Source organism: Glycine soja, chromosome 4 (genome assembly GCF_004193775.1).
Source record: "Glycine soja cultivar W05 chromosome 4, ASM419377v2, whole genome shotgun sequence".
NCBI lineage: Eukaryota > Viridiplantae > Streptophyta > Magnoliopsida > Fabales > Fabaceae > Glycine > Glycine soja.
Window position 1 is genome coordinate 47835665 of NC_041005.1, and position 54000 is coordinate 47889664.

Genomic DNA, 54000 nt, shown 5'->3' on the forward strand with positions numbered 1-54000 from the left:
ACATATATATGTATTCACAGCCTCACACGTAAGATCTTACTGGAGAATACTAAATATTGCCTAAATCAATCGTCCATTCAATAATTATATTATAAAAGTTGAATCATCAATTCCTAAAAAAAAATTGAAACATAAAAAAGGCAGTTATTTGTATTTTTTATATTAATTTGCAATAATTCTTGATGATCCATCAAGGCATTTTATTTTATGATCCATCAAGACTTGTCATACACTTCATAGTTTGTCATTATTATTCTTAAATTAAATATACTTTAATAATCCATACCACCATATGTTACTCAATTAATTTACAACAGACTCCGTCAAACATGCATCAAATTCAAACCAACTCAAACCCTTAACACGTACAATCCACCATAAACGGAACTCGCTTTCTCTTTCTCTCTTTCCCTCTCTGTGTGCGTGTTAATTTGTTTTTCCATTAAGCACATTTTAGGAGAACAACTTCTGAACAAATACTCCAATTTTGATGCCTTTTCACAGCTCATACATACATCAAAAACAAGAAATCTGAAAATTTAGCCCATCTCCAAACAGAACCTCACCCTTTATCATATCTCAATCTCCTTCCATAAAAAAAATAAAAATTAAACCCATTGGTCAACATTAAAAATGAAGGATGATAAAGAAGAAACATTGATGTGGGCATCACATATTTGATCACATTCCGAAACACAAATGCCTTTGGCGCCTGATCCGAGTTATGGGCGCAGCTTCATATGGATCACCGCGTGTTTCTTGTTCATCTGCGTCCTGGCTGGAGGAGGGTGCCTTGTGGAATACATGGTTTTTCCCGAGTCAGAAGTTCCACCTTGGATGCCCCTTCTAGGGTTCACGTTGATTTGTCTACCCTGGGCTTTTTGGCTTCTCACATTCTTGTACCGAGTTCTCTCGCGGTGTTGTGGATGTAGATTTGGGTTTGGAGGTGGCTGTGGCGGTGACGGTGGCCGTGATGGTGCAAGTGCACCTAGGGATGCAAATGTGGAAGCAAATAATAATGGTATAAATAGGACGTTATCTCTTGCTTCACATCAGAGTCAAATGCCATTGGCAAAGTCAATGGCCTAGTCAGCCCTTTATCAAATTGAAATTTGATTCTACTTTTGGTGGGTTTGTTCTTTCAATTCAAAATTAATTTGCTCTTGCAATCACCCACTTCTTTTCCTATTATACTAGAAGCAATATCCCCAGTCCTCACCAATCTTCATGCATGGATATACCCTCATTATGTTCAACAATGCAAGAATGAATAATATTGAAGATAGACGTGATATATTTTCATTGAGTTGAATTGAAACATCTCTCTTTCTCTTCCAGATTTTGTTTGTTTGTTTATATAAATGAAATTTGAAAAAAAAAATCATTGGCCTCAGATTTTGTAGTATTTTTTTTATTCATTTTTTGTTTTTTCACTCCCTTCTGAGATTTGCCAATAAACTAAGCAGATACGTATTTCCTTACGCACCCAAGTTTATGGACAACGTTTTACAAACCCCATTACATATGTGAGAAACAAACAAATGGATTTGTGCTTACATGACTTTTCGTGAGTTCATAATTATTTCATAAATAGAGACCTACATGTGCACGTTTTTGTGCCATTGATCCCTGAATCGGGAAATTAATGAAAAAACCGGCTTAACTAAAAATATATTTGTAGACAATTATTATTAATTATATATTAATTTCAATTTTTTTGGTACAAATTATATATTTCAGTTAATTACATATATGTATATCTACAAAAATTGCATATTGAGTAATTAATATTTATTTTTTTTGTAATTTTTACCTTTTGAATAAAATTACTATAAACATATTTTTCAGAAAATCAATTAATTTAGATTAATTTAAATTATGATTTGTTAGATCAAATTTTAATATATTAATATGAACTAAAAAAATTAAGTATATTAATAGAAAATTAATATAAATTTAATTTAACAGTATTTTGATAATAATAATAATAATAATAATAATAATAATAATAATAATAATAATAATAATAATAATAATAATAATAATAAAAGTATAACCATATATGAATAACAATTTAAATTCCAATTATATCTAGTATATGCATTTATAATTAAATGCATATACTATTTGAATTGTTTCGTTTAATTGCTTCATTACACTAATTAAATTCAATGTACACAGTAAATTGTACTGATTATGGAAATATGGAAATGAATGTTACTTTTATAATTAAGATTAAGATAATATTTTTTTATGATAAGATTAACATAAGATTTTTAATTTTTATTAACGGTAAATAAAGATAAATAAATCAGTAATGGAACCTATTTTTCAGCGGTTAATTCTACACAAATTGCTAACAAAAATATGTTTGAAATTTTAAATAACTCAGATGCACGCATGCGCGCTCTTAAGAAAATTATAACCTATCATGCCATTTTGACAGAATCACGCCATTCATTAAATATATCTTTTATGTAAATTGATTTAATCTTAGTTTGTTGAAATTATTTTATATATATTACAAATTTTAGTATTTTAATATTTCTTACATAATTAAATTATAGATTTTACATTTTAGTTTATATTTTTTTAATAATTTTTAACTTAAAGGAACTTTAATAATTACTCTATACTATCTAATCACTTAAATACAATTTGTTATATTACTAAATTAATTCTTTAATGCAGTAAAAATATTAATTATTTAATATTTTATATTTCTAATCTAAATTAATTAATTTATTTCTTTTATTTTCTGGTTACAACTTACAACAAAATCAGTAACAAAATCACCTATTTTTTTTTTTATTAAAACAGTTTTTAAAAAAAGTTATACACCTTTAGTTAATAAATAAAGCTCCCTGCATTAATATACTACATTTCTTTTTAAATTAATGTTGTGCGAAAAGAATATCACCAATGAATATGTGTGCTACTAACAAAACTGATTTTTTTTTGTTAATAAAAAATAAAACAAACAAAAGGAAATTACAATTTCAAGATGAACAACTTAAGAGGATCTCCGATCGGAGGTATTTTGTGGGATTCTTAGATTAAAGAATCATTTCTTTCATGTTGGAGCAAGTTGACTGACACTTCATGTTTCTTCTATGAAAGATGTGTTCCTTATAGAATCTATACTCCTCAATCATTAACATAATTAAGAGGAAAAAAAATGCAAAGATGAAGGATACAAAGAAGATAAATAGTTCCAACAACAACAAATTCAATCAGTATTTAGAACCAAATAAAATTTTGCAAAAAAAAAAGTTACATTTTACCTCAACAAATCAAATTACCCAAAGTAATCTCAACTATACAAACCAGATTAAAGAGATCTTGAAAAATATAAAAGTGACGCGTTTGATATAAAGTAATAGGTAGAAGAGAAGAAGAATAACCAACACAAATTTCTTACTTCAAGGATTAAGTAAAACAGCTATTTTTAAAACTTTCATGCCATGACTCTTAAAGAATATGTTTTTGTATTCTTGAGTATTTCAATAAATTTCATCAAGAATTCGTTAGGCATAACTTCAATGTCTAAGTTATTGTGGTGATTTTTAATTGATGGTATGCTCGCAAGATGCTTATTGCTTTTCTTGTTCACGAGTTGATAACCTGGGAGGAAAATATGGTGTGGAGTTTCTTGATTTTATATGTAATGGCCTCAACTCCTTTTGAGATTCACTAAAAGGATTTTAATTGTAATTACACGTAACGGAATTCGTTTCCTCTGAAGTTATTACACCGCACATATATATAGAGAGAGAGGGGTATATATTCCAGTGCTTTGGTTTATATTAGAACATTTTTATATTCATAAGCAAAAGTATTTAATTGGGTGACAGTGGTTAAATAAAACGCTACAAAAAAAAAAAAAATTCCAATCCTTTACGTATGTATATATGTAAATGTATAGGGATACCTTGAACTTGCTTTCCGAATTGTGTTTCAATGGGTCTGTGTCTTGCATTTAACTAATCATATATATATATATATATATATATTTAATTATAACCAGGTATGATGCATTGCTAAGTTGTGTTATTAATTGATATTAATGATATTACAAGGTTAAGGATGATATTTTGTAATTATGTGCGTTGATTATTATCTTTTGGGAAGGAATTATAATTTATATTCTATTTTGAGAAATTAATGAAATATCTTTATTTGAAATAACCATGAAATTTATTATAAATATTTTTATCTAGGATGAAAAAAAGATTTTGAATATTTCTATCTAAATCTTTTAAAGAATTTCATATCTAAACTAGTTTGGAAATTAAAGAATTGACTCTTATGATTTTAAAAATTACTAAGTTGTATTTATTTGTTATACTTATTTGAATGCGTCTAGGTATTGTCGTTTATTTATTCAAAATCTTATTAATTATGATTGTTTTAATATGTGTAAATCTATAAACATATCATATTACATGTACTTGAAAATAATAAATCTATAGCAAATATTTTAAGTAAAAAAATCATTTTATCGTCCAGACCATTTTTTATCCGTTTCTGCCCCTTTATGAAGGTAAAATGTATATTTAGAATTTTTTTATAAATTAGTTTATATATAAGTTAATTTTAGTTTATAAAAAAATTTAATTTATTTTTCTTATAAATATTTATAAAAAAGACCATAAATCAATGGACAACTCTTTATCCATTGATCCACAAACTTTTTTTCATTAAAAAAAATTCACGTGATGAATTTCTTTAATTATACGGACATATTTTATTAGCCTGACCAATTTCTAATTCAAGGAATTATATTGATTATTCGAATTTTTTTGGGGGTTCCGATTCCAAAAATCCTAATCACGTGAGAGTCACGTGCCTCGCAAGCGGGAAAATCTCACAATGGACAACTCCCCAACAAAAAGTGGCGGGAACTCATTACCCTCCCACTCCACACTCTCCGCTGTCTCTCCCTCCCAATTCCGATGAGCAACAACGCCTCCCGGAAGCGCGCGCCGCCGCATCCGTCGCAACCTCCGCCGGCGAAGCAAGCCCTAATGACTCAGGAAGAAGAGTTCATGGACGAAGACGTGTTCATAAACGAAACCCTCGTCTCCGAGGACGAAGAATCCCTCATTCTCCGCGACATTGAGCAGCGCCAGGCCCTCGCCAACCGCCTCTCCAAGTGGACACGTCCTCCTCTCTCCGCCGGCTACGTCGCCCAATCTCGTAGCGTCCGTGAGTGTTTTCCGTTAATTATTTCCCCTTTTCTTTGGTGCTAGGGTTTTGTTTTTAGCTCTTGTTATTGAAATTTGATTGATTTGTGTTCTGTGTTTCTGTTTTTGGCTTTTAGTTTTTCAGCAGCTAGAGATTGATTACGTGATTGGAGAGAGTCACAGGGAGTTGCTGCCGAACTCGTCTGGACCTGTCGCCATTATCAGAATATTTGGAGTTACTAAGGAAGGTTTGATCGTGTTTTTGTTTTCTTCTATACTACAAAATTTGGCTGCATAGACATCAGTAGTTGACGATGCATTTGAGGGTTTCTGTTGTTGGTTTACTATCAGTAAGTCAAGTGTTGTTTATATTAGAAGTGTTTGAAGTTTGGTTTGGTCAGTTTGAGGGGGAAACCTGTCCTCACCAAACCAGTCAGTTTGCTTTTAATTGGAGGAGTGGATTAAACCTTTTGTTTTTTTATATGATCTACTCATCAACAAATTTGCCCCGAAAATCTTATTAAAAACATAGTCAATAGATAGAAAGAACAAATTAATGTAAAAAGTTTCATACATTAGTAGAAAACTAATAATCTATAAATATGTAAATTGTAGGCTATATATGACTATATGGCTAACTACACAATTTCAGTCTGGTTTCATAACTGAAAACTGAACCAAACTATATTTACACAAAGGAAACCAAACTTATTCAGGTTTGTTTGGTCTTTCGGTTGCCAAATTAAGATTTATCAACCTACACATCTGGTTTGTTTGAGTCCAGATATGAAGTGACCAATGCTTCAGAAAAGGGAAAACTGATGCTCTGACAAACTTGTGCTGAATATATTTTGTATTAGCTGAAATCAAACCCAACATCATACTTGGATTTTACTTTCTTGAATACTCAGTTGCCTTCTTACATAATTCATGTTATGATTTTCCAATTACATTACATGTATGAATTTAAGTGCCCAGAAATAATCTCTTTTAATAAAACCAGTCAAGTTTATTTGAAAAAGTTGGTGTAAACATAAATATTATATATGATTATCATTGTACTTATGATTATGGTTCTCAAGTCAACCATGCAGTGCCTTATAAGAATTATATAATAAACATATTTGTTTGTTTGTCAGGACACAGTGTTTGTTGCAATGTTCATGGGTTTGAACCATATTTCTACATCTGTTGCCCTCCTGGAATGGGTCCAGATGATATCTCCCATTTTCATCAAACTCTCGAGGTATCTAGTTTAGAACCTAAAAATACTTTTCTTTTTCCAGTTTTAATCTAGAAAAGGGAACAAGCTTCATTTTTTTTTTGTAACTTACGAACTGCTTTAATTTAGTTGCTTTTGTGTCCTGTGATGGTTCAGGGAAGGATGAGAGAAGCCAATAGAAACAGTAATGTGGGAAAATTCGTTCGCCGTATTGAAATGGTGCAGAGAAGGAGTATTATGTACTATCAGCAATCCAATTCCCAACCCTTTCTCAAAATTGTAGTTGCACTCCCAACAATGGTTGCCAGCTGCCGTGGTAAACTTAGATACTCTCTGTATACATTCTATTTCCCAATATATGAATTATCTTATCAAAACTCAGAGAAGTCCAGAATTACTTGAGTGATGTTTAAGCTACGTTTTTGGTTCTCGTTGGCTGTACTTTTGATATTGTCATAGTATGGCCATGTTATACACTTTGGGTTGGTTAAGTGTCAAATTTTAGTTTCATGCATCTTGACACTAGTATGCTTGCATTTTTTGTTAGGACAGTTGTCTTTCTCAACAGTAATTCACTCATGCATCAACGTTTTTTGCTAATATTTCAAAACTTGGCAGGTATTCTTGATAGGGGTATTCAACTTGATGGTCTGGGAATGAAGAGCTTCTTGACTTATGAAAGCAATGTACTTTTTGCCCTTCGCTTCATGATTGATTGTAACATAGTTGGTGGAAATTGGATTGAAATTCCTGCCGGAAAATATAAGAAAACAGCGAAAAGCTTGTCTTACTGCCAGTTAGAGTTTGATTGCTTGTATCCTCTTTCATGTGATAATATCTGTATAAAACAGTTATGGGAATAACAAAATCTTTAGATTTTTTTGTTCTCCCCTTAACATTGTTATAGGTATTCTGAATTGATTAGTCATGCTCCAGAAGGGGAATATTCAAAGATGGCTCCGTTTCGCATTTTGAGTTTTGACATCGAGTGTGCTGGTCGTAAAGGTCATTTTCCTGAGCCTACCCATGATCCTGTTATCCAGGTCCACTGTCCTCTCTTTTCTCACCTGCAAATTCAAGCACAATGTTATTGTTTTTGAACTGAAAATTCTCTTTTCTTACAGATTGCTAATTTGGTTACTTTACAAGGAGAAGACCAGCCATTTATTCGTAATGTGATGACCCTTAAATCATGTTCTCCTATCGTTGGTGTTGATGTGATGCCATTTGAAACAGAAAGAGAAGTCCTGCTGGCTTGGAGGGTAATTCCATTGTGTGTCTAACCATGTTTATACTTATTAAGCATAAGAATTTCAATAAAACCCCCAAATTTGATTCGCCAGTCCGCCTAAATAAACTATATTTTTAGATATGCTAGTTAAGTATCTGACATCGTGTATGTTTTATCACATAGTATGATGTTTTGTAGTTCTTACAACTTTATCAATGGTTAATGCTATTATATCATTTGTTTCTTAAACTTGAATACGAGTCAATTTGATAATGTAACTGTTGAATGAATTATAATCCTTTCTCTATCACGCTCTTATAGTTTGATGGACGCGGTTTTTTAATTGCAGGATTTTATTCGTGAAGTGGACCCTGATATTATTATTGGATACAACATTTGCAAATTTGACTTGCCATATCTTATTGAGGTGTGATTTGACTTTGAAATTAAAAAGTACACTTAGAGTTGATAGCTGTAACGTTTTGTTATTAAAAAAAGGTTGTGTGCAAGTTGTTGCGGTTCCTGTTCTAATATAATTTAATTTGTTATTGCCTTGTTTTCAGAGAGCTTTGAACCTGAAGATAGCAGAATTTCCAATTCTGGGTCGTATCAGGAACAGTAGAGTTCGAGTAAAGGATACAACTTTCTCATCAAGTTAAAGAGATACAGTCTTCTGTTATGTACATGTTTTCTCTCATTATTTTTTGTATTAGTTGAATTCTGGTATTCTGGTCGGTCTGTAGGTTTTGTATAGCTTCATCAACTTTAATGAAAATAGAAACTTGGTTTCTAAAGTAAATCCTGCATTCTATATCCTTAACATTTTCTGAGTTTTGGAATTACTTTGTTTATGCTTTTATTTTCTGACTTTTCTATCATTCTACCTTATTGATACTTGACGGTTTTGTAGGCAGTACGGAACCAGGGAAAGTAAAGAAGTTGCAGTAGAAGGGAGAGTTCAGTTTGATTTACTCCAGGTTCTGTCAATATTGTTTTGTTTTAATTACTTTTTGCTTGGACACTGAGTTTATTGCTTTATAGGTTTATTTGTTATGTTCTCATTTACAGGTTATGCAAAGAGACTATAAATTAAGTTCTTATTCACTGAATTCTGTGTCATCACACTTCCTTTCTGAGCAGGTAAAGTCATTCTTTTGACATCATTTCAAGCAATTATTTTCCCCCTTTATTTTGTGTGCCTGGACACAATGGTAAGGTTACTTGCCCTGTGTCTTGGAGGAGATGAGTTCAAATCCTGGAAAGCTTCTCTGCTTGGGGTATAAGGTTGTGTACATCTACCCTCCTTAGATCCCATTAGGTGGGAACCTCATACACTGGGTCACCCTTTTATCTTTCTTTATTCCTTTATTTTCTGTTTCAAATACATGTGAGAAGTGGGAACTGTTAATGGAACTTAAATCATGGTTGAAAAGTACAATTAACACATCTTTATATATATATATATATATATATATATATATATAGAGAGAGAGAGAGAGAGAGAGAGAGAGATATTTATCTATTTATAATCATAGATGTAGTTGCAGATTTACATGCATAAACTCATGATTTAATGTAAGCATTGGTCATGTCAATTGAATTGCAATTTGACAGATATACATTTCAATTGGTCATTTTATTTGCTGTCTGTATGCTTGTATGTGTGTCTATGCACTTCTTCTCCATTTGTAACCTATTTATATGCCTACCATTTTCTAAACAGCTTCTTTTGCCGGAATCTCGTCTTTGTTCTTGAAAGTTATAATGCATGTCAATTTATTGGCTTAGTCACTGCATATTTGTATGCTGCAGAAAGAGGATGTTCATCATTCAATTATATCCGATCTTCAGAATGGAAATGCAGAAACTAGGAGGCGCCTTGCTGTGTATTGTTTGAAGGTTTGTCTTCTGGTTTTTTTGTCTTGGGATGCTCTTTGTTGCTACATTTCATGTAAATGATTATTGTCCAGTCTTTTCATTTTTTTATCAGGTTCTCATTGGCTGGTAAACTTTACAGAGATAAACTAGTAGTTAACAATAACTAGTTTGGAAGTCTCGATTGATGATGAAAATCATGATGTGACTGATAAGCACAACATTTTTGGTTTGCATTGTTTGTTAGTTTTATGAAATACCTCTGTTAGGAAAGGATTTACCATGTTATTTGGTGGCCCTTGGCTTCTGTCATGAAGTTGTGAAAAAGGCTCTGTTTCATCTATTTTTATGAAATGAAGCAAGAGAATTTTTAGCCAGTTCATTTTATTGACCATTTCTGCTACCTTTTTATGAGTCCTTAGTTTTTCAAGATCACCTAACAATCTGACAAAATTTGCTCAAATATGTTTTTCTCAATGCTAATATAATAAGTTCAATAATTTTTGAACCTAAAATACTTAATGCATTTAGATTTAAAAAGTTGTACTGCTTGTGGTTCTTTAACCTATTAAAGTGTTGCATATTAGATATGGTGAATCCATTATGGGTATATTTGTTTTTTTTGCACAGCAAAAATCAATGTATTATATATGAAATTCAGTACTGGTGTACTGAAAATACAATTATAAAAACAAGGCATAAAAAGCCTAAACCCCACTAGGAAGAATCGAGAGACAGGACAGAATACAATAAAAACCCAGCCCCTCTAAGAGAAGGCATCCTTCAAGTTAGTTGACCAGAAATTAAAATGCAATTGAAAGCCCTTCTCCACACACTTAAGCCAGGACCAAGTGTGGAATAAGGCCTCATCCATGACCTTCTCTGGATTGAAAGGCTGGTTATTGAAAACCATGCCATTTCTGTGATGGGTATATTACATCTGAAAAAAACTTACTTACTTCATACCCCATGCCCAGAGGCTCTTCGCTATGCGAAGGTATGAGGGAGGGATGTTGTACGCAACCTTACCCTTGCATATGCAAAGAGGCTGTTTCCGGATTCGAACCCATGACCAACAAGTCACCAAGGCACAGCTTTACCGTTGTACCAGGGCTCGCCCTCTATATATTACATCTGAAAAAAAACTAAGTGAAATAAATTGACCATTCAAAATTCATAGTTTGCTTGTCTAAATGCAGGATGCATATCTCCCTCAGCGGCTTTTGGATAAATTGATGTTCATTTACAATTATGTGGAGATGGCTCGAGTAACAGGTGTCCCAATTTCTTTTCTACTTTCCAGAGGCCAAAGCATTAAGGTAAGCATTGAAGTTCCTTTTCTCTTATCAATCATTAGAACATAGACATGCAGAAGATGATTGACTCATTGAATTTGTAGCAGTAATTGCTTGTTTTCTTTTTTCTTCCTTTCCAGGTACTTTCTCAACTTCTTAGGAAGGCAAGGCAGAAGAATCTGGTCATTCCTAATGCCAAACAGGCTGGGTCTGAACAAGGAACATTTGAAGGTGCCACTGTAAGTTCATTCTTTTCTTTTCATATTCACTATTTTAAATGGTTAATTGGCATTTATTCATAGATTCTTTCCACTTTCAATGTATGTACATGCATGTTTGCATGTGTATGGATCTTCAAATATGAAATGAAATATATTGTATTAGCTAACTAGTCATACAACTATTATATGCCTTGTATTTTATGAGAGTTTTATTTATATTTCGTCTCGACAAATTAGATTATATATTGAATTTACTCATGAATGAAGGGAATTAGAAATTGAAAGGCTCATATCATCTATAGTTCTTTACTCCAAGATTGTTTTGCATCAAGGTTGTTAAATTTGAGAGCTTACGTAAACTTGTGGAGGGTTGTAAACTCTAAGACATTACCTAACATTAAAATAATATTAAAATACCTAATCACATATCCAAACAAAATAGATTACCATAAAATCAAATCTATGAAACAAGAAATAGACAAATCACTAGAATCCAATTATCCAAGAGGATCAAATGAACAAGGGCTTGAACCTTGTGACAGAACAAATGGGAATGGCCGAATGGGATTGTTGATACCTTGTTTTCAGTGTCAGTTTTAGCCCAGAGGTCAGCGTAACTGATGTGGTCATCTAAGGTTGCACAACATGGATGTGTTCATTGTAGATCTCTTGGTGGAGGCTCACAGAGCAACCGAACTTGTTGGAAAAATACAGGTCAGTGGAAGTGAGAAGGAGATTTTTTGTGAGTTTTTGATGTTCGTGGAGCAAGGAGAAGCAAAGCTTGTGGAACACAAAACAAAAGGGTGGACAAACCCTAATGAAACAACTCCATTTTGGACATTTTTGTGATATTTAATACAGCGCACACTAACTCGCATAGGGAGTGAAATTGCTACTCTACCTTACCTGAATTTGACTGATCATGCCTGAGTTAAGTTGAGTTTGAAGAGCTCCTAGCTTCTGAGTGAGTTGGCGTGATTTGTCAACCTGAACTTGTCCGAGTTTACGAGTCAACTTCAAGTTTATCAACCATGCTTTCCATAGTTTTCTTGTCTATATTCATGAAACAATCACTTTCGTCAATGTATAATTTTTTTGGTTAGATAGAAATGTGGATACTGTATTTACACTTTAAAGTCGGAACAAAGAATGACAATTGTGCCACCTAGCATTGCCTTTTTTATTTAGGGAATATAGAGAAAAAAATAGCTCTATCCTAATAATGACAAATATACAGTGAGATTTATTCTATTCACAATAAAATGATTTTATTTCTTGATTGAAAAATAAATTGAAGGAGAAAGATCTCCTCCAAGGGTATCCCGTTCACAAGGGTTTCCTATTTCTACTACATTAGAGATAAAGCTCAGTTCTCAATTGATACAAAACAGAATGCCACCATGATTAAGCTAAACCCCCTGTCCTTCCACTCTCTCTAACCAACTAACTAATGGATTTTCTAACCATTGATACTTTACTCTCTAACTAGTAACTATTGATGTTTGGGAATCTCTTTCCCATTTCTACTACATCAGAGATAAAGCTCAGTTCTCAATTGATACAAAACAGAATGCCACCATGATTAAGCTAAACCCCCTGTCCTTCCACTCTCTCTAACTAACTAACTAACGAATTTTCTAACCATTGATACTTTACTCTAACTAGTAACTAATAACTATTGATGTTTGGGAATCTCTAACAGCATGTTAGGCCTGTTTGATTTGAGAAAATGTATTCTACTTTTTTTTTATTTCCTGTTTTCAAAGATTTGTGGAAACAATGAAAACAACTGTTTTCACTATTTCTTGTATAAATTTTGAAAACATTAAACAAAGTGAAAATAACATGATATTTTTAATTATTTGTGAAAACGGAAAATGAAAAAGTGTTTTCTCAAACCAATTAGGAAATTATCTAATGATAGAAATTCCTGTTGTTAAAATGTCCATATGTTATGCACTGCTAATGCAAGCCTGTAAACAAGGATTTTATGCATTCTGACTTTGTAGTTGTTCTTAAATACTTATTATTATGCCCTCTTGGTCCTCTTGAAGTTAATGTGCTACACCTTTTCCTATATTTGTCTTTTGGAGTTAATGTTTCAGTTGTCGAGCTGTTTCCTTTTGAAGCATGATTTTTGAACTTTACAACTTGCAGGTATTGGAGGCAAGGGCTGGATTTTATGAAAAACCAATTGCTACTTTAGATTTTGCATCCTTGTATCCATCTATTATGATGGCCTATAACTTATGTTATTGCACTCTGGTAAATATTTCATTTTTTTTATTAGTTTTTCCTTGAGCTTAAGTTTTGTTGTTTCTTTATAAAAAATTACGTGTACTACTTTATTCATCAGATTAGTTCAATTCGTATGGAGTAACAACTGGTAGATAATTTTGTTTTTGTTTTTACTGTTTGTTAAGGTGATCCCTGAAGATGCTCGCAAGCTCAACATACCTCCAGAGTCTGTGAACAGAACTCCATCTGGTGAAACATTTGTTAAATCAAATTTGCAGAAGGTATTTTGCTTGCAAAACTTACTAGTTCTTTTTTTCCTTTAAGGCTCTATGCTGAATTCATTTTAGAGTTTAATGCTTATATGAAGTCGAGGCACTGATGTAACGAGAATAAATTTAGGGAATACTTCCTGAAATACTTGAAGAGCTATTAACAGCCCGTAAAAGGGCAAAAGCAGACTTAAAGGTATCCTTTCTGTACTTGTCGTGAAAATTGACTTTGGATTTAGATTATTGTACGGCTATTTGACCGGAAAGGGGCATTTTTTTTGTATTTTTCATTTGGGGGTGAGTTTCAAATTAACCACCAAAAGGAGGTAAGTTGTAGTAGGTGTTACGACTTCTGAGTTAGAAGTCATAACACCTTTTAGGACTTTAAATTTTTTTTTAATTGAAGTCGTAAATAATTTTACAACTTCATTTTTAATTTTTCTTTTTACAACTGTAAAGTCGTAACCGATTTTTTTGTCTGCTCTTAAGACTTCAAAGTCATAAAAGTTTTTATTTTTTTGGTATTATGACTTCAAAGTTGTAATACCTTTTTTTGGTCGAAGTCTCGTGTTATTGGACTGGATTTGTATGTGTTTGTTGTTTTCTTGTTCTACGACCTCTACCTCCTCTTGTTCTACTATGATCACGTGTAATTGTGTGTTGTTGAAGAATATGTTCACCACTGTTATGATCATCATCGTTATTGTTGGTATTGTTGTTATCATCATCTTCATGATTTATGTCACGCATTTGAGTAGGTAATGATGGACGATAACAAGAGCTCGATGGTGGTAGATCATATGTAGATGATGGATTGTTGAAAGTGGTATCAAACCTTTGTGAGGGTCCATAGAAAAACATTTGAGGTAGAAAGAACTTAAAATGAGTATTGAGATATATATGATGAGAATCCTAATAGTTGAAAACTTTGTTGACATCCATGAGACACGTATCCAGAGGAGGTCACTAATTGATATTATGCTTGTGATGGATAATGTTGGGACATATATCCAGAAACATACACGGGAGGTACATTGGGTTAAACATATGATTGATGTTGGTAATGATTAGGATAATACTATAAATTAAGATTTACAAAGTTAGAAATAATAATGAATAATAATATCAATAATTTTTTAAAAGTGTAAATTAAACTTACAACCTCAGTAGACAGTGTCCCCTCATGCGATATATATTGTCTATAGTTCAGCATATATACCATTGCATGTATTCTGAATTTTCATGCAAAATACCTTGGTCCATTTCATCGTGAATGATATAATCATTTCAATGATTCCATTTGGCAATCCAGTGGCGATGGTGGTGAGGCAAAAAAATATCTGTTCTCTCGTATCTATGTCATGGAGTTAATCTAGGTTTGGTGGGTGAATAATTTGTTGCAGTTCAAATTGTGTGATGATCCTGTCTGTTGGATGTCATTCTACTATTGCAAAACATATGAGAGAGAGATTTTTGCCCGAACAATCATTGATATCTCAACATTATTAATTAATGGTCTTATTTCTGGTGTGTTATAAGGAGTCCATAAGAACTGCAACATATACATTATTATTATTGTCACATATTTAAGTTCGAATAGGAAATAAAAAAATACTTAACGCATCAAAATTAAGAAATAAACCTCATTCATATGTAGTCTATCAAATATGATGGTACCAATTTGACTGAATTGGTGGGAATGTTTGTTTGGGTCGTTGGACGAGACCATCTTGGTGCAAGAGGAAATCCGAGTTCTTCTTCTACTTCTTCCATGGATAGGTGATCTATCTTTGAGATAATACATTTAATGTTTTAATGTGGTCTCTAGCAGCAACAAACATCCATCGATTTTCGTTTGGTCAGGCTTTACAGCCTGATTTAGAACTCGAAAAAGAGATGTTAATGTTGCTCCACCCCAACTGTCATGACCTGCCTTAGTCAAATTTGATAATAAAAGGAGACACATAAAATGAACTCTTGCACCTGATGTATTTGACATCAAACAGCCGCCTATGAGCATCATGATATGAGCTCTAGCATTCTATGCAATGACAACATCAGCATCGACGGGAAGTTGCTGAAAAATGTGTCACAATCAGTTTAGATAAATCATTTTATCCTTTACATACTTATCAGGTGGAGTGTTCCTTAGTAATGTCTGACAAGTAACACGTACATCACTGGTGATGATACCAGGCAATCCATCAATCTTCAGGCCCAACTGTAGAGCCACATCTTGTAAAATGTAGAAAAAATGCAATGTATTGTTCAATACACTGCATTTTGGCCTTTTCAATGCATTTGATCAGGAGTTTAAAAAAAATTGGTCTTTTTAAAGAAGTTGAAATAATGTAGTGTATTGTTCAATCAAACTGCAGAAAACAACATCTGAATGCATTCGTGAAGCATGCATAAGCCTTCCTTTTATGATTCTCATGCTGTCTAGTTAATGTATGCACATGCTAGTTTCAGAACAGCCTGCTGAATATCATAAAAGCTTTGTACGCTTGAATAGCCTGCACTCGTGAAGCATGTACATGCATGAATAGTATAAAAGAAAAGTTTTGTACAAGAAGGATGCACATGCTAGTAAATATCACCGTGCTCGTGAAATCTTGTACACGTGAAGCATGCATGAATATTGTATAGGGTCTCTTACATGAAAGGATGTACCATACTCGTGGAATTTTGGCAAAAATATAGTTGGGTGAAAGACCACAAGTTGTACAAAGCTAGTAAATAATAACTTCTCATCACGGGCTACTAAAACCATTAAGTGTGTGAGGTCTAATCAAGTTGAAATATCAAACCCATGAATAGTATGATATTGTGTATATTGGACTCCACGTGATACATATTGGCTTTATACAAGTTAAGTTATTGGAAGGCTTCACTTTGGTAAAAAACCAATACTTGTGTCAAGCATTTTCATGAGGTAACTTTTATAAATAGCATCTATCTACGATAGTTGCACTTTCATTCTTTTTCATTGTTATTTTCATCCTTTTATCCATTTCTTGTTTTCTCCATTGTGAACCAATGACACATGCACAACCTGGACCAATTGATGGCTCATTGTTGCGCTTACAAGACAATCATATTTCGAATCAAGTGTGGGAAGACCAAGAGAGAATGATTCATCCGAGGTATAATTCTGTCTGGACTTTTACACACTTGGATCGGATTGATAATTGTGTAAAAAACCTAATCACTTTGGCTAGTTTCGGTCATGTTATAAATGTCGAAAAAGTTGATATTAACCAGCATTTGGTTAGTGTATTGATTGAACGTTGGAGAACCGAGACTCACATTTCATTTTTCACATGGAGAGACAACCATAATTTTACAAGATGTGACCCTACAGTTGGGCCTGAAGATTGAAGGATTGCCTGTAATTGGTATCATGACCGGTGATGTACGTGTTGTTTGTCAGGCATTATTAGGGAACACTCCACCTAATAAATATGTAAAAGGTAAAGTGATTTATCTAAGTTGATTGCGACACAATTTTCAGCATCTGATGTTGTCATTGCATAGCATGCTAGAGCTCATATCATGATGCTCATAAGCAATTGTTTGATGTTAGATATATCAAATGCAAGAGTTCATTTTATGTGTCTCCTTTTATTATCAAATTTGACTGAGATAAGTCATTACAGTTGGGATGCAACATTATTAGCATCCCTTTTTCGAGCTCTAGATCGAGCCGTGAAGCCTGACCAAATGGAAATTGGTGGATGTTTGTTGCTACTACAGTCATGGGCGTGAGACCGCATTAAATGTATTGTCCCGAAGATAGATCACCTATCCATGGAAGAAGTACAAGAAAGGTTCGGATTTCTTCTTGCACGAAGGTGGTCTCGTCCAACGCGTCATATTTGATAGACTACATATGAATGAGGTTCATTTTTTAATTTTGATGCGTTAAGTATTTTTTTCTATTTTCTATTCGAACTTAAATATGTGACAATAATAATGTATGTGTTGCGGTTCTTGTGGACTCTTTATGACACACCAGAAATAAGGCCATTAATTAATAATGTTGAAGTATCAGCGATTGTTTGGGCAAAATTCTCATATATTTTGCAATAGTGGATGATGTTGAGGTATTAATGATGTTGAGGTATCAATGGTATATACGCCGAACTAGACGATATATATTGCATAAGGGGACACTGTCTATCGAGTTATAAGTTTAATTTACAATTTTAAAAAATTATTGATATTATTATTCATTGTTATTTCTAGCTTTGTAAATTTTAATTCAAAGTATTATTTTGGTCATCACCAACATCCATCCTATGCTGAACCCAGTGTACCTCTGGTGCATGTTTCTGGATATATGTCCCAATATCATCCATCACAAGTACAATGTCAATCAATGACTTTTTGATACGCGTTTCATGCGTGTCAACAAAATTTTCAACTATTAGGATTCTCATCGTATATGTCTCAATACTCATTTCAAGTTCCTTTTACCTCAAATGTTTTTTATGGACCATCACAAAGGTTTGACACCACTTTCAATACTTCATTGTCTACATATAATCTACCACTGTCAAGCTCTTGTTATCGTCCATCATTACCTATCATGAAGATAAGGAGGAAGATGATGAACAACAATACCAACAGTAACAGTGATGATAATAATGGTGATCATGTTCTTCAACAACAACACACAATTACACATGATCATCCTAGAACACGAGGAGGTAGAGGTCGTAGAACAAAAGGACAGACACATGCAAATTCAGTCCAACAACACGAGACTCCGAAGCATATCTAGAAGAACTTGTTGTGGGACATTATCTCATTATTAATTTTTTTTAAAAAAAAAACATGTCATCTTCATTTAAATGTTATCAGTTTTTAAATTTAATTGTTTTAAAATTTTAGTATCTATTTTTATTAATAGATTACTTAAATTTTAAGTAAACAAAAATATTTAAGTAAAACAATATTAAAAAAATATAATATATTTTAAATAATAAAACATTAAAAAAATATATAACATTAAATAAAACCATAAAAAATATACACTATATAAAATAAAACTATTAACAAGTAAAATTAAAATTATTTATTTAGTAATTAAATAAATAATTTTTTTACAATTTTAAAAAATTAGAAAATAAAACAAAATAAAATAACCATAAAAAAATTAAAAAATTATAAAAAAAAGGTTTTACGAAAACATCTGTAACTTTTTTTAGAAAAAAAGGATATTACGACTATGAAATCGTAATACCAACAACAAAAAAAAACTTTTACGACTTTGAAGTCATAAAAGCAAAAAGAAATAAAAAATGGTTACGACTTTAAAGTTGTAAAATAAAATTAAATCCTGAAGTCGTAAAATTATTTACCACTTTTGTTAAAAAAGATATTTTAAGTTGTAATAGGTGTTACAACTTCTAACTCGGAACACATGTTACGACTTACCCCTTCAGGAGTTAATTTGAAACCCACCTCCAAATGGAAAATTAAAAAAAAATGCCCCTTTCCGGTCAAAAAGCTGTCAGCTGTCGTGTTTGATTAATTCAAAATTTACTAACTGAATTCTACATGTTATCTCTGCCTGTACATGATTTCTCTCCATATTTCTACTTCAGGAGGCCAAGGATCCCCTGGAGAAGGCAGTGCTAGATGGTAGACAGCTAGCCCTGAAGGTAAGCTGTGCATGTTATTGTTTTATGCCTTTTTTCCTTATCTTTTTCTCTTTTGATAGTTGTTCGGTTCTCTCTACTGCATACTAATAACTGCTAATTCTTGGTAACATTTTCCATTCCTATTTTCTTTTGGTCAGATTAGTGCCAATTCTGTGTATGGGTTTACAGGGGCTACCATTGGTCAGTTACCATGTTTAGAGATATCATCGAGTGTAACAAGCTATGGTATTGCTTTCTTCTCTTAGTCTGTGTTCCTGTGTATTTCTAAAATTATTATTTCGTTGAATTGAAATAACATCTCCATTGAGTTCTTATTGTTATGTGGACTGGATGCCTTGTAAAGGTCGACAAATGATCGAGCACACGAAAAAAATTGTGGAAGACAAATTTACGACAGTTAATGGCTATGAACACAATGCCGAGGTATAATATTTAGAATTTTTCTTGTTTTGATGCTTGTCATACTCTATGAGGTTTCATTGGTTAGACAGTGAAGCTATCTTAGGTGTTTTTATTGGTCCGTATTCCTGCATTTTGGCCTGGGGAATTTAACATTGAACCAACTATATAAAACTTTCTATCCTTGCCAATAAATTTTACACTTGCAGTTATGCATCTGTTTTCCTAAATTTAATGTAGTCATATCTTATTTTCATGCTTTACTACCATAATCAATCAGCTAGATGACTTACAAAGTAATGCCATTCTTGCTACTAGGTAATATATGGAGACACAGATTCAGTCATGGTACAATTTGGTGTTTCTGCTGTAGAAGAAGCTATGAACTTGGGGAGAGAAGCTGCTGAATATATTAGTGGAACTTTCACAAAAGTAATAGTTCATTTTGCGTTTTATTTTTTTCTTTAGTCATTGTAAGTTTGAGACCCTTGTATAATAGCCCGTGAAAGTGATGAAATCCTGAACTTGAAACCATTTTTCGTTTTTTTTCTTGAAAAGGCCAATTGATTTTTATGGATCACTTGTACTCATAATATGGCAAAATGTTGCTTTTTTATTTTCTCCAAACAATGAAGTAATGGTTGATTCTTAAATGACTTTTGTTTTTTGTTAACATAAGAATTCAATAAAGATGAGCCCCCCCATGGCTTGCAAAAAAATATTCTCTATTTGATTATTCCAATCCCTATTTCAAATACGGAACAACAATTTACATAGCTTTTTAAATAGTTCAGATTCAGCAATTAGGATGTTATTTATTCATATACACAGTAATTACAACTTTACAAAATTTGCAAGCTAGTCTAATGGTAGTGTACAAAGAGATGAGGAGCAACAATGTAGTGGTCTTTGTACTTCAGGAACTTGCATCAATGTGTAACATTAGATGTTGATACAGTTATGGTCTTGGTCTGCATATTTTTCAAGTTTCAGCTTCAGCATCTCAAAACTTAGTTCTATCAACCAATTAACAAAATATAAGAGAAATTCTCAACTTAGATTTGCTTGAGACTTCATTCTTGTTTAAGTGTGTTTGAAGTTAATTTATTATTTTATTTTTTTATTTTGATTTTTCCTTACGTATTCATTGTCATTTTGATTGTGAAGCCCATCAAACTAGAATTTGAGAAGGTTTACTATCCATATCTCTTGATTAGCAAGAAGAGATATGCTGGATTGTTTTGGACAAAACCAGACAACTTTGACAAAATGGACACTAAAGGTAAACATTACTCTTTACCTTCTTGTTGCTTTGTTGAAGTGCCTCTGAAACTAAATTTGCATTGAGCAGGTATTGAAACAGTTCGAAGAGACAATTGTTTATTGGTAAAAAACCTGGTGAACGATTGCCTTCACAAAATATTGATTGACAGGGACATTCCTGGGGCAGTCCAGTATGTCAAGAATGCAATTTCAGATCTTCTCATGAATCGTATGGACTTATCACTTCTAGTTATTACAAAGGTGGGAATTCTATTGAATCTACAGACCACCTAATGGGCTTTTATAGCTATTTGCTTTTTGTGGAAAATTCAGATATTTGATGTGCACTACCAAAACAATTCCTTTGAGCTTGGCACTGACATGCTTGCTTTAGTAGGGTTTAACGAAGACAGGAGATGATTATGAAGTAAAGGCAGCTCATGTTGAACTTGCTGAAAGGATGCGCAAGGTTGGCTAGATAATCAAATGCATTGGTGGTTTCTTTTTTGCTCATTTTAGTTTTTGGAAAAATGAGATTCTATTGGCAGAAGAAAAAACAAGTCAGTTATAGTATATGAATTAGAAAACATGCGACCATATATTAGAAAAAACCATGAATTATTTTTAATCTAGACACTGTCATTCTACAAGGTCTTAAACGAATCTGAAAGTAAATCTGAGAGAGAACTAAATTGAGGTGAAAGACTATTGTATTCAACCCAAAGAGAAACTGATTACAATACAGTTTATATAACAGTTACAGTTATGTAACTGTCAACTAACTTGAGTTAGTGACAGCTGTCAAACAGCTGTCCTAACTAACTGTCTAACTAATATCAGTCTAACTACCAACTATAGTTAGACTCGCAACATGACAAAGAGAAGAAAGAGTTACACCAAGTAAGTATACTCCTATATGTCTTTTCTCAGGTCCTGTAAGTTGATGTTTCTAATATCTGGGAAGTTATTTGTGGAACTATACAGTATTGTTACTGCTCTTAAGATATGTATTTGTTGTTTTAGGTTTATTGAGCTTGTCATGCCTCAGTTCTTTGGCCCATAAATATATTTTATTTGATTTTGTAATTGACAGAGAGATGCTGCCACTGCTCCAAATGTTGGAGATAGAGTACCATATGTTATTATTAAAGCTGCAAAAGGTGCTAAGGTAATACATAACCCCCTCTTTTTTTAAAAAATGTTTTTTAAACATCTGTTTAGATTTTCTCTAGATTAACGTGTAATAAATCAGGCATACGAGAAATCAGAGGATCCTATCTATGTTCTAGAGAACAACATACCAATAGATCCTCAGTACTATCTTGAGAATCAAATTAGCAAGGTTGGTTTATTACTTTATTGGATGTTTTGGATTTCTCTAATGTTTACTGTTCTTTATTAGCTTCATTCATATTGCAGCCAATTATGAGAATTTTTGAGCCAATTCTGAAGAATGCTAGCAAAGAACTTCTCCATGGAAGTCATACAAGATCTATTTCTATTTCTACTCCGGCAAACAGTGGCATATTGAAATTTGCTAAGAAACAGCTTACCTGCATTGGTTGTAAAGCTTTACTTGGGTATGAATTTTTATTCTCTTTTAATAGTGCTGTCTTGCTTGAGGCTCTAAGATTTTCCTGGTTGATTTACTTTTATGCATTCCCTTTTTTTGTGTTTGCTTCATTATATTTTTGTAAAGAAAAGACCCACGGGAATTACAAAGAATTAACATTTATGCATATGCTAACTTTTTCAATAGCTGGGTTGCGTATTTGAGAGATTTTCTATTAACTTGAAATGTATAAGAAACATAGTCCAGCACTAAATTATGGAATTATTATGAACCTTTCAAGTTACCAACTTTAAGAAGAAATGTGCTTTATGGAAGTGAACGTAAGACTCCACCAAAAAATAGCACGTATATAATAGGGGCCAAACTCCTTCAGAGATTGTGAGAACTTTTGGGCATCTCTGTGACAAAGTATAGTTGATTTATTGAATTTCATATCCTCTGTAAATTTTTCTCCCTACTTTTCAATAATGTTTCTGTAGATACTACCTGTGAGATAGCATTTTGCACAGGAGGTGCCATTGATCGGTGTTCTGTTATGAGATCTTGAAATCTTGGTGTGAGTTTCCTGGGGTATTTATTGTGGTTTTATCTTGAGCCTTAACAGGAAAATAAGATTCTTCTGGTGTTATATGGATCATAAGACTAAGTGACTAACTGTTGTCTAGTGATGGAGATGAAAATTTTTGCAGTTTGCACATATAGGTGTCAACTTATATTTCCACTAGTAATATACCTGATAATACTCAGGTCTTGTTTTTTAAGACATTATTTTATGTATTATGATACACAAGTATATGTCAGTTATACAAAGGCCTAATAATACTATTTTTGTTGCATTTGGTTCAGCAATGGTCATCACACTCTCTGTTCACATTGCAAAGGAAGGGAGGCTGAGCTTTACTGTAAAACAGTGTCTCAAGGTAGGCATCTCTTGAGCTCTCTGTTAAATTTCCAATCATTTTGTTGTACTGCATGGTTCCAGCTGTGTTTTATTGGATAAAACAAGTGGTGGTGTGGCTGCAGTGTCTGAGCTGGAGATGCTTTTTGGGAGGTTGTGGACACAGTGTCAGGAGTGCCAAGGTTCACTTCATCAGGATGTTCTCTGCACAAGGTATGTTCATTTAGTGAAATATTATATCATTGAGGATTGATTGCTTGGGGGGCTAGAGTTCTCAGATTTTTGGTTTTAAGAGGCACAACTTTACAGTATTAATTAATCACATCGTGGAGTTACGATGGTTTTATCCCCTTCTCCCTGGGCTAGTTTACTGTCCTGGCATAACATGCACCAAATTATCGTGATGCCTTGGTTTCTTCTTACTCATGTCTTCCCATCTGCTTTTGTGGATTTCGTACAAGAACTTGCAATTTAGTTGTGGTTTCTCATTGTTAGTTCATTATTGCTGATTTATCATGTACTATTGTGTTGCAGTCGGGATTGTCCAATTTTTTACCGACGAAAAAAGGCACAGAAAGATATGGCTGAAGCAAAATTGCAATTGGACCGATGGAACTTCTAAGTTTTGCCAAGGTCATTTTTTTTCTCAATTTTCTTCCCCCTTTAGTCTTTGATCTTCATAATGATTTAGTCAATGCATGACCTGTAGGAATTTGATAGGCACCAAACTCTCAATGGACCTTTGAAGCCTCTAGCTCATGAGATGAAGGCTCAAGGGAATTGTTAGTGTATTCCCGTAGAAAGAAATGAGGGGTAGAAAAGGAATAAGCTAGGGGGCAGTTTGTTAGAGGAGAGAGAGGGAGAGAATCAGGGACAATTTCCTTTTCGTTATTTAGTATCCGTATGGATAGCTTTGGAGGATTGATTCTGTCCTTTCTGTTTTCTTGGGATAGAGAGAACCTACGGGGTGCTCTATTTAGGAGCTTAGCTTTGGGACAAGGGAGACCTTCTCCTTTGTAATTTTCTGATTTTCAGTATAATACAGAATTCTAACTTTTCGTTTTCCTTAATTCTCTGCTATTATTATCTGTTCTGAGGTTCTGTATTAGAATTTTACCCATTAATATATCCATTTTTTTTATAAAAGCCATTAATATATCCAATAATTGCAATACAAACAGCTGGAACATTTATCTTTTCATCTCAGGAAGTTATCGAATATTTTATTAAAAAAAATTAGGCTTTATAAATTTTTGGTAAATCATAACTGGATTAAAATCTGAGTATCATTCGAAATTTCTGTTAAGATTCTACACTTTTAGGTATTTACATCCACATGCACATATATGTGCTCGCATGCATGGTTCCACCTTGCGGACCTCTACGTTTTTTTCTTTTCATTTCAAAAAAAAAAAAAAAAATTATATCGTATAATGTTTTCAGTTCAGTTAGATATATTAGTAGAACTTTTATTTCAAATTTGCCCCAAATAAATTACATTTGAGTACTCCTATAAAATTTTCAACCATTACCATCAATCATCCAATAGTTACAAGTAATGTTTTTATAGAGAGTAAGAGTATTTCAGTAAAAATTGTTTCAATAAATAACTTATTTATTGTTATTATTGATTTGTGTGAAAAAACCTTAAACATCAATCATTTTAGAAAGGAGGGAGTATTGCTGAACCCTGATATATATACCATTCCTAGTCTGTTTACTGGGGTTGATATAAGTAAATAAATGTTACAATTGTAGGTATCATTAAATTTGCCAATTTTGGGAACTGAAGGAAAACCTCTGGTGATGATACCTACGACAAGCTCTTGTGACCGTATTTCTATCTCTGGAAGGAAATACATGTAGCAAAGAGCCTAATTTCTTGCACGGTCTAGTTCACACATAATTTGACCTCGCGGATCTCCAAAGCCAATGGACACAATCCCGACATTTGTAATGTGAGAGTAAGCCCACAATTTGCTTACTGAAAGATTTGTGTGGAATCCTCAAATGATAGTTTCAAGTTATCGGATGACATCAACCTGGTTCCAAGCGGCAACTTTGATATTTAAAAAATTATCATTCGAGGATTTAGTTGATGTAAAGCAGTCTTTTGAATATCGAAATGAGGGTTTACTATATAATGTAAGGATATGTCAATGGGATGAGGATTATAGATGTTTACCTAGAAACGATATCCCAGTAATTGACGCGTGTTCTGATATTTTGGTGCATGATTAAAATAACAGTTTCACTCAAGACAAGTCAGATTGCTATAAACGTCCTTTTTGCTTCCAAGAACAAAATCAAACAGGCATTATTGGATTCTCAAAAAGAAAAAAAAAAGGCATTATTGGTTTAGTTATCGGCAGTTTGAAAAGTTTATTGAAAGAAAGGAAACTTTTTGACTCTTGGGTGATACAATGATCAATGAGGCTAGCAAAATTGAATTTCCATGACAAGACAAGGCTATAGCATACCACTTCCATTACGTACTTTCATTTTTTTATGAAATTAAATAAGGGTAAACTAGTTACATTTTTTTATCTTTCTTTTTTATTGTCAAAACAAACAAGCACATATATATACATAAAAGAAAGCTCGTGTTTGTCATCTAAAATTATATCATTCTTCTATAAATTTAGTTTGTCAAATTAATTCTTCAAATATTCTTTTTATCACCATTTTTGTTCTACATATGTAATTAGTGTCTCAATTTATTTTCGTCATCAAATTAGGAGAGAGGGAGATTTTGTTCTATCGTATTGTTTTTTTAACCCAGATTTCCTTTTAATATTTATCTCACCTAGCAGCGTTGCACACTTTATTACGTAAACTCAGCTTTCGTAAAGCAAGAATTTTCAAAGTTTAGTTTAGATGAGTTTTCAAATGGTATATTAATTTTTTGAATTTTTTTGAAAGGCAATTTTTTGAAAAATTAATATGATTACTTCTCCGAGAAATTTTAGATAGGCAATGTAGTGGCACATGTATCTGAACAAGACCAAGAAAAAATTCTCCATAAGAAATGTAACAAAAATTATACGTACGAGTCATTTGTCAAAAATAACATGACAGAAATGGATAACCATGTAACCAGGTTACCCATAGAGTGGTTATAAGGTCACAATTCACAAATGGAAGACAATCTCAAACTTGATGTGCAAAGTACGGTATAAAGGAGGGGAAAAGGGATCTTGAATCTTAAACTCGGCTATGTAACCACTAACCGTAACATATTGCAATATTATACACTTAAAAATTATTCATTTTAATCTGTATCATATTATTTTTAATTCTTTTTAATCCCTACACATACCATCTTTATTCCTTTTACTCTCTATCATCTAAACCCATAAGAACTAAAAAGAATTGAAAATATTATGTATAAGAAATGACTAAAAGGTAAAATTTATATAACTATAAAGATCAAATAAAAAATTAAACCTATAATATCTAATGATCTAGTAAGCCTGTTCGGTTAAAACTAACATGTTTGGGAAATAAAAAAAAAATTCTTATACCAAACCCTTTCTTAAAATATAACTGCTAAAAAATTGTTTACACATATGTATGTGGTGAAGTTAACTTTGAATATATATTTTATAAAAAAAACTTTTTAATTGATAAAAATTAACTTGAAATACAACTCAAAAAATTTGATGGTTTATTATCACGTAAAAGAATCAGGAGACTTTTATAAATCTAATATTATTTGAATGTTTTAATTTTAATGACTATACATTGAAAATGTAAAATAATTTTACACCGTTAATTAATCATAAATTAATGTTAATATAATTTTTGAGATAATTATTATAAAAATCAATAAATTTAATATAAATAATATTTTGTAATTAAATGACAATTGATAACTTCTTTAGTGTCTCAATACATAGTCTATCTTCTCTTAATTTTAATCATTCATGATAAAATCTAATTGTAATATTTATTCTTTTCATTCTTACCAGAGACATCTTCTAACTCAAAATAGATTTAGTTTAAAAGTAATTTTATATTATCATTTAAATAACATTAATTCATTTCACACAACACAAGGCGTGCGGTGGTAGCTAACAACTCCTGCTAGTATTTGGTTGCAGTCTCAGTCATAAGATGACATGCTTTGCCATGTTGTCGCTCGTTCTTGTGTTTGTCTTGCCTTAACAAAGAAAAACAAAGAAGATTAAAATTCATCTAAATCAGATCCCTTCTTTGATTCTTGTGCTGTTCTCTGTCCTTCGATTATGTTTTTTCTACCCATCATTCCAATCTTGGAATTCTTGGCTCACTTCTTTTGCTTCATGTTTACAAATGCATGGCTTTCCTTAATCACCAAGTTACCACCATATTTATATTTCTTTGTGCTCGAAACGGGGGTCTAAGTGTTAATCTCTCAACATGGCCATCACAGTTTTTGTGTCCAAAAGGATGGGATACACCTTGTTCTTGAACACTTGTTTCCTCGTGATTTGTTCCTTCATGATTGTTCATTTCCACACCCCAGATGTTATGGTTGTGACCAAAATCTCTGCCTTTGATAGCAGCAACGGGCAAGAGTGAGAGAGCTTAGGTGACTACAAAGCCAAGTGCTTGTACCTGAAATCCAATGACCCTTGTGCCTGTCAGGGCTATATTGATTATCTCTACCTTTTCTATTGCAAATTTGGGAAATTCCCTTCATTGGGTTACACCCTTTTGTTTCTTTGGCTCCTGGTTCTGTTTTATTTGTTGACTAATACAACTTCTGAATACTTTTGTCCAAGTTACTAAGGTTGTCCCCTACAATTGCTGGAGTCACCCTCCTCTCTCTTGGCAATGGTGCCCCTGACGTTTTCTCTAGCCTTGTCTCCTTCCAGGAAAGCGGGACACGCGACATGGGCTTTAACACGGTTCTCGGGGGTGTTTCCTTTGTGTCCTGTGTTGTGGTGGGGAGCGTGAGCATTGCAATACGTCAAAGTGGGGTTCAAGTTGCCAAGTCTGCGTTTGTGAGAGATGTTTATTTTCTCCTTTTTGTTGTTCTGGCCTTGTTTGGTATTTTTTATCTATGGTAAGATCAATTTTCTTGGAGCAATTGGTTTTACTTTGATATATGTGGTGTATGTAGTCATTGTTTATGCCTCTTTTACCCGATGGAAGGAAGGTGGTGATGATGATGAAAGGGGTGGTATTGGTATTTCAGATTGTGACAATGATTTGAGTTTGAGTGTGCCTCTTCTTAATGGTGCTCAAGAATATGATTTAAATATCGAGAAAGATTACTGTTGTATGAGATACTCGATGTGTTGAGTGTCATTTCATGTGTTGAGTGTCATTTCATGTTCTGGAGATGTATGTTAGATTTCATCTTAAAACCAATTGATATTAAATGAAGTTGCTCAACATAAGTTACACTTCAAAGAGTGAGGCAGCCGATGTGGGACTTGGATATTTTTTAACAATGTCCCTTTACTTGCCTAGGAGATTGACAATTCCTGTTGTGTGCGAAGAGAGATGGTCAAAGGTGTATGCAGTTTCTTCAGTTTTACTAGCTCCAGTTCTCTTGTCTTTCTTAACCGTTTTTTGAGCAAGAACCTTATTGTTTATGGAATTGGAATCTTGGTTGGAACTATACTTGGTGTGATTGCATTTTTCACAACCAAAATGTCAGGGTCACCAGAGAAGTGCTTATTTCCTTGGCTTGCAGGTGGGTTTGTGATGAGCGTGACATGGAGCTACATCATAGCTCAAGAGTTGGTAGGTTTGCTAGTTTCAATTGGCTACATATGTGGAATAAGTCCTTCAATCTTGAGCTAACAGTTCCTGGCTTGGGGGAACTCACTTGGGGATTTGATGACAAACTTAACGATGGCTTTAAATGGTGGACCAGAGGGTGCTCAAGTAGCAATGTCTTGTTGCTATGCTGGTTCCATCTTCGATACCCTCACTGGTTTGGGCTTGTCTCTTGTAACTTGTGCATGATCAGAGAACCCTCAACCTGTTGTCATCCCTAGAGACCCATATCTCTGGGAAACAATGGTGTTTTTGGTGGCTGGATTAGTTTGGGCACTTGTGGTTTTGAGAAAAACAGATATGAAGCTTGATGGACTCTTGGGAGGAGGGCTTTTATTTGTTTACTTCCTTTCTCTGTTTATAAGGTTGATTCAGACAAAAGGGTCTCTCCAATAGTCCAATTTTATGATTTGATAGGCTCTGATTGTTAGTATTTTGAATATAACTTGATCCATGAAATTATGATCTGATTCGTGTACCTATAAGCAAATGACATTATTTCTGTGGAACTAGATTTGAAGCTATTATAGATTGGTACAAATTTGCTAGTTGTGTAATCCTTATGCTCCTTTTGTACCTAGCTTTATTTGGCTAATGACCTTTCATGTACTTACACTTCATTGAATCACAATTGAAATACTATATTGAATTTGTTTAAATAGATCTTCTGATCCTATGCCTTGTATAATATATAGGGTACAAGTTCACTGTTGTTTAGTTCAAATCATGGATGGTATTTACAAAATCCCTCTACCAGAAGAGTATAATAGTGTTTTTTTTTACTTCAAGTCAATTGCATTTAAACTAGATTAATTTTGGATGCATTAATCAACCACTATACCACTGCCCATGTTTAATTTAGGATTAATACTTAGATACCTACCAAGGCACCGTATGGAAGTGTCAAAGGGGTATCTAGCATCCACCAATACTGATGTGATATTTTTACAATCATATTAATGGTGATGCAATTGATATCCATAAATGATAACATTTGTCTCCAAGTGTTTTGGTGAATTGAAGAGCGTGGCCGTTTTGTTGGGGAAGTCTTTGTTGTCTACTCAATCTTCTTTCTTTTCCCACAAAGTCACTAGTGTTAGATTATGTGATGAAATTAGCTAAGATATTAAATATAAATGAACAAACTAGAGGCAGAAGTTGTAGATCAGAGCCGTATGTGAAACTTAATTTGGGACATAACATACTACCCCAATTTTGGGTAAAACCAGAATGTAATCCTTTTGTGCCAACTTCATCTGCTAATTAGTTTTTTTTTTATAAAAAAAATAGTGTAAGTAAAACATTCTTTTAAGAGGAGAAATTATTATTGGGAGAAGATAATCCACCTTGGAGTACTAACCGAATGATCCGAGGACATTAAAAATTTGGTGACTAACCGGAATAGTACTTTTTCACAATCATATAAAGAAAACCTTTCTTTAACACATAATTTTAACGCATTTGTTATTATTAGTTAAAATTTATTAAAAATAATAAAATTATAAATAGAATTTATTAAATAAAAGTAAGACTTCCAAAATTTTGCAAGTTATAATAAATTTTAATTAATAATGAAAAATATCTTCAAAGGAATATGTCAAAGCCCTGTATTGCTTATCTAAAAAAAAAGACTATATTGCTAGTATATACATATATATATAATAAGTAGATGATCAAGAAAATTTAACAGGCACGTGTGTTGAATTGTTCATTTAACTAAGCATAAAAAACCCTTCATACAAGCATAAAAATATAATTTTTTTAATAAGTAAATATTAGTTGTTAGTTTTTATTAGGGGTGATTTGAACCCAAAATCTCTCTCCCATTTTCCTTCTCTCTTCACCAATAAAACAACTTTATATCTCCATATATTTAGCAAATCATTCTTGGAAGGAGATAGAAAATTGTGATTGTATTGTCAATCATGAATAAGTAAATAAATTTTAAATTCATGTGATTCAAGGTTCATTTTAATTATATATTTTTATATTTTTATTTATTAATTTTTAAATTAATGTACATAAATAAAATTATCAATTTTAAAATTTTTTTGTATCAAAATATTAAATATAATTATATTAAATTTGAGGAAGATGATTATTAAGCCTATTATAAATTTATTAGGATTTATTCTTTCTCTAAGTATTAATATATAAAATGTATAAATTCAAAATAAATATTATTTTATTGTTTTTTAAATTTGAGTATTCTTTTTTGATATATTCATTATTATGAACACTATGTTTACATGCAATTGAGTTTTGTGTATTTATAATTATTAATTTTTGAATTTATTTATTGTAGAAAGTAAAATTTATTTAAAATTATATTATGAATTATATTGAAGATATTAATATTAATTATGTGATATTAGTGAAGTTTTGAGTTAGTTACCCTCGTTATGATTGAAATTAAACATTCTTTATCAGTGTAAACAATTTTTCTATTATTATTATTATTATTTGCTCTTTAATTTTAATTGAATAAATGATTAATTTAGACTTTGAAAGTAATAAAATGATAAAAACTTGTTATTATATTATCATTTCAGTCCTCAAAAGTATGTTAATATTGTTATGTCACAAGTGTTTTCAATTTTGAACTAAAATAAATGAAAATTTTCATTTTTAAGGATGTTTTGTCATTCTATTACTTTCAAGGACTAAATTAGGGATGACAATACGGATTGAGAACGGATTTGCCTATCCCTGTCCCTGCAAAAAGCGGGGGACAGATTGGAGTTTATAAAAGATGATGTGAAAAAATGAAATTTAACTTCATTCTCTCACATTTTATCAGGTTAAAAAATCCATGAGAATCCATCTCACATTTTAAAAAAAAAAATATTTGTTCATATAATTTAAATAAATAATAGATTAATTTATTAATTACATTTTAATTCAATCAATATATATAATTTAATAAAAATAAATAATTTAAACATTAAAATATTTAAGAATTAAATTCTATTTTTACTTAAATGTATAGTTTTTTATTTTGTTATAATTGTTAGTATAATTATAATATTATTTATTTAATTATTAAAATAATAAATCTATATTTTAATAATTATAAAAAATGAAACAGTTACATAATTAACAATTACATATAATGTATATAATAATTATAAAAATACATGTAATGGGGTGGATATGGGAACAGAGAGTGACATACCCGCCCCTATTTCCCCAAGACGGGGAAAGCCGATCCCAACCCCAACCAAAGTCGGGTTTTCCCATCAAACTCGGGATGGGATCAAATAGATATCAACGAGTTCAATTTTTATTGTCCTGTCGGGATTAGATTGATCGCACATTTTCAAAGATGAAATTGGTTATTTAGCCAATTTTAATTTCATTTCTTATTATATTTTAAAGTTATTAATCTTTAATTTTTAAAAGAAGTTATTTATCTATAAAGATTATTTTATGTTTTAAATTTTATATCTTGAGCAAAAATACGACTGTGGTATTCCTATTTTGTGTAATCTGTAATTTTGTTCCCTCATTTTAATATAGAGACATTTTTTCCTAATTTTTTAAAATAAGTAATTTTGGTTTAATATTTAATTTTATATACGACTTATTTATTTTATTTTGATCTAATTGAACCCTAATTTTAACATTCATTTAAGATACTGTCAAGAAATCATTTAATTAATTAAAATATATCAAAAATAGATGTTGACAAAATTGAAAATTTTACTAAAAAATTAAAAATTTTCAAAAACTAAGATTATATGACTCTATTTTAAAATGAGAGCCCAAAATTACATATTAGACAAAATAAAGAGTTTAACCTATATCTTATAATATAACAATTATAAGTTTTACAACATCTAATTCTTATTATAAGCTTCAGTTAACTGATTTATTAGGATTGAGAAAATTGGTCAATTTAGTTGAGAATGTTCAATTTATTAACATTAGTATTTTTGTATAAATTGACACTTAAATAAAACTTACAAACATTCATGAATTATATTTTTCTTACAGTATCATTCTACAACTAACGTGCATGTAAAAGAAAAAAAAATGTTTTTCTGCAATCTTTTCATCGCTCCACCTCATTTGTTCTTTAATTCATCCATTCATTTTAATTTAAAATTTTCAAATTTACTATTTATGAAATAAATTTGAAATATAACAACCTAATATTCTTTTTTTATAAGCAAAACATACATTATATAAAATCAAGCTTAAGCTTTAAGTATGCAAAAGCAATATGAGAAACCCAAACAGCACAAACCAGCAGCAATTTACATAATATCATCCTCCCAACTCTAGGCACCAACATGCAACAGGTTTTATATTCTCTAAACTTATAAACAAAAATAATCAATTTCACATTAATTTAAAAATTTAATTAACATAATTTAATTTTAAGTAAAAAATAAAAATATTTTTAAAATGTTTTTCATTGGAACTTGCTATCATAAATAAAAAAAAGTCATTAAAAAATAAAAATATAATTAAATGAATGATATTTTAGGAATGATAACATTAAATATAACAAAATTAGTTAAATTTATTTATATTTAAGTTTAACAAATAAGATAATTTTTTTCTTATATAGAAGTCCAGAGAGAATACTACTTTATTTTCATATCTTTTAATGTTTAACGTTATTACATCATAAAACTAAAAATTATTATATTTGAATTAAATATCCTTATTTAATATCTTTATCTTTAATACTTGTACCACTAATTATAAATATTAAATAATGATATATTTTAAAAAATGTATTAATTAGACTTTAAAATTTTATAACCTCAAATATTTTTGAAAAGGATTAAAAAATTAAAATATCAAAAATACGAAAACAAGTTAATATCACATTACAGCATATGCCAATAACTCGCGAAAATATTCTCAGAAGTCAGAAAAGCTTACTTAATTATTCTCACCCAAGAATCAAATCTTGAATCCTCCTCTTCTTTACCATTTTCTTGGTACTTGCAACTTCGGAGACATCCACCTCGTGTACTTCTTAACTGTGTTCTACAATTTCAAGCCCTCCAAGTCCAACTCCCCTAATAACCTAATACAGTAATTATTTTTAACAGAATCAAATATATTAATTTTACTAATAGTCTGTATAGTTATTAGATAGTTACTTATTTTAATGATTGATTTAGTCTTTAATTTTTCTGCAAAATCTAATTCTGTTTGTTTCGTTAAGAAATAATGTTGCAGTCATTTTAAGATTTCTAGACAACCATGAATGAAATAAATAAATTCTTAAACAGCCAATACAACATAAAATATTATGATATTCTAATGTCTGATTTATCATTTGGTGTCCTATTTGCTCCATGCATCCCGAAACTATAGATCATGTATCTGTTAAGGGATGTCTGAAGGCTAAGGAGGTGTGGCGCATTATTTTTAATGGAGTAAAATATATTTTTGATTCTTAATAAATAATTAAATTTTGTGTTTGTTTTTTATAAAAAGAAAATATTTGTTATTCATCATTTTCAAAAGAGACTAATAACAAATGAAATTTTTTTATGAGATATTAAACATAAAATTTGTTAATTTATTAGGGAAAAAAATTACCAATGATCAAATACAAAATTTGTTTTATCAGAAAATAAAGCGAAGAATTTTTTTTGCTAAAAAACAACTACAAAATTTAAATATTTCTTAGGGATAATAAGCATTTTAGCCTTTTTAATGCTAATATGTTCCAACTGAATTTTTCAGTGATGCAAAATTCATTGGGTGGATAATAATTTAGCACCCGATAATTGATCATTAACTTTGAATGAGTTGTGGTGGCAACATATGCCATGGGAGATATACAAATGAGAAGCTATTGCTGGGATTGTAAGAAAGGAAAGTGCATTGGACCAAGGAGAGCCGTGCCTTCAATTCTTACTAATTAAAGAATAATCAGGATGCTAATATCTTACTTTGTGGTATTAATTAGGTGGAAACCTCCAGATTTGGATTTTGTGAAAAATGGTTCGAATATGAACCAATTTATTTAAACAGTTAGACTATTTAGATTAAAAACTAAATCAGTCAAAACAGTTTGAACCAATTTAGTTCCGGTTTTTTACCCAATCAATTTTTTTCACACCCCTAAGTTTGTGAAGGAGTTTTCATAGTTGGGTTTGCGGCTCCTGCTCAGTGGCACATGCAGAATACATCGAAGGTTCTGATATTTCTCATTCTTCTTTCAGATAAAATTATATAGAATGTGATGGCACTTTCTCTTGTTTTTAGGGTGGCAAATTAAATCGCTGGTACCTTACAAAATTTGCCTTATCAAATGAGTGAGAGGATCGTATATTCCGGATTTTACTTGTAAGCTGAGGTTTTTGAGTGAGACTTGAAGTCCCTTTTTATGCATAAAAAATTTATTGAGATTTTTAGAATATTTATTATTATCATCGAGTATATCACATAATGGAATATTCTTTTTATTAATTTTCTAATATAATAATTTATAGGATACGTACACGTGTATTAAAATAATTAAAAACTAACTCTATTTAATATGATTCACATTATTTATACTAAATATCTTTTTTAAAATATTTCACGTATAAATAAATATTCAACATATTTAAAATTTAATTTTAATTTTACAATAAATATATTTCAAAATTAATACTTAGAGGTTGAACAACTTATTCTCAATCTTGAAGTGATCCAACTTGTTTTGTCTCCCTCTTCCTCTTTCAAGCTCCTTTGCCAATGGGAAAAATACCTAAAAATAGACTCATGCTAAAAATAATTTATGCCTTTTGTGAATATAGTGAGTATGAAATGTTACTTACCTGCATTCTCGTTGGTCAGAATCTAGTTGTTCTTTCTAAGACCTCAACAAACATCATTAATTGCTTTCAGGAATAATAACTGTTTCTACAAATCAACATGAAACTTTTCAACATACTTTATTTTTACTCACATTTTTTAGGAAACTTTTCAAAAAGATTGTTTATCTAATAACTACACCAAGTCAAACATGCTTTATCAAATTCTTAAGTAATAAACTATTAAAAAATAGATGTATTATGTTAGTATAAATAGTATCAATCAATTCTCTTAATTCATCCTCAATTATACAATTTTATACTTATAACCTCAAGATCCCTTTCAATCCGATGTGATGTGATTTGTTGGGATGTTACAGTAACCGTCCCATGATTCCTGGAGACCACAACTTGATAGGAGAGGTCAATTAACGATTATGCTAATAGTGATCATGTGTCACCAATATCTCATCCATATTGTGATCTATGCAGTACACAACTCAGTAAATTTTGAAGCCAACACTTGATCCATCAAACGAAATAGAACTAATTATATTCACGATGAGTACCAATGACAACACCAACAAAAAAAAACATTTGAAGCTCTTGATAGATCACTCAAAGATATATTGCTTATATATGTCCAAACAAAACAACTCAACCATTTGGAGGAAAAATAATTCTTTTGGGAGGAGATTTTTGTCAAATATATATTGCCTATAATACCAAAAGGTCAAAGACAAGATATTCATGGGATCATTGCAAAATCTTCATGCTGTTCTAAAGCATCAAAGTTGGTGAAAGCCAACGTTCAAGTAAACTAAACTCTTTGGCATGCCAACTTAATAAACGGTTCCTCCAAATGGATGATGAAAAAATACATGTTACTTGCACCTGAAAGTAGGAATGTCTATTATGTAATCGAGGAAATGTCTATTATGTAATTGAGGAACATTAAGAATGGGGTGTACAGTGAAGTATACACATAATATATCTTTAAACATTTTTAATAAATATTGATTTTATTTACATAGATTTAATATAAACAAATCACATGTCAGATTTAAATACTATATAAAAATTACATCATATGTTAATTTCGTGTCTAAATATGACAATAATTAAACCATTATTGATTTTAATAAAATTACAATTAATATTTTTAAAATGATTAAAAATATTTTAAAAAGTTAACAACTAAATCTATTTAATCACAATCACACTATTTTAACATAATTAAAATAAGTTTTAATTTTTACAATAAAGAGAACAATAAATATATTTAAAAAATATAAATTATAAATACACAAAATCAAGTGTATCTTAACACAATATTCACAATGAGAAAAAATGAACAGCCATTTAAATATTTTTTATATTATCTATTCATATTTATTTTCTTTTCATTTTTTAAAATTTATGCATTTCATATGAAAATTGCATCATTATTATTACTTAGAGAAATAACAATACTAAATTTAATAATTTTAAAGACGACATTTACTTAATTAAAAATACAATTAACTATCTTTCTTAATTTTAATATAATTATATTTAATATACTACTAAATATTTCTAAAATTAAATTTTTTATTTTATACATATTTTTTTTAAAGAAATACTAAATATAAATATAAAAAGTTATAATTTAAACGAACCGTACAACTCATGGGTTTAAAATCTACTGCTATACTATAAGTTACTTTGTGGAAGGTGATGTTCAGCGTAGATTAATAATTTTTAATAAACAAGCTAGAGTTTCTTTAATACTTTTTTTTAATATTTTTCAGTAATGGGTACCGTTTTTCGAATTATAATTCTAACCAATAAGATACGTTGTTAAATATTATCTTTATTTACCCAGAAGTGAGTTGGTTGAGCAGTATAAAAGTGTATAATTTCAAACTTGAGATACAAGTTTTTAACAAAAAAAAAAAAAAAAACTTGAGGTAAAAGTAGTATTTCAAAATCTCTGAAATTGAACTTGAACCTTTTTTTTTAATTTCAAAAAACAAAACTTGAACCTTTTTTTTTCATACATTTAATGAGCATTGACTGCATGGTTAAAGAATTTTACACCCAAAATCTTTATATATTTCATTCTTAACTTCAAATGGTATAACGGTTATCATATTAAATAAATAAAACAAGCTTCCTCATCAAGTGTACAGTCTCAGGCGAGTTGTAATTTGATGCCGGCACATAGGGCAGGAAGATAATGTCGAGCCACACTCCTTGCAAGTCTACATCATTTTAATAAAGGGCAAATGAATATTCGACATTTTACATGCAGATAAAACACGGACATGCATATGTTCCTCTTTGCTTAGGAATTTCATTTCCACGTGAATGCTTTTCTAAACCATTTTTGGTTTATTTGTAATAACAAATTTATTAAATAGTAACGGATCATGATCTAAATAGCTTTTCCGAAAACTAGTCTTTAACATAAAGCAATAACACGTTTGATCTTATGTAATCTTACCCCATCTAGTAGATTTTTTTTCTTATTTTTGTTCTCAGATTACAAAAAACTAGGTTGTGAAAACTACTGTAACCTAAATTCCCTTAAAAACTATTCACACAAACAGAGCTTATAAACTCTAGGGCACATTGACATAAGCGTTAAACAATAATAGGTTCATTAAGAAGACTTACTGTATGACCACATCCAAAAGCCATGTCCTTCGGATTGGTTAGGCAAATGGGGCATACCTTGAAAAAAGGAAAGACATTAATCTCATAAGCTTAGTGATCTCAACATGAATCTATGGCAATACAAAGCTAAGAAGGAGGAGCAAGGAAACATACTGGTTCGGCAGCAGCTGGAGCTGTCGATTCTGCTGATTCCAAATTTGGCATGTGCGGAATTGCCATGCGTGCATTATCATGATGTATTACTTCATTAGGTGGAGGGAGAGGCCTTTTATGTTGATGAAGAACTGATTCTCTACTGCATCAGATGGATTTGACAGTCAGCGATCTTTGAATGCAATATAGAATTATCATACCTTCAGTTCATGGCTTACTCGTTAAGTTGTATATTTTGGGCTGCCCGGTACTGCAATGGAATTTCCATGAGGGCAGCAAGAGCAAATGTTGCTTCCTTCTTCGATGCTTCTGTGTTCTCGGACATGATCTTTGTGAAGTTCACAAACTGAAGGAATAAAAAAGGACCAAATTAGATAATATATCCATTTCATAATAAAAAAAATAATTCAAACCACTGGAATTAAGAATGGTTTTCTAACCAATATAGAATTCGGACATGAGAATTTTCCAGTGTTGTTACTCATTTTGAACACCCTACACTCATTTTTTAAGACCTTTAGAAATTTAAATAAAGTTTTAACACTCTTATTACTTCCAAACTTTTTCCAAAATTTTTTTTTAGAAAAAATGTAAATTATATTAAACCCAAAATGATACAACAATAAACGGGGCATACCCCGCGACTAGAGAAAATCAAAAGCCTCCCTAATACAAGAAAACCTATATCAAAATGCTAAAACAAATGCAACAGGTGCGCTTGTCTATACATAAGAAACTTAATCTTGTTAATAACCTCTATTACAAAAAATTGATAATCTTCAAAAATCAGCTTGTTCCTAGACAGCCAGATGCAGTAGACTGTAATTGCTATAACCAACTTGTTCCTAGACAACTTTTTCCAAAATTTTAATTTTATGTTAGGAAGCCTTTTTAGAATAAGAATTATATATAATTCATACACCGATTTCACAGAATTACAAAATACTTGGCTCAAATATTTTTCAGTTCTTAGTCAACATCCTAAAATTTGTCAATTTCACATTGAAGAATTAAAAAACAAATGGTAGAATATTGCCTTAGGTGGTTCGGGTATGTTTGGAGAAGACTGGTAGAAATCCCAATTAGGAGAGTAAATTAAAATGGAAGGTAGCCAAATTGCTAGGTGTAGAGGGAGATTGAAAAATACTATACAAAACAATTAAAAATGATTAAAAGTTGATGATTTGTCTATAAACATGGTTTACAATAATATTCTAACATTGTTTGGTCTATGTAACCAATTCCATCTAGTGGTTAAAGGTTTGATTGTTGCTATCCACATGTAGGAATTGAAATCTGCACAACCTAAAAATAAAAGATGTGTCTCTCCTACTATTTTATTTATGTAAATTGCACTTTTTTTCCGGAAGAATATTCAAATTGCACTACCCTCCACTCTCTTTCTTTTCTTTTTTTTTTTGAAATTACACTCCTCCCTAGAGATGAAATGTTTAACATGAATGAATTTCTTAGTAATGGCAAGGAACTATTAGCCAGCCTCTAAAGACATTTTCCCTCTCTACAACTTTAAGTGTCACTGATACTCATTTTGAACACCCCATTGCCAATTTTATGACTTTTAGAAATTTAAATAAAGTTTTAACACTCTTATTACTTTCAAACTTCTTTCCAAAATCTTCATTTCATCTTCTGAAGCCCAAAATCTAGTTGTTGATGACCCTGAGACTGAGTAGTAGAGAAAATCTACCCTTAAAAAGCTCGTTTAAATTAAAATAAACTAAAGCACAATACATATTAAGCTCCCGAGAGAGGCAGTGTAATTTAAACATTTCTCTCAGAGGAGAAATGAAATTTACCTTTTTTTTGTAAGAAAAAGATTAATCATGCTTATAACATTAATAAAAGTTTATGAAATAAAAAACAGTATGAACATGAAAAATACACTTGAATAAACTATTGACAAAAACCTGGACGGCCTTTTAGAGAATGTTTGGATAGAATTTTTAAAATGTCAAATAAGCTCCACGTTAGACTTTGGGCAAACCTTGTTGGTACTTTGGTAGTCATTTGACACTTAGGACTTGTTAATTTCAAGACCACAGATTGTCTGTCTCAACCAAGAGAACAGCTTCATAAAACATTTCTTTCTCTAATATCCAATTTATAACAAACCTCTGATATTGGTTTCAGAATTAGCTGAAGTACTATCAAGTTTGTCAATATCATGCCAAACACCAGTCCTTCTTATCTCCATCTATCAAAGGTAAAAGTTACCATAAAAGCAGACAACATTGAATTTTCAAGTGCTATCAAGTACCTGAAAGTTGTCGAATAAGCGCTCAGTAATGTTATCATCAAAGTACTTCATCTCATCCCATGGTCCATCTCCAACACCAACCAAAATAATCGAGAGAGGATAATGACTGATAATCAGAATAGCTCCACATTTAAGACAGATACATAAACAACAAAAGGTTACAAAGATATCACCAAAAAAAATACAAGAGAAGTTACTCTACCTGGCAGCAATGATAGAATTAATGGTTGCTTGTTCTTGTGGACTAAGCTTTCCATACGGTACATCTGGATTTCTGGTTACCTGAAAAAACAAAAAGAGAAGTAGGGTAAAACAATTCAATAAAAAAACTTCGTACCCCATTGCCCAGAGGCTCTTCGCTATGCGAAGGTATGGGGGAGGGATTCCATGAAAATAAAATAATGGGGGAAAAATGGAAAAAACCTGTCCATCAGCAATAATGACAAGAACATGATATTGACCATTGTTTCTTTCCACGATGTCAATTGCTGCATCAATTACGGGGGCAAATGATGTTGGACCTATAAATGAGGGAAGTGTTATAATTAAATCTAATATATACCTAATTCCTCTCTCCAAGGGAATGTTTCCTCCTTGAAATAAAAGAAAAACTACGAAATGGAACAAATGCAGGGTTCCTAACAGGAGGGACGGTGGACAAAGAAGATGCACCAACTGAAAAATCAATGTAGTCCTTTTGCTTAAACTCTCTCAATACAACTGGTAAAAATTGTAGGGATTTAGCCGGACATTGAGAAAAGAAAATTGTAATGATGTATTACAAACATACATTGTACTAACCCTTACTCTTAATCCTAATTAAAATAAAGAAATATAATGAAATACAAAGAACACTCACAACAATAGATCATTTAAGATATTCTAAAATAATCTAAAATACAATAATGATATTATAAGCTATTTTCTATGTAGAGTAATGATACACAAATACCTCATTATTTTAAACACTTCTCCAACACTTCTTATTTCTCTGTATCTCTCTTCCTATCACATCATAAACCCTATCATATCTATACTTTTCTCTTCTTTTTTTCTCCCTCTCTCTAGGTGTTATATATCATAATGGGTGTTCATGTAACATTTTTCCTTACGTGCTCCCACAACCTAAAGCTTCCCATTTAAGTTTGTAATAATTAAACAGAAAATAAACTAAAAACACAACGTGCCAAACAATGTGAGAGGAGAAAAATAGAGGTAGCTGACCATGTCAAGGCTAGACAGTGCATTGGGGCGGAGACAAGACCAGATAGCGTATGAGACAACAGGCTGATGGAGAGAACACGTTAGATCTGACCACCAACAGAGAAAAATCGCAAACCCAAGGGGACCAAACAGCCAGAGAGAGATGGCGAACCAAGGGTATGAGGGACATGCCTGATCAGAGGCATTGTGACAAGGTAAATGATGGCAGAGGTGAAAGTAAAGAGGACTTCACATACTTTTACACATGCTACTATATAACCAAAACAGGATGTGAGATCTGAGACTGCAACCATGGAGGAAGAGTGGCTACTAGAGTAAAGTGGTTAGTTAAATAAGACGAGATCATACTTGGAAAGAAGAAAAGACATGTCAAATGGGCAAAATGGTGGCCAAAGATATCATTAGAGGAGTTGAAAAAAATAGTGGGAAGCTTAGTATTAGTATAAATAAGTTTGTCACATTATGACTAGGACCTCAAACATCAACACGGAGTAAAGCAAAGGGACAAATCTTAACTAACACAGATGAAAAATGAGATAGCTTGGATAGATGTCGCACCAATTGCTAGATTTTGCTAAGACCAGGATGACCCAGTTGAGTATGGAAGGTGAGAGGAGAATCGGCCACAGAGGATACAGTGTAAAGACTGGAAAGCTAGAAAAGACCATGAAACTTACCTGTATTATATAAATAGCCCTATTGAATGCCAAGCTTGTTGACACCCCAATGAATCTGAATGTCAAGCTTTTGCCAAATCTTGGGAAGGCCCTTTTAGATCTAGAGAAGTACAAAAGATTAGTTGGGAATTGAACTACTCCCCTTGTATTTATAGATATTTTAACGCAACTGAAGAGTTGAACTCTATAAAAAAGCTAAAATAAGCCTACCCACACCAAGAAGGGTAGGAAGAGATCTCCAGCTAAAGATTTTGTAATTTCTCTCCTGCCAAATGCACCACACTCAAACTGGAAAAGCACAACTCCAAACTACCTTACTCTCCTTAGAGTCCTTTCATCTCCCTAACCACAATATTCGATAGAAACGAAAACTAACAAATAAGGTGCAGAGTGAAGAATATCCAGACAGAACAAGTCATTACTGTTATATTCTTATTATGTACCACTATCCAAGCTAAAATCATTAACCTTAGAAGGAGCTTTGGCTAATCTGATAAAAAAAGTTTTCAAAGTAAAGTTTACAGAGAAGACTTGAAATTAGAAATTGGAAAGTCTATACAGGAAATAAATCCTGAAGCATCTGCTGCTGTCAAAGAGCTCTTCAGTTTATGTTTTCCAAAAATGAATTATAGAACTAGCATCGCATCAAACAGGTCTGGAACCAGTAGCTTGTCCTCATTCATTGTTCTTAACAAGGATTAGGCCCCAATTAATGGACCCTAGGTTCAAAGGCAAGTAAAATTTTAAACTTTTGATATGCTTAGTCATATGCAATAAATCATAATGCAATTCCCTCCTTCCCTACCTCTCAAAGTAAAATATTTGTCACAGATACTTGTACTAAAATTGTAAAATGTTGCCAGCAAGGAACGAAATGTTGTAAAACAAACCTGACAGTTTTATGTATGGAACAATCTCTCTGTAGCGTGCAAGTACTTCCTCAAAACCATGACAAAATCTATTATCTTGATAAAAACAGAACACATTCTGATCATGTGTAGAAGCTACAAAAGTAAATTAACTGAAATCAACAGAAGACGAAACACAGAACATTTGTCTTAAGTCAGAAACAGATACTCACCATCACCAAATCCAAAGCATGGTATCAGATTGTCTTCATCAAAGGAAGACAGAGTATGGCCAACGATGGAGATTGCTTGCTCATACGGATTAGGAGTGTTTCCAATATGATGAAGGCTTTTTCGATGGAATGAGTGCTTGCCTACAATTACCAATGTGAGATTTAATATTCATTTATATACATACATGTACAATATTAATTTCATATTCAAATGGAATAACCTGTCCACTCATTGCTTTTGGTGAAGTCGATACCAAGTATTAAATTTGAAGATTCCAGACCAGCTTCTCTCAGAGAAGAAACAACCTGAAATATATCTTATATAAGCCTGATGCTTCTACAAATAGTTATTTCTAACATGAACATTAGGCAGACACAATCAATCCAGTTCACCAATAGTGATTACCCCTATACCACTAAGATTACTATTGCCTATCCTCTCTAAACCACTAAGCAAAAGTAGCAGTGTAAACCTGATCCAATGAGCTGAAATTATCAGCTATATATGTGGGTTGCCTCGTATGTTGATGGCGAGTGTTTTCTGAACTCCCAGCATAAGTAGAGGATTGATAGTAGGTAGTATTTGATGAATTCCAAGCATAAGAAGATGGTTCATGATATGTAGTATTCTCTGAATTCTCAGCATAAGGAGACGGTTGATGATAGCTATTATAATAAGAAGGGGGATGTTGGTAAAAATTATCTTGAGATTCATACATTGACTCCGAATTTCCCATAATTACAGGCCTGCCTCCATCAATAACAGGATAATTAAATAAATAATAGACAATAGAGGTAAAGCGATAAGGTTAAAATGAATTAAAACGAAAATCACAGCACCAGAAGCGATAACAGTTCATTGCCAATAGTAAAATATCTTGGGAAAACAAATATCACGAGCATGTACTCTGGTGGCATTATTCAGTAACTTGTGTCAACAATTTAACATTTTCATTATGTTTTGTTCAAAATCAAATTTATCACAACTTCCATCTAATTAATCCCAAGGCAAAGCCAAACTCTGGTTAAATCACAACATTCGAGCAATCACAGCAGTCACATACAGCACTAATTGCCGGGTAAATCACCAGTAATGAGTCCAACACCACTATAAACACTTTATTGCATCCACTTGTAATACCTAACCATTTGATAACTGAAATCGAAACGCAAAGTTACACACCTCTTCTCTCTAATCAAGCATACATAGCTAGTCCATCATTCACACGTCAACAATGACTACAATAACTACAAACACAAGCAAAAGGTGTTTCGCGTCCCACTTGATTTGCTCCTAAGATCGAAGCTAAAATTACGATGACTTTCGGTGAAGCAAAGAGAAAAATGCAAGGATCGAGAATTCTACAACCACAATTGCATCCAATCGACAATATCAATGATCACAAACTCAAAACGACACCATAATGGCGGAAGAATCCGATTAACGTGAATCCGCGAGGATCACGGTTATGTATCAGTTACGTACAAGTTATTATTATTAAATAGAAGAAGAAGAAGAAGAAGAAGAAGAAGAAGAAGAAGCAGGTAAAGAGAAAAGTGAGAATCGATGGCAATCAAAGTTGACCTTGTGGATTTGTTTAGCGTGGAGAGGAAAGCTTTGTTGCAGAGTTTGCGTTTGACGATGTTTGGGTGTTTGAGATTGGGCGAACAGAAAGATGATGATGGCCATTTGTTAGACTTGTGTTGCGTTGCGTGCACTAGTTGACTACTTCCCTTTCACATTCCTTCTTCCTTCGTGGTAGCACCAAAGGTGCATTCCTTATCCATCCCTTAGTCAAAGCTTTTCTAACTCTAATAATTCCTTTTACTAAAACTTTCCTTCTAGACGCTTGCCACCTCATTCCTCAGGGATCCTTCCTCTGCCATTTTTTTTTTTACTAAAATGGGTTAAAATTAAAATTAATTATAATAATACGTTGAACAAAAAATTATTTATTAAAATGAGTGATTTTTGTTATCTAGGCAGACATATTTTCACTAAATTTTATGTAGGCCAAGCCAATCGAAAATACTTGTTTTAAATTATGAAACAAAAATTATTTAATTAAAAAAAAACTTTTAAAAAAAAGTTTAAATAAATTTACTCATATTCTATTTTCATTTTTATATATTTCATTAATCTTTATTTCAATTTTTAGTTAAGATTATAAAATATAACTAAAAAGGAAAAGTATATTATAATTACCCAATTTACAATGAAATATAATTATAAAGTGAAAGATTAAATAAATAACCATTGAAATATTATTATAACTGTAATTTTAATTTTTCTTTATTTTATAATATATTTGCTTAATAAAATAATATATTTTATCACAAGAGTCTAATTTAGTTGATTAAATAAAATGTGAATTTTTTTTCCTACAAATAAAAAAATAAATATAATTGGTTCTATAAAATGTGAGTTATTTTTCTATGAATAAAATTTAGTTGGTCTAATTTAGTTGGTTATAAATTTCTTATAAATAAAAAATAATAATATAATATTTTAAATAAATAATATTTTAACTAAGTGAATCTCCTTTATTATAACACAGATATATAATATAAATATAACAATTTTTATCAACTATGATATGTAGTATATTATAACAATACTAAAATACAATTTTTTATTATTTCATTCTTTGTTATCAAAAGAAATAAAAATACATATTCTTATTACTTCATTCTTAGTTAACAGTAGTATTATCTCTTTTTCATAATTAATTATACATTTATACTTATTATAAATAGTCTCATCAATACAATATAAACATAATTGTTTGAGGTGAAAATAAATTATCATAAAAGAAAAAAATTAAATTTTACATGTATTTTGTGTCATCTTGACCAATCCTAAATTAAGTAAAAATATGTAATTAATTTTAGTTTTTAAACCATTATAATAAAAGAAAAACCTCTAGTCTACTCCACCTTCTAATTTTCTATTCTCGAAATAAATCGTGCTAGAAACATGTTATCTGTGGGAAAACATGAGCATCCAACTGCCATTTTTTTTTTCTTTTCTTTCTAAAATGCAATTTTCGTTTATTTTTTTTTTAAATATGTGATTTTAGTTGTCTTATTTTTTAATTGAGGAGACTAAAATTCTAAATTTTTTAAAGTGAAAGGTAAAATGTCTTAATTAAAAAAAACAACTAAAATCATGATTTTTTTTTACAATTGAATGACAAAATGGGTGCGTTTAATTTGCTAAAAAACAAGATAGATAACAACACTGAACAACTAGTTGAGTCAAGGATAATTTTTTGTATTGTTGTTTGGTGGTCGATGCACAATATAAATAATTTTGTGTTATATCTTGTTTGATATGCTAATGTACTTGACAAAATAATATAAATTTACTATAATACCCTTTGTATTGTGTAGTGTTTGGTTTGCACTAAGAAAAAAATACATAACAAGATTTTGAAAATTTTTAAATTATTTTATTATTTAACATCAAATTTATTATCCCGCAACATTTCGACTAATGTTGCTTTTAAGTAAACAAGTTTCTTTGCTTCTTCGAAGTCTACTGCCTCCTTCGTCTAACACCGTCGGTCGCCGTCGCGAGTGGAAGTAAGCACCACTGTAAGCTCTGCGAGGATCTTCTCTTCCACGGCGGAGTGGTTCATGAGGAGCCAAAAGAACCAACTTAATGGCACCAACAATGTGCCCTGCCAACGAGGAGGAAGTTCAGTGCGATCTGTCGAAACACGACGACTCTTAGTGGTTTTTCGGTGATGTCACGCTTCTTTATGAAAGAGAGGATACTGGCATTGGAGGGGGAGTACTAAGCGGGGGAGCGGATCAAAATGACGTTAGATTGGGAGTCGCGGGTGAGGTTCATGGAGCCAAAGTTGTCGGTGGCACGGTCAGTGGTTTGAAGGAGTGTGGTGATGAGCTTGTCGGAGGGGGGAGGGTTGGAGGTCGGACCAAGAGAGGAACTAGAGGAGGACATAGTAGCGAAGGACGTCGACGAGGGCGGACGCGGAGAGGTGGTTGTAGGCGACGAGGTAGGCGTTGGAGACAACGAGAATGGAAAGGGAAGAGTAGTCTAAGAGATCTGTGATAAGGGGCACGACAGAGGCAAGGAGGGAGGTGAATGGGAATAGTCTTGTATTTTAACTTTTGTTAGACATTGGACAAAAAGTTATACATAAATTTAGTGAATTACAAGTTTTTGGATATTTATTCAATTCATCATTCTTTATTTGTATTATCTCTTAGTCATTTTTTTAAATCAAAAGTTGGACAAATATTTTTATATTGTTCAATGTCTTATTTTTTAACGAATTAAACACACTAAATGTTTCAATTAAAAAAATGAGAGGATTAAAATAATTGATTTATAAAAATAAAGAAAAAATATATATTTTAACCTCTTTTTTTAGATCAGATGTATATTCTATTCAAAGTAATTATGTTTTCAATATGTAAGATCACTCTAGTCAACAAAACTCTCACTTTATGTATTTATACGGTAAAAATATACTACTTGGTAATATTAATTACTTCGAAGATAAAGTTAATTATCATTAAATATTTTAATAGCTTTATCACATTATTATTCAAATAATATCAATAATAATATAAAAATTACGTTCATTTATTTTTGGCTACTTATGAAACAAAATTAAAAATATTTATATTTCAGTTAAAAATACATTAAGATAAAAAAGAAAAAAATGATTATTTTTCCAACTAAAAAAGTGCAGGTTGCTATGTATAGTCAGTCCGCCGCTTCAATTTTATTAGTTGTAATGTTAAGGTTTTTGAGCACATTTCTACCATATCACGGCAATATTTGTTTGCAATTTCAGTAATGCGAAAGATATATAGCTACGAAACCCTTGCAAGTTGCAACTACAATTTAAACTCTTGGATAATAAATTTCATACCTGAAGATGCATGTAAAATAAAAGTATTTCATACTCATGCATGTATAATATAAAATTTTGCCAAGTAAAGATTGAATTTAGTTGAATTTGAATAAACCAATATATAAATATTTATACTATTTTCTCTTCCCTAATTCTTTATTATTCTCAACTTATTTTCTGCTCTAAGATTCATGTATGCCCATTTCCGAAAGGGCTCTGCCCTCATTTTATAATCGTCAAGGGAAAAATTGAAAAAGAGGGACACATGACTCAGTCTAGCTAGCTCAAGATTCAAAATTGAGTTTCGAGTTCTAAGAGGCACGATCGACTGTCTACTAGTAGATTCTGGATTTTGTTTTTCTTCTCACCAAAATTTACCTTTTTAATCAACACACGGGTTTCCTTTGCTGGCATATTGCTTCAGTTTTTAAGATTCTCATACCACCTAATGATTTCTCCATTTTAATGTGGTAGGCAAAAAAATTAGAAGAATGATGCGACGTAAGGGATCTAATATTATTGTTAACAGAGGAACCAAGCATGTTAGTGTTGATATGCCTAAAGTGCAACAGAATATCCTGAAATGGCTGTTCTCACTCACGTACGTGGTGCATGGCCACTACCAGCATGAAACGCGCATGTGATGTTTCGCATTAATCATCTTTTTAATATGATCATTTTCCTTAATTATTATTTATTTTGACATGGAATGTGAGCGAGGGATGCAAAAATCTAAAACCTTCCCCAAATTTATTAGAAACCCCTTCTTATATTTCTATCCGGAGTTCACTTGGATTGACTCAAGAGAATAGATCATTCAGGTTTATGGATGGATTGACTTGCTTATTCTTCCAATGTAGTTAATTAGAGGTTTGATCAACAATTAACAACTTTGAACGAATTAAAGTATTTATTTTTGGATATCTCATCACTTAAAAACTTTACGGTTAAATATGTTTGATTTGGAGCAATTATTGGATGAGTGACTTTCCGAGAAATTTTCCAGAAAGCAAATCTCAAAAATGAATTAACTAGTGAAATATCATCATGTAGTGTCAATGTAAAGCACAAAAAAGTTGACAATAAAAAATGTTACAGATTTGAAGCATGACACATGGAATTACATTGAGAGAATTGTGTAATTATGATCAAAATTATTTTGGTAACATATCCCATATGTCATAAAAAAGAAAAAGAATTCTCTCGCGTATGAAAGGGATCAACGGGAAGCTAGTGTGGAGAAAATATGATTCAATTCTTCACCAAGTACAATTATTTTGGTACCAAAAAGCTTGCTGTGATTAGTTTTGTTTTATATATAGGAATATCGGATTGTTTATTTCATGCTACAATTGTTATTAGGGGAAGCAAGATTAAAGCTTTATTAAGTGATGGTGGTCTATCCCTTCCAAAATCTGTTTCTGATATTATTTAGAGCCCCCAGCTGATTCGAAAATTGGTGCAGTTGTGTATAGCATCGGGCCTATTATAAAGGCTAGTAGCTCTTGCTTGGCCCATATGGTCTCTTATTAGTTTTCTTTTGGTTATATTATCAACTATTATTTTGGTCTTTTAATTAATTAATTAATTAAAATTTTCTTATTATTAAAAATTCAATTTATTCTCTTCATTTTTAAAATTGATGCAATCTTACTCTTTAATTTTTGTTTGATTGCAAGAATAGGGAGATTTGTCTTTAAAATCAGCTTATAGCTTCTTAAATCCAGTCACCCCAGCGCATCAGTGTTTTAAGTTGATTTGGCACAAGAATATCCTGCTGTCAGCTTCTTTTTTAGTTTGGAGAGCCATGCTGGATAAGCTTCCAACTGATGATCATCTATGAGGGAAAGGATGTAACATAGTTTCTATGTGTAGCCTTTGTGAAGCTGAGTATGAAACTTCTAGTCACCTGCTTCTTCAATGTCCTTTTTCTCTGAAGATTTGGCTATGCATGGTTTGAAAATCTTCTATACATCAGCATTGATAAAACCTCTATTTTGTATCTCTCTCAATTTGATTCAAGAGTTGCCGTTGTCTTTATAATTGGTATAATTTGGCATTGCAGAAACTCCAAAAGATTCGGCAACAATTCTATTGATGTCCATTGCTCTGATCTTGGCCAAGCTGCGCATTACTAGTAATGCTACTAAATCTGTCATGAATAATTCCATATTTGATTTTGTCTTCTTAAGATCTCTCGGGATTCAAGGCCATCCGAGAAAAAGTCAAATCATCAAACAAGTGAGTTGGAACCTCTTTATTCAAGGATGGACCAAGTGCAATATAGATGGAGCAGCAAAAGGTAATCCGTCTGCACGTTGTGGTGGCATTTTCAGAAATGACAGAGCCTGTGCCTTAGGTTGCTTTACTTTGAATTTGAGAACTCAAAACTCTTTGTTTGCGGAGCTGATGGGTGTAATATTAGCAATTGAGTTGGTTGCTAAGAAGAATTGGAGCATGCTTTGGCTGGAGTGTGATTGAGTTGGTGGTCAAAGCCTTCAGAAACCCTCTCTAGTCCCTTGGAAGCTAAGAAACTGTTGGGCTAATTGCATTCACCTTACTAAGAGCATGCACTTTCAAGTAGGTCATATTTACAAAGAAGGCAATACTTGTGCAGATTAATCTCTTGCCTATCACGCAACTACAGTCTTTCTGCGGATGGGATTGCATTCTCCCTTTTGTGGCAGCAGAGTACAAAAGGAATATGATAGGTCTCCTTAACCATAGATTCTCTTGATAGATAAGTTGAGTTTTCATGGGTTTTGGTTCTTGTCCCCCATGACTTTTTGTACATCTCATCCCCACTTTCTCTTTGTTTAATAATATTTCTTTATTTTAGAATAATAAAAAAGGAAAGTGTTCAATTGAAACATGAAAATATGATAGAATTGGTTCTAGTTACTCTTCGGAACAGAATAGAAGAAGGGGAGAGATTCTCAAATCAAATTAGGAAACGGATCCAATGACTTTAAAAGAATTGAACGAGGTGAAAATCTCATGTAGGATTTCTTAGAGTGAAAGTAAGGGTGATTTATTTGTCAACTTTTTCATTATTACATCCAAAAAATCAAACTCTCTTTTACGTCAAGTTGCATGAGTACGCTTAACAAATAAATTTGAAATTTCCACTTATATATTCAGTATTGCCATAATTTACAAGTGAACCTAATTAAGAATACTTTTGTATGAGTATACAAGTTAATCTTTATTAAAAAAAAAAAAGTAACACATAGTTATCACGTAGGACACTTGTATTAGAAATTTAAACAATAATGACAAAAAAAGACAACATTACATATTTTTTAAAATTACAGGAATAAATTGAATTTTTTAATAATAAACGAAACAATTTTATTAACTTAAATCATTCAAAAGTAGAAATTCCCAAAATAGTCAATTTCATACAAATATTAATTGTACAAGCTAAGGAAAATAGAACTTTCTAATTTATATTCTTTATACTAATTGCATTAAAATATTATTTTGTGGTTTTTAAGTTGAAACTTTATAAGCTACTAAGGTTCCTTACACACCCTTAATCCCCGGTGGTGCCCATTTTCATGGTGAATGGTCTGCTGACCATAAAACTAATTTTATTTTATTTTTTTAATTAATAGGTGGTAAAAATAATTTTTAAATGATTAATTATGGAAAAATTGGAGTTGGTTCTTGGAGTGGTTTTGGGCCAAACTAATTTTACCACGCCCATCCGATATACTTTTCTAAGTCACCAGAAAATTTTTCAGACTTTTCTCATTTGTGAATTAGTTATGGTAATTATTTTGTTTAAAAATGCTAATAAACTAGCTAAGAAATTAAGTTTTCTTAAACAATTACAAATTTCAAGATTATTGAATTCTTTACTCTTTAATAAAATATTTTTAATTAAAATATAATCATTATAAATTTTCAACATATCCTGGAGAAAAAATCACAAACTTAAATTTATTTATTTTACATTAAATTAATCAAATAAGATTTTGAGACCTATTTTTCCGCATGTGACTTAAAATTGCGTGGACTTCAGGTTAGATGGCCATAAAATTTATTTTTCATATTTTTATAATTATTATATATATATTAAAAATAATGTTTTATGATTTATTAAGGGAAAATGGATTGGGTTTTTAAAGTGTGTTTGGTCCAAACTAAATATACCACGCTCTAATATATATTTTTGTTATTCTCCAAAAAAATTTCTTCAATTTTTCATTTATAATTAATTATAATAATAAATTTACTAAAAACGCTAATTAATCAACTAAAAAATCAATTTTTTGATAATTAATTAAAATTTTCAAGATTTTAAATTTTTTCTCTCCCAAATAAAATGATTCTAATTAAAATAGTCACTAAAATTTTTGAAAATATTTTTAGCCTTAAAACTCTCTAATTGTAACTCTAAAGTGTCACAGGGGCAATTTTGTCATTTCAAAAATTGTCTTATTTAATTCTCATTTTTTTAAAAAAAAAATTACTGTCAATTATTCTAATTGTAGTTATGACTTAAAAAGAAATTTTAAAAATCGCTAGCTATTTTTATTATTTTATCTTACTACGCATTTTTTTTGGGACAAACAAGTCATTTAACCATTTTCTGGGCCTCGATCTAGAAAATTTATTAAAAATCGAAATCGGACATACTGGTACAAACATAACCGTGGGGATAAAAAAAATTTGAGATTCCCATCTAATTAAACAAAAAAAATAGAACAAATGAAAAACTAATTCAAATAAGTAGAAATAGAGATGTTAGAGAAACTTATCAGAATCCAACAAAAAACATGGATTACATATCAAACAATTATTGTTTCCTTGCAAAAATAAGAGCACAAAAGTTGACAACAAAACAATCAATAATTATCTCCTTAAAGAAAAAAAAACTACATAGAAGAGTTACACAACTAAAACATAAGTGTCCAGCAATTTTTTCCACTCAACTTTACAACATAAACGAAACAAATTTTCTATTCCATCTCCAATAATTATAATACAGACTATTAAATTATAAGAGACCGTCGTCCAATTAATCGCTGCCTCTTCGTACGTACTTGGTGCTCTGAGATTCACAAAGCATTATAACGTGTGCATGCAATGCATTGTTTATAGAGAGTGAAGTGAGAAAACTCTTCGTACTTGGTGCGCTCTACGTTTCACGA

At 31.4% G+C, this 54000-nt stretch overlaps 3 protein-coding genes and 1 pseudogene across 9 annotated transcripts; 3 read left to right on the plus strand and 1 right to left on the minus strand.

Moving 5' to 3' along the window:
- The first annotated feature begins 418 nt into the window (after positions 1 to 418).
- On the plus strand, positions 419 to 1302 carry LOC114408220. Its single transcript, XM_028371287.1, has one exon. It carries the CDS (start codon positions 700 to 702, stop codon positions 1087 to 1089), a length of 390 nt encoding a protein of 129 aa, XP_028227088.1. The 5' UTR covers positions 419 to 699; the 3' UTR covers positions 1090 to 1302.
- A 3579-nt stretch (positions 1303 to 4881) lies between these two features.
- Positions 4882 to 25603, plus strand: LOC114410073 (DNA polymerase delta catalytic subunit). 6 transcript variants are annotated; one of them, XM_028373830.1, is made up of 31 exons: positions 4883 to 5208; positions 5324 to 5434; positions 6326 to 6432; positions 6565 to 6724; positions 7027 to 7222; positions 7316 to 7451; positions 7533 to 7670; positions 7989 to 8066; positions 8203 to 8294; positions 8550 to 8616; positions 8708 to 8779; positions 9452 to 9538; positions 10714 to 10833; positions 10950 to 11048; positions 13188 to 13295; positions 13454 to 13549; positions 13668 to 13733; positions 19150 to 19206; positions 19344 to 19431; positions 19550 to 19629; positions 19924 to 20037; positions 20773 to 20887; positions 20957 to 21129; positions 21266 to 21337; positions 21962 to 22036; positions 22121 to 22210; positions 22288 to 22448; positions 23288 to 23361; positions 23465 to 23552; positions 23874 to 23972; positions 25098 to 25603. In XM_028373830.1, the coding sequence occupies exons 1-30, from the start codon at positions 4956 to 4958 to the stop codon at positions 23959 to 23961; spliced, it is 3261 nt and encodes a 1086-aa protein (XP_028229631.1). In that variant the 5' UTR covers positions 4883 to 4955; the 3' UTR covers positions 23962 to 23972; positions 25098 to 25603. The 6 variants fall into 6 exon arrangements, with proteins under 6 accessions (XP_028229635.1, XP_028229631.1, XP_028229633.1 ...); XM_028373832.1 differs by having other exon boundaries at positions 25132 to 25603; XM_028373829.1 differs by lacking the exon at positions 25098 to 25603 and adding an exon at positions 24049 to 24409.
- A 1864-nt stretch (positions 25604 to 27467) lies between these two features.
- On the plus strand, positions 27468 to 29721 carry LOC114410075 (annotated as a pseudogene).
- An 8138-nt stretch (positions 29722 to 37859) lies between these two features.
- On the minus strand, positions 37860 to 45749 carry LOC114410076 (E3 ubiquitin-protein ligase RGLG3-like). 2 transcript variants are annotated; one of them, XM_028373837.1, is made up of 12 exons: positions 45538 to 45749; positions 44426 to 44699; positions 44174 to 44258; positions 43953 to 44093; positions 43762 to 43875; positions 41394 to 41491; positions 41173 to 41252; positions 40971 to 41076; positions 38911 to 39038; positions 38693 to 38831; positions 38540 to 38596; positions 37860 to 38124 (listed from the first exon to the last, which is right to left on the minus strand). In XM_028373837.1, the coding sequence occupies exons 2-12, from the start codon at positions 44687 to 44689 to the stop codon at positions 38041 to 38043; spliced, it is 1296 nt and encodes a 431-aa protein (XP_028229638.1). In that variant the 5' UTR covers positions 44690 to 44699; positions 45538 to 45749; the 3' UTR covers positions 37860 to 38040. The 2 variants fall into 2 exon arrangements, with proteins under 2 accessions (XP_028229638.1, XP_028229636.1); XM_028373835.1 differs by having other exon boundaries at positions 38693 to 38834.
- Between the last annotated feature and the right edge of the window lie 8251 nt (positions 45750 to 54000).

What these genes read in the sequence shown, in the direction of transcription:
- LOC114410076 (XM_028373835.1), bottom strand. Translation starts at nt 44,689, where the DNA reads ATGGGAAATTCGGAGTCAATGTATGAATCTCAAGATAATTTTTACCAA. An exon ending in CAAAAGCAATGAGTGGACAG is followed by an intron (nt 44,094 to 44,173) that starts GTTATTCCATTT and finishes TGGTAATTGTAG; the next exon opens with GCAAGCACTCATTCCATCGA. An exon ending in CTTTTGGATGTGGTCATACA is followed by an intron (nt 38,125 to 38,539) that starts GTAAGTCTTCTT and finishes AAAATGATGTAG; the next exon opens with ACTTGCAAGGAGTGTGGCTC.
- LOC114410073 (XM_028373830.1), top strand. Translation starts at nt 4,956, where the DNA reads ATGAGCAACAACGCCTCCCGGAAGCGCGCGCCGCCGCATCCGTCGCAA. An exon ending in CGCCCAATCTCGTAGCGTCC is followed by an intron (nt 5,209 to 5,323) that starts GTGAGTGTTTTC and finishes TTTGGCTTTTAG; the next exon opens with TTTTTCAGCAGCTAGAGATT. An exon ending in TTGAGAATCAAATTAGCAAG is followed by an intron (nt 22,211 to 22,287) that starts GTTGGTTTATTA and finishes TTCATATTGCAG; the next exon opens with CCAATTATGAGAATTTTTGA.
- LOC114408220 (XM_028371287.1), top strand. Translation starts at nt 700, where the DNA reads ATGCCTTTGGCGCCTGATCCGAGTTATGGGCGCAGCTTCATATGGATC.